Raw genomic sequence first — 72,089 nt, 5'->3', positions numbered from 1 at the left:
GATCTGTACTTTTAGTTTTAGAGTAACCCTCATGCAGTAAACACCTGTTGATTGTTGCTCTGCAGTCTCTGTCGATTTATTGAAGGACACCATACATCAAAATTCACGGATTTAACATTGGCGACAAGTCGATTCGAACCTACCTGCAACTCTGCAGAAGAAGGCCGATTCCACCAGTGCGGGCGTCGACCATCCAGAGAGGACTCGAGCATCGCAGAGGAGGCTGTGGAGAGCTGGGCTTGGTTCTCCAGTCGTGACGACCCAGCGCAGCGGGCTGGCAGCAGGTACGGCGCAGACCCTTCCTGGACGGTAGCGGCTGGAGCCGACCGACGGCACAGAAAAAGGCCGAGCAGCGTCGACGGGGTAAGAGAGAAGGTAAAGCACACAGGGCGCAGCTGGGGTTGAAGACCGAGCGGCGTCGACGGAAAAAAAAAGAGAGAGAGGGTAAAGTGCACAGGGCGCAGCCGGGATTCAGGACCGAGCGGTGTCAACGAGAGAGGCGTGCAGGAAAACGCGCAGAGCGCGGCCGGTGTTCAAGGGCTGAGCAGCGTCCGCGGGGGAAGAAAGGAAGCGCGGGAGACGCCATTTGAGCCACAGCGGAGAAGAAGGGAGAGCGCGGGAGACGCCATTTTGAGCCACAGCAGAGAAGAAGGGAGAGCACGGGAGACGCCATTTTAGCCAGTCTAACCACACCCAGGGATGCCGAAGAGTGGCAGTGTCACAGCGTTCGACAATGAAGTCGAAGATTGGACGACATATATAGAATGCATAGAAGTGTACTGCAAGGCGAATGAAGTGCCAGATGCCAGGAAAGCACTGGTATTGTTGAATTCCATGGGTGCAAAAATGTACGGCTTACTGCAAAACCTAGTAACCCCAGAGAAGCCAGTGGAAAAGGATTTTGAAAGCATAGTGGCAATCCTACAGGACCACGTAAACCCCACACCGCTGCTGATAGCAGAAAGATTTAAGTTTCACAAAAGGAACCAGCATCAACACGAAAGTAATGCTGAGTATTTAACGGAACTGCGCAAGCTATCGAAACACTGCCAGTTTGGAACGGGACTAGCAGATACTTTAAGGGACAAGTTTGTGTGTGGGCTTCAAAGGATCTTACGCTGGACAAGGCTTTCAGCATGGTAGTATCACACGAAGCAGCCGCACGAGGCGCTGCAGAGATACAACGGAGACCGCAAGAATATGGCACAAATGAAATGTCATATGGAGCAGTGAAGTGTTATCGCTGCGGCAGAACAACACACGACCATAAGGATTGTTGGTTCAAGGACCAAGTGTGCAGACAGTGTGGAAAAGTAGGACACATAGCAAGAGTCTGCAGGTCAGGAAAGAAAACCAGCAGCAAGAAATCTCCACAGGAGAAGTACAAAAAGGTATATAAGGTGACAGAGAGTAGTTCAGATGAACAGAAAAGTGATACAGACTCCGGAAGCAAGGAGCTGGGTTGTCTGAAACTACATAATGTAATCAAAATGGAGGATCACCAAACTATCTGGGTCACGCTCAAGATAGATGGAGTCCAAGTGAAAATGGAATTGGACACAGGATCAGCCCTAACAGTCATAAACCGAAGGGACTACAAGCGGCTATTCTCACATGTACCCTTGAGAGATACAGAGATTGTCTTGAAGACGTACACTGGGCAAAAAGTCTACCCCAAAGGAAAAATAAGGGTGAACGTGATATACAACGGCAAGGAAACACCAAAAATTGACCTATATGTATTGCCAGATGGAGGACCACCACTACTAGGACGTGAATGGATCCGGAAGATACAGTTAGATTGGCATTCCATACAAGCACTGACGGTAGATGCCAAAAAGGATGATGACGTCACACCTGGACGACTGTCAAAAATGCTAACTGACGCACAAGAAGTGTTCCAGGAGGGACTCGGAACAGTAAAAGGCATAACAGCGACGATCAAAATAGAGGAAAATGCAAGCCCAAAGTTTTTTAAGGCCAGACCGGTGCCTTATGCGATCCGCCCAGCCGTCGAAGCAGAGCTGGAAGGGTTGGAACGTTCTGGAGTACTGTCCAAAGTGGACTGGAGCGAGTGGGCTACACCCATCGTTCCTGTAATGAAGAGGTCATTGAGTAATACGCCTGGGGAACCAAAGAAGGTTCGCATCTGTGGGGACTTTAAGGTGACAGTGAACCCAGTCCTTCACATGGTACAATATCCGCTTCTGCGGATTGAAGATATTTTCGCCTCGCTATCTGGAGGAAAACGCTTCACTAAGATTGATCTGGCCCAGGCGTACCTGCAAATGGAGGTAGAAGAAGCCTCAAAACAGTACCTCACGATCAACACTCACAAAGGTCTCTACCAATACAACCGGCTGGTGTTCGGGGTAGCATCACCTCCGGCTATTTGGCAAAGGGCAATGGATCAAGTCCTGCAAGGGATTCCAGGGACCCAGTGTTATTTGGACGGCATCCTGGTCACGGGCAAAAATGACAGTGATCACCTCGCCAACCTGGAGCAGGTGCTCACTAGATTGAAGGAATATGGGCTCCGAGCTAATCGCCACAAATGCGAGTTTTTCCAGAAGCAGATCTCGTATTGTGGCCACATTATTGATGAAGAGAGGTTACATAAGTCCCCTGAAAAGATTGAGGCAGTAGTCAAGGCTCCAGCACCGGAAAATGTGTCACAACTGAGGTCGTTCCTCGGGCTGGTGAACTACTACCATAAGTTCTTGCCGAATTTGTCTACAGTACTACACCCACTGAACACCCTACTGCAAACGGGGGTACCATGGAAGTGGAATGACGAATGTAAACGAGCTTTCCAGAAGTGCAAAGAATTGGTCACATCAAAAGAGGTGTTGGCTCATTTCAACCCAGCACTACCAATTCGGTTGGCGTGTGATGCATCACCCTATGGTATTGGTGCGGTGCTGTCGCACAAATTCCCGGACGGCTTGGAGAGGCCAGTAGCCTTTGCGTCTCGGTCACTAACCTCAGCCGAGCGTAACTACACCCAGATTGACAGGGAGGCCCTCAGCCTAGTGTGGGGAGTAAAAAAGTTCAACCACTCTTTGCACGGGCAGAAGTTCACCTTGCTGACTGACCACCAACCACTTGTCTCCATCTTTAATCCAAAGAAGGGCGTTCCGGTGATGACTGCGCAACGGCTACAAAGATGGTCCCTTTTTCTAGGGGCGAACCAATATGAAATAGAGTATAAGGGCATGAAACAGCATGGAAACGCTGATGGGCCATCACGCCTGCCACTGCCTACTGCGGAGGAAGCACCAGCAGTGGACCCTGTCAAAATATTTTATTCGACTATAATTGAACGCTTGCCAGTAACTAACGCGGATATAGAGAAGGAGACCCGAAATGACCCGACACTGTCTCGGGTATATGATTTGACGGTGAAGGGATGGCCAACACATGGCGACTCACTGTTGCCAGCATTCTCATCCAGAAGAGAACAGCTGTCAGTATGCCAGGGGACCTTGATGTGTGGATCCCGAGTGGTAATTCCACCCAAGTCAAGGGAGAGAGTGCTCAATGAGCTTCACGAAGGCCATCTGGGAGGGGTGAAAATGAAAAGCCTTGCTAGGGCTTATGTGTGGTGGCCGGGGATCGATCAGCAAGTCGAGGACCTGACAAAGAGCTGCTCAGGATGCCAGAAGGTCCAAAATGCACCACCACATGCCCCTCTACACCCTTGGGAGTGGCCCTCCTCTCCATGGCAACGGGTGCATATTGATTTTGCTGGTCCATTCATGGACTCAATGTTCTTAATAGCCATGGATGCGCACTCGAAATGGCCTGAGGTGATCAAAATGTCCTCCACCACCACGGAGAAAACGATTGCAGTCCTACGGACCATATTTGCCAGGAACGGCTTGCCAGAGCAGATTTGCTCTGATAACGGACCACAGTTTGTGTCCGAAGAGTTTCGGAAATTTATGAGAAGGAATGGGGTAAGGCATTACACATCCGCCCCGTATCATCCAGCCACAAATGGATTGGCTGAGATGTTCGTACAAACCTTTAAAAAGGCAGTAAGGGCCATGTGCGATGACGACATTCCACTGCAGCATAAGGTGGAAAATTTCCTGTTAGCCTACAGAAATGCGACACATGCAGTTACCAACCAGACCCCGGCCATGATGTTCTTTAACCGAAGGTTGAGATCTCGTCTGGATTTGCTCAGACCAAATGTACGAAGAAATGTTGAGAATAAGCAATTCCAGCACATCAATGAGACGCCGACAAGGAGCTTCAATGTAGGGCAACCAGTCTTGGCCCGCGACTACCGAACAGAGAAATGGCAACCAGGAACGATATGCACACGGCAAGGGCCACTAATGTACACAGTGGATGTTGGGGAGAACATTGTGAGATGCCATGTCGACCAGATCCTAGCGTCACAGGAACGAGTCAACCCCATGTCTCGCGTACCTGGTGATGAACCCGACATACAGGTAGCATCTACCCCAGAAACAGTAGCATCAGAAGTTGATGAACCAACCGACGACAGGGGGGCAGAATCGCCTCCGCACCAAGAGCAAGACAGTCAGGAAAGGCGCTATCCAGAAAGGATCAGGAAGCCGCCCCAAAGACTGAATTTATAAATGGACTATTTTCAGTTAATGTTACATGTTAAAAGTGTTAACTGTTAAATGAATGTTATGGTACTGTTAATCTAAAAGGGGAGGAATTGTAGTGTATGTACCTTTAAGGGGATAACTACTTTTTACAGCTCCTGTATACTGTAGTACCGGCAGTGACCACACCTGTATATAAACCCTGAGTAGGGATCTGTACTTTTAGTTTTAGAGTAACCCTCATCCAGTAAACACCTGTTGATTGTTCCTCTGCAGTCTCTGTCGATTTATTGAAGGACACCATACATCAAAATTCACGGATTTAACATTTGTGAACCAGGAAAAGGCTCAACCACTATAAGAGCAGAGGGAGGGAATGTGTCTTGTGTCTAGACTTCAGACATGCAGGGCTCGCTCAATGAGCTGTATTCCATAGTATAAGCCTGTATCCCCTTGAGTATAGAAGATTAAGGGGTGATCTAATTGAGGTGTTTAAGATGATTAAAGGATTTGATAGGTTAGATAGAAAGAAACTATTTCCTCTGGTGGGGGAGTCTAGAACAAGGGGGCAGAACCTTAAAATTAGAGCCAGGCCGTTCAGGGGTGATGTCAGGAAGCACTTCTTCACACCAAAAGCTGTTGAGGCTGGGGGTCAATTTGAAAATTTTCAAAACATAAGATTGAGAGATTTTTGTTAGGCAAGAGTATTAAGGGTTACGGAACCAAGGCAGGTAAATGGATTTAAGATATAGATCAGCCATGGTGTAATTGAATGGCGGGACAGGTTCGAAGGGCTGAATGGCCTCTTCCTGTTTCTACATTCCATCCTGTGTTCTAGGGCTCAATGGCATCATAGACTCTTAAAAGTAGGGACCTATGATTCTGCTATCAGGATAACACAAGGTGTTGGAGTAAACATGGGAGACAAGTCTTGTGCGCTTGCTTTCTGGGTTTTCTTATACACAGTGGAGCCCAGCAGAACTACAGACGCATTCCCTTAAAACAGGATCCAAATCATCATCATCATCATAGAAAATTACAGCACAGAAGGAGGCCATTCCAGCCCATCGTGTCCGCGCCGGCCAACAAAGAGCTATCCAGCCTAATCCCACTTCCCAGCTCTTGGTCCGTAGCCCTGCAGGTTAGAGCATCCCAAGTGCACATCCAAGTACTTTTTAAATGTGGTTCGGGTTCCTGCCTCTCCCATCCTTTTAGGCAGTGAGTTCCAGACCCCCACAACCCTCTGGGTGAAGAAATTTCCCCTCAAATCCCCTCTAAACCTTCCACCAATTACTTTAAATCTGTGCCCCCTGGTTTTTGACTCCTCTGTTAAGGGAAATAGGTCCTTTCTATCCACTTTATCTAGGCCCCTCATAATTTTATACAACTCAATTTTACTCCCCTCAGCCTCCTCTGTTCCAAGGAAAACAAACCCAGCCTATCCAGTCTTTCCTTATAGCTAAAATTCCCGGCAACATCCTTGTAAATCTCCTCTGTACCCTCTCTAGTGCAATCACATCTTTCCTGTAATGTGGTGACCAGAACTGCACGCAGTACTCTAGCTGAGGCCTAACTAGTGTTTTATACAGTTGAAGCATAACCCCCCTGCTCTTGTATTCTATGCCACGGCTAATAAAGGCAAGCATTCCGTATGCCTATTTAACCACCTTATCTACCTGGCCTGCTATCTTCAGGGATCTGTGGACATGCACTCCAAGGTCCCTTTGTTCCTCTACGCTACTCAGTGTCCTACCATTTAATGTGTATTCCATTTCCTTGTTAGCCCTCCCCAAATGCACTACCTCACACTTCTCCAGATTTAATTCCATTTGCCACTGTTCTGCCCACCTGACCAATTTATTGATATCTTCCTGCAGTCTACAGCTTCCTTCTTCAGTGTCAACCACACAGCTGATTTTAGTATCATCTGCAAACTTCTTAATCATACCCCCTATATTCAAGTCAAGATCGTTGATATATACCACAAAAAGCAAGGGACCTAGCACTGAGCCTTGCGGAACCCCACTGGAAACAGCCTTCCAGTCAAAAAAACACCCATCAGCCATTACCTTCTGCTTCCTGCCTCCGAGCCAGTTTTGAATCTGACTTGACACTTTGCCCTGGATCCCATGGGCTTTTAACTTCGTGACCAGTCTGCCATGTGGAACCTTATCAAATGCCTTGCTAAAGTCCATATACACTACATCAAACGCACTACCCTCATCTACCCTCCTTGTTACCTCCTCAAAAAATTTAATTAAGTTTGTCAGACACGACCTTCCCTTAACAAATCCGTGCTGACTATCCTTGATTAATCTATGTTTTTCTAAATGAAGATTTATCCTGTCATTCAGAATTCTTTCCAATAATTTTACAACCACCGAGGTTAGGCTGACTGGCCTGTAATTACTCGGTCTATCCTTTTCTCCCTTTTTAAACAAGGATACCACATTAGCAGTCCTCCAGTCCTCCAGCACCACACCAGAAGCCAGAGAGGATTGGAAAATGATGGTCAGGGCCTCTGCTAGTTCCTCTTTTGCTTCGCTTAACAGCCTGGGATACATTTCATCCGGGCCTGGGGATTTATCCACTTTTAAAGCTGCTAAACCCCTTTATACTTCCTCTCTCACTATGTTTCTTTCATCTAATATTTCACACTCCTCCTTGATAGCAATGTTTGCTTCGCCCCTCTCCTTTGTGAAAACAGACGCAAAGTATTCATTAAGAACCCCACCAACGTCTCCCACCTCCACACACAGATTACCCTCATGATCTCTAATAGGCCATACCCTTTATTTAGTTATCCTCTTACTCTTAATGTCTAAGAGGAATATAAAAACTTCCAGTGCAGGAAGGCATTCAAAGCCTTGTACAGGGTGGAGAAGACATTTACCAAGATGATACAAGAGATGAAAGGTTATAGTTATGAGGATGAAAATCTTTAGCCTCAAAGGAAGACTAGAGAAACAGAGGCTCTTTACATTTCAACGAAGAAGGTTAAGAGAAGATCTGTTCGAGGTCTTCAAAATTAAGAGGGGTTTTGATAAGGTAAATGGGGAAAAGCTGTTTCCAATGGTCAGTGGTTCAGTAACTAGAAGGCATAAATGTAAGAACAGTACCAAAATAGTGAAGGGAGCGTGTTCGATCATGGAATGATAAAGCACAGAAGGAGGCCATTCGGCCCATCGTGCCTGTGCCGGCTCTTTGGAAGTGCTGTCCGATTAGTCCCACTCCCCTTGCTCTTTCCTTAAAGCCCTGCAAAACACAAAAAAATGAAAGCAACTCCTATTTGTAAGCATAAAAACTACAAGAAAAAGTTTCTGAAAAAAGTTGCATACTCCACAAGTTAGGTACAAGCACTTGAAAAATGATGTGCTTATTTAAATGGTATTTATTAATTTGTTAGTTCCTGGACAGTCTGCCAAAAAAACAAGTCTTTCTGGCTGTTGGCATTTGCAAATCTGGCAGGTTTGCTTTTGTGCTGCTGGCAGCTGCCTGATCCTGCTCCTATTTCGTGTGTCTAATTCTGTTAGATTCAGGAGATGGTTCTGTGATAGTGGATTGGCGGTTAGGATCAGATCAGCCATGATCTTATTGAATGGCGGAGCAGGCTCGAGGGGCCGATTGGCCTACTCCTGCTCCTATTTCTTATGTTCTTATGTTCTTATGTAAACTCAAACTCAAACTCAAACGTAGGGAGACAGCAGCACTCGCACGGCACGAGAGCTTGTGCTTATATTCTGAGCCACTCAGAGAAGCAATTCGGTAATATCTAATGATCCTGATACTGTAGAATCTGCTCTGTCTACTGTAGTAGGACCAGTATCATTTCCAGCAACACAAACAGGAGCAGCAACACCAGCAGCACCAGCAGCAACAACACCAACACCAGCAGCACCAGCAGCAACAACACCAACACCAGCAGCTCCAGCAGCAGCACATACAACACCAACACCAGCAGCTCCAGCAGCAACACGAGCAGCACCAGCAGTCCAGCAGCTGCAATATGAACACCAGCTGCTCCAGCAGCAACAGTAGCAGCACCAGCAGCAACACAAACACCAGCAGCTCCAGCAGCAGCAAGAACACCAGCAGCTCCAGCAGTATGTACAACACGAGCAGCTCCAGCAGCAAAATTAGCAACACCAGCAGTTCCAGCAGTAACACAAACACCACCAGCACGAGCAGCACCAACACAAACACCAGCAGCTCCAGCAGCAATTCAAGCAGCACCGGCACCAGCAGCAATAAGAGCAGCACCTGCACCAGCAGCAACAGTAGTAGCAGCAGCACCAGCAGACACAGAATACCAGTAGCACCAGCAGTTGCAGCATCAGCACTCGCTCCAGTGCTACTAGCAAATAACTGCATTGCTCAGTTACTTGAAAGCAATCATCTTACAAATGTATTTGTTGGCCCCCCCAATCTTAGCCTGTCAGCTCAATATTCTTATTAGGATGGAGCTAGTCGAGTAGCATCTTCCTCAGCCAGGCCTCTTTGGCGATAGGAAGTTTAACTGTGCGTCCTGGAGTGGTTCAATAGGGAACAGCGTGGTCCTAACTTCAGACCAGCCTGAAAATTGCTTCCAATTTGCACCATACTTTAGGAAGGATGTGAAGGCCTTAGAGACGCTGCAGAGGAGATTTACTAAAATGGTACGATAGCAAAATACTGCAGATGTTGGAAATCCGAAATAACAACAGAAAATGCTGGAAAAACTCAGCAGGTCAGGCAACATCCGTGGAGAGAAATTTGAGTTGACGTTTCGGGTCGAACCCTTCTTCAAAACTGGAAAGAAAAGAAAATAGATCGAAGGCAGGGCTGCGATCGGACAAAAGAAGTGAAAGAAACAAAAGAAGTAAAAGAGCTAGACGAGATGGTAATAGGCTGAGATTAGGTGTAAAGTGTACTGGCAGGGCAAGAGATAGCTGCCAGGTGTGAGAGAGAAACAAAAGGGGGGGGCGGAAAGGAGTGGAAAAATTACAAGAAAAAATGTGTAATAGGGGCCGAGGTTATGATCTGAAATTGTTGAACTCGATATTGAGTCCCCTCCCCTTTCAGCATTCCGTAGGGACCACTCCCTCCGAGACACCCTAGTCCACTCCTCTATCGCCCCAAACAGCCCTTCCCCTTCGCCTGGCACCTTCCCGTGCAAGCGGAGGAGATGTATCACCTGCCCCTATACCTCCCCCCTTCCCACTGTCCAGGGCCCCAAACACCCCTTCCAGGTGAAACAGCGATTTACTTGTACTTCTCGCAATCTAGTATACTGTATTCGCTGCTCACGATGCGGTCTCCTCTACATTGGGGAGACCAAACGCAGATTGGGTGACCGCTTTGCGGAACACCTCCATTCAGTCCGTAAGGGTGACCCCGAGCTTCCGGTCGCCTGTCATTTTAATTCTCCGCTCCACTCCCACTCGGACCTCACCGTCCTTGGCCTCTTGTATTGTTCCACGGAAGCTCAACGTAAACTCGAGGAACAGCACCTCATCTTCCGATTAGGCACTCTGCAGCCTTCCGGACTCAATATCGAGTTCAACAATTTCAGATCATAACCTCGGCCCCTATTACACATTTTTTCTTGTAATTTTTCCACTCCTTTTCCCCCCCCCTTTTGTTTCTCTCTCACACCTGGCAGCTATCTCTTGCCCTGCCAGTACACTTCACACCTAATCTCAGCCTATTACCATCTCGTCTAGCTCTTTTACTGCTTTTGTTTCTTTCACTTCTTTTGTCCGATCGCAGCCCTGCCTTCGATCTATTTTCTTTTCTTTCCAGTTTTGAAGAAGGGTTTCGACCCGAAACGTCAACTCAAATTTCTCTCCACGGATGTTGCCTGACCTGCTGAGTTTTTCCAGCATTTTCTGTTGTTATTACTAGAATGGTACCCGGGATGAGGGACTTCAGTGATGTGGAGAAACTGGAGAAGCTGGGGTTGCTCTCCTTAGAGCAGAGAAGCTTAAGGGGAGAATTGATAGAGGTGTTCAAAATCATGAATGTTTTGATATAATAAATAAGGAGAAACTGTTTCCAGTGGCAGAAGGGTCGGTAAACAGAGGACACAGATTTAAGGTGATTGGCAAAAGAACCAGAGGCGAGATGTGGAAATATTTCTTATACACAGCGAGTTGTTGTGACCTGGAACGCGCTGCCTGAAAGGGCGGTGGAAGCAGATTCAATAGTAACATTCAAAAGGGAATTGGATAAATACTTGAAAAGAACATTTTTACAGGGCTATGGGGGAAGAGCAGGATATTGGGACTAATTGGATAGCTCTACCAAAGAGCCAGCACAGGCAGGATGGGCCTACGGAGGGTGGAAGATGGGAGGCCGGCCAGGAGTGTGTTAGAATAGTCACGTCTAGAGGTAACAAAGGCATGGATGAGGGTTTCAGCAGCAGATGAGCTGAGGCAAGGGTGATGTTACGGAGGTGGGAGTAGGCGGTCTTGGTGATGGAGCGGACATGGTGTCGGAAACTCATTCGGCAGTGCAGCACTGCGCTGCAGGGTCAGTTTAGATTATATGCACAAATTCCGGAGGGGGACTTGAAGTGGCCTCAGCATCCTGGCTCAGAGAGCAACTGAGCCCAAACACACTGCAGAGCTGCCTCCATCAGAAGCGGCTTAACAGCGCGACAACATGAAATGTCGTAGGTGTCTTTCGTGCAAGAGCCGCTCCCATGCAAAGCTGACTGCTAAAGAAAAGGTCAAACACCTGTAGTAATGTTATTGTAATTCAGGGATTAAGGCATGTCTCAGACACTTATTGCTCCTTGAAATTCATAGCGTGAATCCCTCTGGGCTGTGTCGTCTGCTTATTGAAGTTGTTAAAGGGCCAAGCTTTTTGATGTGGTGATGCAGAAGACTGCAAAAAGAGATATTTAATCAGGTGATTTCTCTCAGGAAAAGTTAATTGACATGGATATCAGCTGGGCGCCACCTCTCCACACTGCTGTCACTGAGTTATTGGTCTGCTGACCCAGTATTTCGCACAATTGGTGTGCAGTCGCACGGCGATTTTGTAAACTTTTTCCCTCCTCAGCCCTCACCCCCCACTTTTACATGAAAAAAATGACCCGAGGCTCTTCACAGGAACGTCATCAGACAAAATTTGACACCGAGCCACATAAGGAGATATTAGGACCGGTGACATGCTTTTGTAACCATGACTCTGATAGACTGGAGAAGCTGGGGTTGTTCTCCTAAGAGCAGAGAAGGTTGAGAGGAGATTTGATAGAGGTGTTCAAAATCATGAGGGGTCTGGACAGGGTAGATAGAGGGAAACTGTTCCCATTGGTGGAAGGGTCAAGAACCAGAGGACACAGATTTAAGGTGATTGGCAGAAGGTCCAAAGGCGACATGAGGCAAAACTTTTTTACTCAGAGAGTAGTTAGGATCTGGAATGCACGGCCTGAAAGGATGGTGGAGGCAGACACAATCGTGGCTTTCAAAAGGGAATTGGATAAGTACCTGAAGGAAAAAATTTGCAGGGCTACGGGGAAAGGGCGGGGGAGTGGGACTAGCTGAAGTGCTCTTGCAGAGAGCCGGCACGGGCTCGACAGGCCAAATGGCCTCCTTCTGTGCTGTAACCATTCTATGATTCTATGATTCTATGATTATCACATTACTGCTTGTGGGAGCTTACTGTGCCCAAATAGCTGCCGCGTTTTTTTTTTATTTTTTAGAAACCCCACAGTGCAGATAGAGGCCATTTCGGCCCATCGAGCCTGCACCGACACATATCCCACCCGAACCCCGTAACCCCTACACCAACACATATCCCACCCTATCCCTGTAACCCCACATATTTAATCCCCCTAACACTAAGGGTCAATTTATCATAGCCAATTAACCTAACCCGCACATCTTTGGACTGTGGGAGGAAACCGGAGCACCCGGAGAAAACCCACGCAAACACGGGGAGAATGTGCAAACTCCACACAGACAGTCGCCCGAGGCCGGATTCGAACCCGGGTCTCTGGCGCTGTGAGGCAACAGTGCTAACCACTATGCCACCGTGCTGCCCGTTTCTACATTACAACACTGGCTTCACTTCAAAAAGTACTTCATTGGCTTTAAAGCACTTTGCGAAGTCCTGAGGTCATGAAAGGCGCTATATAAATGCAACATAAGAACATAAGAACATAAGAACATAGGATACAGGAGCAGGAGTAGGCCATTTGGTCCTTCGAACCTGCTCTGCCATTCAATAAGATCATTGCTGATCTTCTACCTCATCTCCACTTTCCTGCACTATCTCCATATCCCTTGATTCCTTTAATATTCAAAAATCTATCGATCTCTGTTTTGAATATACTCAATGACTGAGCCTCCACAGCCCTCTGGGGTAGAGGATTCCAAAGATTCACCACCCGCTGAGTGAAGAAATTCCTCCTCATCTCAGTCCTAAATGGCCGACCCCTTATTCTGAGACTGTGACCCCTGGTTCTAGACTCTCCAGCCAGGGGAAACATCCTCCCTACATCTACCCTGTCAAGCCCTGTAAGAATTTTGTATGTTTCAATGAGATCACCTCTCATTCTTCTAAACTCGAGAGAATATAGGCCTAGTCTACTCAATCTCTCCTCATAGGACAATCCCCCCATCCCAGGAATCAGTCTGGTGAACTTTTGTTGCACTCCCTCTATGGCAAGTATATCCTTCCTTAGGTAAGGAGGCCAAAACTGTGCACAATACTCCAGGTGTGGTCTCACCAGGGCCCTATATAATTGCAGTAAGACGTCTTTACTCTTGCACTCAAATCCTCTTGTAATAAAGGCCAACATACATACCATTTACTTTCCTAATTGCTTGCTGTACCTGCATGTTAACTTTCAGTGATTCGTGTACAAGGACACCCAGGTCACTCTGAACACCAACATTTCCCAATCTCACACCATTAAAAAATGTTCAGCTTTTCTATTTTTCCTACCAAGCCCTGTAAGAAAGGCGCTATAGAAATGCAAGACTTTCTATTTTCCTTTTGACAGTATAAAACAGGCGACAGTGAGTCAACAGCCTGTTTTACATCGCTCCTGATTGACTTCAATGGAAATAAAAATGGGGAGAGCTGTAAAACGGGCGGCCAATTCACTATTGCCCATTTTACACTATCGTACAAAGTCAAAATCTACCCCGTTGAGTTATTGAGGGAGCAGCTAGGTCAAGCAATGATTATCTTTAATATTCCCTTGTTTCTGTCTCTTTTGAAGTCCATTCTTAAAAAAACAATGTTGTTTCAATTGCAAGGACTGATGGAGTCATTGAGATAACTAGCTTGCAGACTGCGTTAGATCACTAAGGCTTAACTGCTAATGGACAGTGAACAGCTGACATTTCAATTAGAAATTACAGAAAGGATCAAAGGTGGGCAGCCTGTCAATAGAATTGAAACAGGACTTGGTGCAGTATTGATGTTCTGCCACCGGGGGCTTAATTTCCTCCGGTAGAACACCGGTTAATGCATTGGTGTAACATTCCCAACGTGAGTCGCAAAACCCGAGTCCTCAGTTAAAAGCCCCTCCAAGGCCTTGTCCCTCTCTCCCTCCGCCAGCCCTACAGGGCAGCACTTACACTCCACTCTACCAATTCTGTGTCAGCGGTCGCTCAGTGGTTAGCACTCTCGAATATGATTCAGAAGGTTGTTGCGTGTTTTCGGCCCCCTCCAGAGATGTGAGCTCGTAATCCAAGCTGACACTTCAGTGCGGTACTGACGGAGCACTGTACTGTCGGAGGGGCAGTACTGAGGGAGTGCTGCACTGTCGGAGGGGCAGTACTGAGGGAGTGCTGCACTGTCAGAGGGGCAGTACTGACGGAGTGCTGCACTGTCAGAGGGACAGTACTGACGGAGCGCTGCACTGTCGGAGGGGCAGTAGTGAGGGAGTGCTGCACTGTCGGAAGGGCAGTACTGAGGGAGAGCTGTACTGTCGGAGGGGCAGTACTGAGGGAGAGCTGCACTGTGCGGAGGGGCAGTACTGAGGGAGCGCTGCACTGTCGGAGGGTTTATTACTGAGGGGGCACTGCACTGTCGGAGAGGCAGTACTGAGGGAGAGCTGCACTGTCGGAGGGGCAGTATTGAGGGAGCGCTGCGCTGTCAGAAGGTTTATTACTGAGGGAGTGCTGCATTGTCAGAGAGGAAGTACTGAGGGAGAGCTGCACTGTCGGAGGGGCAGTACTGAGGGACTGCTGCACTGTCGGAGGCGCAGTACTGAGGGAGAGCTGCACTGTCGGAGGGGAAGTACTGAGGGAGCACTGCACTGTCGGAGGGTTTATTACTGAGGAAGTGCTGCACTGTCGGAGAGGCAGTACTGAGGGAGTGCTGCACTGTCGGAGGGGCAGTACTGAGGGAGTGCTGCACTGTCGGAGGGGCAGTACTGAGGGAATGCCGCACTGTTGGAGGTGCAATGCTGAGGGAGCGCAGCACTGTCGGAGGTGCAATGCTGAGGGAGCACAGCACTGTCGGAGGGGCAGTACTGAGGGACCGCCACACTGTTGGAGGGGCAGTACTGAGGGAGTGCCACACTGTCGGAGGGCCAGTGCTGTCGGAGGTGCCGTCTTTCGGATGAGACGTTAAACCGAGATGAAGGTGCCGCTGAAGATGCTTTCTCAAGTGGACATAAAAGATCCCATGGCACTATTTTGAAAAAGAGCAGGGGAGCCCAGACCTATATTTATCCCTCAACCAGGAATGAAATATTAATCTCTGGGTCACTGCTGAAAGCAGCCAAAGTAGAAATAATAATTTAAAAAGAATTGTGTGTTTTTTCATTTTCTTTCAACCGTTTAATTTATTAGTTATTGGAGATGGGGGAAGTTTGACTGACAGGTCACATATCATCCAATCGGGTAACGAAGAGTCTGTTCGCTTTCCGATTGGTGGGAAGGTGGAGCAATGCTGGGATGGACATATTGAGCGACCAATCAATCAGTGACGTGAGTGTGGGGGGTGTGGCTGGTAGGAGGATGGATGTCAGTGGTGAAACCTCTCAGACTTGGCTGGGAACGGTAGCATAGGGGCTATGTTACTGGACTAGTAATCCAGAAACCTGGACTAACGACCCCGGCAACATGAGTTCATAATCCCACCACAGCAGCTGGGGAATTTAAATTCAGATAATTAAATCAAATTTTAAAATTACAAAAGCAAGTATCAGCAATGATGTCCATGAAACTACTGAACTGTCACAAAAACCAGTCTGGTTCAGTAATGGCCTTTAGAAAAGAAAATCTGCCGTCCTTATATGTGACTCCAGACCCACAGCAAAGTGGTTGACTCTTAACTGCCCTCTGAAATGGCCGAGCAAGCCACTCAGTTGTATTCAAGAAGGCGTTTCACCACCACCTTCTCAAGAGCAATGGGATGGGCAATAAATGCTGGCCTTGCCAGCAACGTCTACATCCCATGAATGAATTTGAAAAATGTCTTGGCCCTCACCATTCAGATGCGAATAGGCCATGACTGTCAAAAAACCTGAGTTCGTCAAAGAATATCGTGCATTCTGATCGCTTACTATAATACTCTCTGATATACCCCACACCCCTCACTGTAACACTCAGATATACCCCACACTCCTCACTGTAACACTCTCTGATATACCCCACACCCCTCACTGTAACACGCTGATATACCCCACACCCCTCACTATAACACTCTGATATACCCCACACTCCTCACTGTAACACTCTGATATACCCCACACCCCTCACTGTAACACTCTGATATGCCCCACACCCCTCTCTGGAACACTCTGATATGCCCCACACCCCTCACTGTAACACTCTGATATACCCCACACCCCTCACTGTAACACTCTGATATACCCCACACCCCTCACTGTAACACTGATATACCCCACACCCCTCACTGTAACACTCTGATATACCCCACACCCCTCACTGTAACACTCTGATATTTTCTTAGGCAGTCCCTCGGAGCCAAGGATGACTTACTTCCACATTAAAAATGAGTTTGCAGGTGACTGATGAGTCCAATGCGGGACCTACAGTCTCTGTCACAGGTGGGGCAGACGGTGGTTGAAGGGGCGGGTGGGTGGGGTGCTTGGGTTGACGTGCGCTCCTTGCACTGCCTGCGCTTGGTTCCGCTTGCTCCCGGCGAAGAGACTCGAGGTGTTTGGTGCCTTCCCGGATGCTTCTCCTCCACTTTGTGCGGTCTTGGGCCAGGGATTCCCAGGTGTCGATGGGAATGTTACACTTTTTCAAGGAGGCTTTGAGGGTGTCCTTGAAGCGTTTCCTCTGCCCACCTGGGGCTCTCTTGCCGTGCCGGAGCTCCGTGTAGAGCGCTTGTTTTGGGAGTCTCGTATCGGGCATGCGGACAATATGGCCCGTCCATCGGAGCTGATTGAGCGTGGTCAAAACTTCGATGCCGGGGATGTTGGCTTGAGCAAGAACACTGACGTTGGTGCGCCTATCCTGCCAATGGATTTGCAGGATCATGCGGAGGCAGATTTAGTGGTACCTCTCCAGTGCTTTGAGGTGCCTGCTGTACATGGTCCATGGTTCATATACCCCACACCCCTCACTGTAACCTCTTGTACAAATTGCTTGTGTCTGCTTAATGAACAGCAGATTCCATCACTGCTCCGGGTCAGATACGGGCAGCACTGTTTAAGATCTTGAACCAGTCTGTGTCTTGGGCGTGTGCAGATAAAAGCATGCTGAATGAAGCTGTGAATACACAGCAGACAACGGGGAGTGGAAGGAGCTCTGGATGAATAAGCCGTGGAGGCTGAGGTGCCATATCTTTAGTTAAACAGCTGTGACAGAATAAATACCCTTGCTGAAGGCTCCTGTCAATAGAGCGTTAATGACTAGAAACTAGAGGCATTCTAAAAGCACAGGGCTGCCAGGTAGAAGGTGGAATTGGAAAGGGATGCAGTGACACAGGAGGTTTTTTCTAAATAAGAAAAGATTCAAAACTTGTCTACTACCGCACATGCCACCTAGTGGTGGCAGTTTCCAACACGAGAATCTCACGCAATCGGCCGCTACCCAACAGTAGTGCCGACCGAGAGTCATTGAGAAGGGAATCATAGAATCATAGAATAATACCACACAGAAGGAGGCCATTCAGCCCATCAAGTCAGCGCTGGTTCTTTCGAAGAGCAATCCAGTTAGTCCCCCTCTCTGTTTCTTTCCTCATACCCCTGCATTTTTTTCTCCTTCAAGTATTTATTCAATTCCTTTTTGAGGGCTGCTATTGACTCTGTATCCACCACCCTATCAGGCAGTGCATTCCAAATCCTAACCACTTGTGTAAAAAAGTTTTCCCTCATGTCGCCTTTGGTTCTTCTGCCAATCACCTTAAATCTGTGCCCTCTGGTTATCGACCCTTCAGCCATTGGAAACAGTTTCTCTTTATTTACTCTGTCTAAACCCTTCATGATTTTAAACACCCCTATCAAATCTCCTCTTAGCCTTCTCTGCTCTAAGGAGAACAACCCCGGCTTCTCTCACCTCTCCATGTAACTGAAGTCTCTCATCCCTGGAACCATTCTAGTACATCAAAGGATTTTGGGATCGGGCGGGAAAGTGGAGTTGAAAGAGGTCTCCCAGGTTATGATCTGAAATTGTTGAACTCGATATTGAGTCCAGAAGGCTGTAAAGTGCCTAATTGGAAGATGAGGTGCTGTTCCTTGAGTTTACGTTGAGCTTCCGTGGAACAATGCAAGTACGGTGAGGACCGAGTGGGAATGGAGCGGTGAATTAAAATGACAGGCGACCGGAAGCTCGGGGTCACCCTTACGGACTGAATGGAGGTGTTCCACAAAGCCGTCACCCAATCTGCGTTTGGTCTCCCCAATGTAGAGGAGACCGCATCGTGAGCAGCGAATACAGTATACTAGATTGCAAGAAGTACAAGTGAATCGCTGCTTCACCTGGAAGGGGTGTTTGGGGCCCTGGACAGTGGGAAGGGGGGAGGTATAAGGGCAGGTGTTACATCTCCTCCACTTGCACGGGAAGGTGCCAGGCGAAGGGGAAGGGGTGATAGAGGAGTGGACTAGGGTGACAGCTGCCATGTGGGAGAGATTTAAAAAAAAGGAAAGGTGGGGTGGAAACCAAAACAAAGGTGTGGATAAAAAATAAGTAAAAATGTGATAGGGGCCGAGGTTATGATCTGAAATTGTTGAACTCGATATTGAGTCCGGAAGGCTGTAAAGTGCCTAATTGGAAGATGAGGTGCTGTTCCTTGAGTTTACGCTGAGCTTCCGTGGAACAATGCAAGTACGGTGAGGACCGAGTGGGAATGGAGCGGTGAATTAAAATGACAGGCGACCGGAAGCTCGGGGTCACCCTTACGGACTGAACGGAGGTGTTCCACAAAGCGGTCACCCAATCTGCGTTTGGTCTCCCCAATGTAGAGGAGACCGCATCGTGAGCAGCGAATACAGTATACTAGATTGCAAGAAGTACAAGTAAATCGCTGCTTCACCTGGAAGGGGTGTTTGGGGCCCTGGACAGTGGGAAGGGGGGAGGTATAAGGGCAGGTGTTACATCTCCTGCGCTTGCACGGGAAGGTGCCAGGTGAAGGGGAAGGGGTGCTGGGGGTGATAGAGGAGTGGACTAGGGTGTCTCGGAGGGAGCAGTCCCTACGGAATGCTGAAAGGGGAGGGGAGGGGAAGATGCGTTTGGTGGTGGATCACTCTAGAGGTGGCGGAAATGACGGAGGATGATCCGTTGAATGTGGAGGCTGGTGGGGTGAAAGGTGAGGACAAGGGGTACCCTATCGTGGTTCCAGGAGGGAGGGGCAGGGGTGAGGGCAGAAGTGCGGGAGATATAACGGACACGGTCAAGGGCCGTGTCAACCACGGTAGAGGGGAATCCTTGGTTGAGGAAAAAGGAAGACATGTCGGAAGCACTGGTGTGGAAGGTGGCATCGTCAGAGCAGATGCGGCGGAGATGGAGAAACTGGGAGAATGGAATAGAGTCCTTACAGGAGGCAGGGTGGGAGGAAGTGTAGTCCAGGTAGCTGTGGGAGTCAGTGGGCTTGTAGTGAATATTGGTCGATAACCTATCCCCAGAGATGGAGATGGAGAAGTCGAGGAAGGGAAGGGAAGAGTCAGAGATGGACCATGTGAAGGTGAGGGAAGGGTGGAAATTGGAGGCAAAGTGAATGAAATTGTCTAGTTCAGGTTTCCCTTCTGGTCTGCAGCCAGCTGCCCGAGACAGATGTGTCAGGAGCTGGCACCAGTAACATGACTCTCGCACAATAAAGGATTGGCTGCCATTGCAGAATGATTCCACCCTGCTTTCTCTTTACCAGCTGGTATATGACGGCACTTGGTAGCGATTCATCTTGTGACATAATGAGATAGTGCTACGTTGCCCGTGGGGAACCTCCTCCTCTTCTCCTGGAGCTTTGGGCATAGCTTGGGCTTTGTGTGAATTCAATAAAAATACTATTGAGCAAAAGCAAAATTATCTTCACTAACTCTTGCTGAGAGTTATGTGGAGAGACTAGAGGAGCTGAGATTGTACTCCTTGGTGCAGAGAAAGTTAAGGGGAGATTTAATGGTGCTCAAAACGGTGAAGGGTTTTGATCGAGTAAATAAGGAGAAACTGTTTCCGCTGACGGGGTAACCAGAGGACACAGATTTAAGATAAGTGGCGAAAGAGCCAGAGGGGGAGATGAGGAGAATTCTTTTACGCAGTGAGTTGTTGTGACCTGGAATGCGCTGCCTGAAAGGTAGAAGCAGATTCAATAGTAACTTTCAAAAGGGAATTGGATAAATACTTGAAAAGGAAAAATTTGAAGGGCTATGGGGAAAGAGCAGGGGGGGTGGGGGGGAGTGGGACTAATTGGAGAGTGATGTAAGCCCCCAAAGTGCGGACCAAGTGATATACAAGGTCGACAACACCGGCTTGTTGTAAGAAAGACAGACCCAATAATTGAAGTCAAAACGGTTTATTCAGGCCTGGGGAGATATTGCTCTTGTGTCCCAACACAAGGCTACCACTCCACCGAACCTCTTGAGATTCACAGTTATACACATTTTGCAAGACCTCCTACTTCAGAGATCCAATCGATTTAAAAGTCTATACATTAATCACTAACTAGGTGTGTCTAACTCATACAAAATAACCTATAGCATAAGTTTCACGTTTACTGAAGGGGCATGTAGACCCTCTGATTTCTTGGAAATGAGTCATCCAGGTCATGTGATTTCTGGGAAACGAGTCATTCTCTCTCTTGACCACTACTAAGTTTCGTTTTTCCAGAAAAGGGTTATGTCAGTGTCTCTTTTTGTAAGTTTCATCTCTCTAAACTGGTATGGTCATTTCTGCAATTAAACATACGAATAATTAGTACATTTCATCTTTAAACATTCCGTGGCCGCAATTGCGTTCTACTAAACGTGTCCTGTTACGCTCAATTTTAATCTCTTACTTCAGAGAGCTCTTTCAAAGAGCCGGCACTGGCACGATGGGCCAAATGGCCTCCTTCTGTGCTGTAAGATTGTATCATTCTAAATGGCTGCATGTGTGCTGAGCTGTCCATTGACTGGCCAACGTGAGCGTTTATCAGGTGTGAGTCGATATTATTTGATGGCTACAATTTTGCCTTCCCTCTCCCAAAGATGCAGACATGTGCTGGAGCAGGATGGGCCAGGATGCCTTTGAATGTGTCTTCTGGCACTTTGATATAAAACGCTGCATGTCACAGACAGTTGGCCTTCTTGATGTGAAGCATGAGCAGGCTATTCAGCTGTGGAGAGCATCACAGACAGGTGGGAGTCCCACGATGACAGACCCTATTTTGAACATCTCTGCGCGATACATTAGATAGCAACATAGGAACAGGAGCAGGCCATTTAACCCCTCGGGCCAGTCCTGCCATTCAATTAGATCATGGCTGATCTGAATCTTAACTCCATCTGTCCACCTTGGTTCCGTAACCTTTAATAGCCTTGCCTAACAAAAATCCCAGTTTTGAAATTTTAAATTGACCCCCAGCCACATCAGCTTTTTGGGGGAGAGAGTTCCAGATTTCCACTGCCCTTTGTGTGAAGAAGTGCTTCCTGACATCACCCCTGAACGGCCTGGCTCTAATTTTAAGGTTCTGCCCCCTTGTTCTGGACTCCCCCCACCAGAGGAAATAGTTTCTCTCTCTCTACCCTATCAAATTCACTCTTGCTACAGAAAGGAATGTTAATGTAATTAAAAATATATCAAGGCACCAATCTCATATCTGGCCTGGCCATCTTCAGAGAAGGAAGATATTTGGGCTTCATAACATGCCACAGTATGCCACTCTCTTGAGCCAGGTCCTCTGGTTAATGTTGCTGCAAGGATTCTGGGGGCATGTAGACATCTAGTAAATCACATTCCAGGGTTTGGACTGGGCTGGGTTGCCTCAAATTGATGTGTTTGGATTGGATTCATGCCATGACACAGTGAACTTCTGTCCAAATATTTAGATTTAAATATTATTTTAATTTTTTTTCTGTCTGGAGACCCCAATATTTCAAAAAGGAATGGACAAGGCTGAACGCGATCAAGCTATGTAACTGAGAGACCGGGCTGAGGATTCCAAACCTTATCCAAAGCATCATCCCCCCCAGTGCATCCTGTCCTGCACTACATCCCAAATACCTCTGGCCTCACTGGTCACCATTGGTTCCGCTTACCCCAACACAGTGAATTCAAAATCTCTGTCCTCATTTGCAAACCCCTCTGTGGCCTCACCCCTCCCCACTTTTCCAACTCTCCCCATCTCTATGTGCCCTCTGAAATTCTGACTCTGGACAACTATGCATCCACCCACTCTGCTCCACCTTCAGTGATAAAGCCTTCAGCCATCTTTTGGCCGCTAAATCTGGCCCTGTCTCCCTACAGATACCTCTCTCCCTGTCTTCAAAAGATTCCTAAAACCTGTTCTTTGGTCACCTCCTCTAACTCTAGCATTTCCAAATTTGCAGACGACACTAAACTAGGAGGTGGGGTGGGCTCAGAGGAAGAGACCAGGAAGCTCCAGAGCGATTTGGACAGACTGGGCGATTGGGCGGATAAATGGCAGATGCACTATAATGTGGACAAGTGCGAAGTTATCCACCTTGGGTGCAGGAACGGGAGGGCAAATTATTATTTAAATGGCAATAGATTGGGAGAGGGGGAAGTACAGAGAGACCTGGGTGTTCTTGTACACCAGTCACTGAAGGCGAGCATGCAGGTGCAACAGGCGGTCAAGAAGGCAAACGGTATGCTGGCCTTCATAGCAAAAGGGTTAGAATACAGGAACAGGGATACCTTGCTGCAGCTGTACAGGGCACTGGTGAGACCACACCTCGAGTACTGTGTACAGTTTTGGTCGCCTCATCTGAGGAAGGATGTTCTTGCCATGGAGGGGGTGCAGCGGCGATTCACCAGGCTGATACCAGGAATGGCGGGAATGACCTATGAGGAGAGACTATGTAGTTTAGGGATGTACACACTGGAGTTTAGAAGATTGAGAGGGGACCTCATAGAAGTGTATAAAATTCTGACAGGTCTAGACAGACTGGATGCAGAAGGAATGTTTCCCTTGGCGGGTGAGAACAGAACTAGAGGACATAATTTAAGGATAAGGGCTAAACCATTTAGGACAGAGATGAGGGGGAATTTCTTCACTCAGAGAGTGGTGAACCTGTGGAACTCATTGCCACAGAGGGCAGTGTACGCCAGCTCATTAAATATATTTAAGAGGGAATTAGATATATTTCTACGGGCAAAAGGGGTTAAGGGTTACGGAGAGAAGGCGGGGACGGGATACTGAATTAAAGGATCAGCCATGATCTCATTAAATGGCGGAGCAGGCACGAAGGGCCGAATGGCCTACTCCTGCTCCTATCTTCTATGTATCTATGTATCTATGTAACTCTACAGCTAATGCTCCACCATTCAATTAGATCATGGCTGATATGTATCTCAACTCCCTCTACCCGCCTTGGTTCCATAACCCTTAACACCCTTGCCTAATAAAAATCTCTCAATCTCAGCTTTGAAATTTCAATTGACCCCCAGCCTCAACAGCTTTTGGAGGGGAGCGAGTTCCAGATTTCCACTACATTTTTTGTGAAGAAGTGCTTCCTGACATCACCCCTGAACGGCCTGGCTCTGATTTTAAGGTTCTGCCCCCTTGTTCTGGACTCCCCCCACCAGAGGAAATAGTTTCTCTCCCTCTACCCTAGCAACTCCATTAATCATCTTAAAGGCCTGGGTTTAATCTCTTTTGCTTGAGCGTGAATCCAAGTTCCAGATTTCCACTACTGTTTGTGTGAAGTAGTGCTTCTTCACATCACCCGACTGTTTTATTTTTGTTGTTCAATTACCCTTCTTCCTACCAACCACCCACACCCCCCACCCCCAATAAAGGCCTATATTCTGTAGAATTCGCAAAATTAATATTGTACTATAAGGGTCCTCTGGCAGAAGAGGCCGTGATTTTTTAAAAGACTGTTTTAAAAGAAGCCCAGAAAAGGGACACACAAAATGGCCACCAGACCCTGTGACTGACTTATTGGGGCACTTTAAAATGGTTCCTGCAGTCCCCAGACAGCCTTTGTGGATTCAACCCATAGTAAGTTCTGGAAGCCGTTTCGGAGAGAACGAAACCAGACACATACACATACATAAAGATTGGATGCAGATCCAGTCAGATCGGCCTGTAGATAAAGGCCATCTAAATGTTTACCCAGACAAAGGGGAACAGTTACCATATTCATGAAGAACGCATCAAGGACCCGTTAAAGACATCAAGAAGACATTAAAACATTACCAGGTCATTCCAGACCAGAGATGGCCATCACCGGCCATCCCAAAAACAGTTTAAATATAATAACTACCCCGCTGTGCCATAAGCCCACCAAAAGTTAAACAAAGACTAACCTTGATTTGGCGGGAGATAGAGGCTTCTTCTGAGAAGTATAATTGGAGACACCCGGGGTAGCGAAAAGAAGCTTCATCTTAGATATTGGGAAGAGAGAGGTTCCTGCTTCTTCATCATCTTCGTAGGACCTTCGGTAATAGCCGTTACCTTCGATAGCAGCTGGAGTTCGGAGAAGAAGACAGTTCGAGTCGGCGTCCCGCCCCAGGGTAAAACATCGGGAGATCATCGACCAACCCCGGGCCGTTGACGAAACGAGAGGGTAGAAAAAAACTACCAAAGAAACCTTTATGAAAGCCGGCTAGGGGCTTCCAACCGTGGTCAAGCAGGTGATCTCCGCCGACATCCAGGCCCATCAGTGTCCAGCCTGTCCGTGACCTTCACCTCGAGAAAGAGAGAGGTGTGGCACAGCCTGCTGTGGCTCCACTGACCACGAGGAAGCAGGATGCTTGAGGGGATCAAAACGCAGACCTGTTTCAAAACTCTATACTTTTCCAACTGGATTGGTGAGCATGTTTCTGGCCCTTCATAATCGGATCTAGATAGGTTAAAGGGGGTGGTCATTTTGGGTATAATTAACATGAGTTGTTGTCCCTCGATGTTCCGTGTGTTTCCCCATTTCATAATGACTGTTGTAGATTCATAGAAGATAGGAGCAGGAGTTTGGCCATTCGGCCCTTCGAGCCTGCTCCGCCATTCAATGAGATCATGGCTGATCATCCAATTTCAGTACCCTGTCCCTGCCTTCTCCCCATATCCCTTGATCCCTTTAGCCTCAAGAAATATATCCAACTCTTTCTTGAATATATTTAATGAACTGGCCTCCACCGCCCTCTGTGGCAGAGAATTCCACAGGTTCACCACTCTCTGGGTGAAGAAATTCCTCCTCATTTCAGTCCTAAATGGCTTACCCCTTATCCTTAGACTATGACCCCTGGTTCTGGACTCCCCGGCCATCAGCAACATCCTTCCTGCATCTAGTCTGTCCAGACCTGCCAGAATTTTATAGGTTTCGATGAGATCCTCTCTCAATCTTCTAAACTCCAGTGAGTATAAGCCCAATCGACACAATCTCTCCTCATACGTCATTCCTGCCATCCCAGGTATCAGCCTGGTGAATCTTCACTGCACTCCCTCCATGGCAAGAACGTCCTTCCTCAGGTAAGGTGACCAAAACTGCACACAGTACTCAAGGTGCGGTCTCACCAAGGCCCTGTACAACTGTAGCAAGACATCCTTGTTCCTGTACTCGAACCCTCTTGCTACGAAGGCCAACATACCATTTGCCTTCTTAACCGCCTGCTGCACCTGCATGCTTACCTTCAGCGACTGGTGCACAATAACACCCAGGTCTCTTTGCACTTCCCCTTCTCTCAATCTATTGCCATTCAAATAATAATCTGCCTTCCTGTTTTTGCCACCAAAGTGGATAACCTCACATTTATCCACATTATAGTGCATTTGCCAGGTTTCTGCCCAACCACCCAACCTGTCCAAATCGTACTGGAGTTTCACGACATCCTCCTCACAGCTTACCCTCCCACCCAGCTTTGTGTCGTCTGCAAATATTGTGAACAGCTGGGGTCCTAGGACCGATCCTTGCGGTACCCCACTAGTCACTGCCTGCCACTCGGAAAACGACCCGTTTATTCCAACTCTTTGCTTTCTGTCCGCCAGCCAGTTCTCTATCCAAGTCAATACCTTGCCCCCAATCCCATGTGCCTTAATTTTGCAAGCTAATCTCTTATGTGGGACCTTATCGAAAGCCTTCTGAAAGTCCAAATACACCACATCCACTGGTTCTCCCTTATCTATTTTACCAGTTACATCCTCAAAAAATTCCAGTAGATTAGTCAAGCATGATTTACCTTTTGTAAATCCATGCTGACTTTGTCCGATCCTGTCACTGCTTTCCAAGTGCTCTGCTATTACATCTTTTATAATAGACTCTAGCATTTTCCCCACTACCGATGTCAGGCTTACCGGTCTATAATTCCCCGCTTTTTCTCTACCGCCTTTTTTGAATAGTGGGGTAACATTAGCTACCCTCCAATCCATGGGTACCGTTCCAGAGTCTATCGAGTTCTGGAAGATGACCAGCAATGCATCTACTATTTCTAGGGCCACTTCCTTAAGTACCCTGGGATGTAGACCATCAGGCCCTGGGGATTTATCGGCCTTCAGTCCCATCAATTTTCCGAACACCATTTCCCTACAAATACTGATTTCTTTCAGTTCCTCCCTTTCATCAGACCCTATGTTTCCCGGCATCTCTGGGAGGTTATTTGTGTCCTCCTTTGTGAAGACAGAACCAAAGTATGTATTTAGTTGGTCTGCCATTTCCTTGTTTCCCATTATAAATTCCCCTGATTCTGACTGTAAGGGACCTACGCTTGACTTCACCAATCTTTTTCTCTTCACATATCTATAAAAGCTTTTACAGTCAGTTTTTATGTTCCCTGCAAGCTTACTCTCATATTCTATTTTCCCTTTCTTAATTAATCCCTTTGTCCTCCTTTGTTGACTCCTAAACTGCTCCCAATCCTCAGGATTATTGCTTTTTCTAGCCAATTTATATGTCCTCTCCTTGGATCTTATGCTATCCCTAATTTCCCTTGTTAGCCACGGTTGAGTCACCTTTTTTGTTTTATTTTTATGCCAAACTGGGATGAACAAATTCTGTAGCTCATCCATTCGGTCTTCGAATGTTTGCCATTGCCTATCCACCGTCAACCCTAAGGTATAATATGCCTGTATCTATTTTAGCTAGTACTGTATTGTTATGATTTGTTTTTCCCTCCCATGTACCCTCTTATTTGCTTGCATTTGATTTGTTTTTCCTTATGCAATAAAATTTCATTTCATTTCATCAAACTTGGTCTATAAAAGTCTTCTCTGCATTGTAGTTCCTGCACCTAAGACCAGTGTCTAGAACCTAAGGGGCGAGTGGGTCGAACCGCTCAAGGTTTTACTGTGCAAAAGAGAGAGAGAGGCCTCTGGCGAGAGAAACCTCTACGATCTCAGAGAGGAAAACCCCTTACAATTCTCTAGAGTTTAGAAGAATGAGAGGTAATCTCATTGAAACATACAAAATCCTTACAGGGCTTGACAGGGTAGATGCTGGGAGGATGTTTCCCCTGGCTGGGGAGTCTAAAACCAGGGGTCACAGTCTCAGAATAAGGGGTCGGCCATTTAGGACTGAGATGAGGAGAAATTTCTTCACTCAGAGGGTGGTGAGTCTTTGGAATTCTCTACCCCAGAGGGCTGTGGAGGCTCAGTCATTGAGTATATTCAAGACAGAGATCGATAGATTTTTGAATATTAAAGGAATCAAGGGATATGGGGATAGTGCAGGAAAGTGGAGATGAGGTAGACGATCAGCCATGATCTTATTGAATGGCGGAGCAGGGTCGAGGGGCCGAATGGCCTACTCCTGCTCCTATTTCTTATGTTCTTATGTTAAAACTTTTAAAATCGGGCCCAGTAGCTTTTTATCACTCGCTTCCTACAAAGCCAATAATTGAGGTGACAGGAACCAATAGGTTTCTCAGGCCTAAAGGGGATTAACAGTAAACTCATTTAATGAACTATTTAGATTGTCTTGTGCTGTGCTCCTCATTAAAACAATGTGGTCAATACCGCATTCAATACTGCCAGCTGATGGGCTCCTGACTGCAGTGTGGCGGAACAGTGAGTAGGCAACTGTGGCAGTTCTGTCACAAAATGTCGCCCAAAGACCAGGAGAAATTGACAGCACAAAACCTAAATCAGGCAGATCAATAATTCGTGAATATGGGCCTGAAGATAAATAAATACGCGAGTTGGCTGGCTGTCTCTGTGGATCAGATGATAGGAGCTGGGCGGTGGGGGGGGGGTCGGGTGCTGCAGCAAACATCACCGAGCCTTAAAGGTGGGCGAACCCAGATTTGCCGATATTCTTGTGGTTTGTGGCAGCTGTGCTAAATTATTTATTACTGGCACCAATGAGTTTCCTCCTCCCTAGAATCATAGGTTCACACAGCACAGAAGGAGGCCATTCGGCCCATCGTGCCTGTGAAAGAGCTCTCCAATTAGTCCCACTCCCCCCTGCTCTTTCCCCATCGCCCAGCAAATTTTTTCCTTTTCATGTATTTATCCAATTCCCCTTTTGAAAGTTACTATTGAATCTGCTTCCACCACCCTTTCAGACAGTGCATTTCAGATCACAACAACTCGCGGCTTAAAAAAAATGCTCTTCATTTCTCCCCTGGTTCTTTTGCCAATCACCTTAAATCTGTGTCCTCTGGTTTCCAACCCTCCTGCCACTGGAAACAGTGGGCTGGATTTTCCTAAGCCCCTGGAGTCGGGTTGGAGGCGTGCGGGTGATAAAAATCGGAGATGCGGGGTTCCCGACCCCATCCCGCCTCCAACCCGCCTCCATGTCAATTTCATAGGAGTCGGGTTCCCGACAAGTGCTGGAACCCGACTCCCAGAGGCGGGAAGGGATTAAAGGCAATTAAACTGCCTGTTAACAGGTAGTTTTTTGCCTATTCGCGATTTTTATTGCAGGTTTGTGGGCTTCCCGACAGCTCCAAACCACGAAAAGTTTTCGAGGCGGGGCGTGGATCTGAGGTCTTGGAGGGGTCGAGATGCCCAGTGTTCAGGTGAGTGAGGGGTGCAGGAGTGCAAAGGTAAGTGTTTTGCAAGTGTTTAAATAAGTTTAACTTACTTTTACTTACCTTTACAGGAGTCCTGCATTGCGGTGTCGGGAGTCGGCTGCAAGAACCACAGAAGCTCCGATTAAAAAAAAAAATCAGCTTCTTTGTTTCTCCAGCAAAATGATTTTAAAGTTATCCTGAGAAAGGACTGAGGTTGAATTAGCAGTTTTTCAGTGCTTGACAGCTTCAAACAGCTGTTAAACACTGATATTTCATCTGCCAAAAGCTTTTGACAGATGAAATGTCAATCTCTGACGTCACCTGTTGCCGGGTGGCCCTTAATTGGCCTGCTGAGCCCACAGGGCGGGCTCAACAAGGTCAATCAGAGGAAAATCCAGTGGGTTGGCCACATCTCCATGGAGGCGGGACAACAAGCCCGAATGTGGGTTTCCCACCTCCAACCCGCCCCCGTAGCAAAATCCAGCCCAGTGTCTCTCTATCAGAACCCCTCATCATTTTGAACACTTCTATAAAGAAAAGACAGGTTTGCATTTCTATAGCGCCTTCCACGACCCCAGGACATCCCAAAGTGCTTTACAGCCAATGAAGTACTTTTGAAGTATAGTCACTGTTGTAATGTAGGAAACGCGGCCGCCAATTTGTGCACAGCAAGCTCCCACAAACAGCAATGTGATGATGACTAGACAATCTGTTTTTTTTAGTGATGTTGGTTGAGGGATAAATATTGGCCAGGACACCGGGGAGAACTCCCCTGCTCTTCTTTAAAATAGAGCCGTGGGATCTTTTACAACCACCTGAGAGAGCAGATGGGACCTCGGTTTAACGTCCAAAGGGCGGCACCTCCGACAGTGTAGCACTCCCTCGGTGTCAGCCTAGATTCTGTGTTCTAGTCTCTGGAGCGGGACTTGAATTCACAACCCTTCGGACTCTTCTATTAAATCTCCCCTTAACCTTCTCTGCTCTAAGGAGAACAACCCCAGCTTCTCCAGTCTCTCCACATAACTGAAGTCCCTCATTCCTGGCACCATTCTAGTAAATCGCCTCTGCACCCTCTCCAAGACCTTGACATCCTTCCTAAAGTGCGGTGCCCAGAATTGGACACAATTCTCCAGCTGAGGCCTAACCAGTGATTTATAAAGGTTTTAACCATAACTTCTTTGCTTTTGTACTCTATTGTAACAACCTGACTTGTTTTGAAGAAGAGGATGATGCATGGAAGGATGCCAAGTAGGTCAGGCAGCACAAAAGATGCTGTCTACCCACATGCCAGTACCCGCACACTCACATCTGCATTAAAAGGGGACCATACCTCACTTTGGTAGACAATTAGTACACGTGGAAGCTGGAGCTAGGAATAGCAGACTCAATGGCTGTACTAAGGTGTGTGAATACCTGACTAATCATTCTATTAGCAGCTTCTTTGGAAACCCCCTCAATCATGGCATGTAGAATGGGCCTATAGTCTCTGGAGTTTAGAAGAATGAGAGGTGATCTCATTGAAACATAAGATTCTGAAGGGGATTGACAGGGTAGATGCTGAGAGGTTGCTTCCCCTGGCTGGAGAGTCTTGAACTAGGGAGCATAGTCTCAGGATAAGGGGCCGGCCATTTAAGACTGAGAGGAGGAGAAATTTCTTCACTTAGAGGGTTATGAATCTTTAGAATTCTCTACCCCAAAGGGCTGTGGATGCTGAGTCGTTGAGTATATCCAAGGCTGAGATAGATAGATTTTTGGACTCTGGAGGACTGAAGGGATATGGAGATCAGGCGGGAAAGTGGAGTTGAGGTCGAAGATCAGCCATGATCTTATTGAATGGCAGAGAAGGCTCAAGGGGCCGAATGGCCGGCTCCTGCTCCTAATTCTTATGTTCTTATGTCCTGCTTTCAATAGCACTGCATGAAAGAAGACATACCAGGGTGATCAACAACCATATCTCAACTATCTCTGCAGGCCAGAGCATACCTACCTGGCAAAGACCACGAGGAACTGTCTTCTCAAGGTTTGGGTCAGCAGAAAGCCAGATCTGTGCCATCAGCTACAGAAGAAAAAATTCCATCAATAACCATCTTAATTCAATAGGAAGCCGTATATGTCCCGAGAGCTAAAAGGATACATGGTAAAGACAAAATAGCTAACGGATCATGTGCAAGCACAAATCAAACTTGAGCAGAAATACTTTCACATGCTTAAAGAAAGTAGTTCTCAGGAGAATAGAGATAAGTATTGATCTTATCTAAAGACAACAAAAGCTGCTTTCAGAGCAACCAGAAGGACATTGGAGAAGAAGATAGTGGATAGCTGTGATAACCACAGCAAGGTCCTTTTTGGTTGTGCTAGGAGCCAGAGGGTCATTAAAGACCATATAGGACCATTGAAGGATTTCTCGGGGCAGATTCTGGTAAACTCCTAGCTTATGGCAGAGGTTTGAAATGGCTACTTTGCATCAGTCTTCACTGCAGAAGATGCTGAGTTACCAATAATACACGATGGGGTTGACGCTACAGTTGAAACTGTCAAAGTGGATGCGGATATAGCCCTGGTTAGAATAAGGGGTCTCAAAGCAGATCAGGCTGCTGATCCTTCACCTGACCATTCTGAAAGAAATGGGGGCCGTGCTCATAGATTTAGCAGCTCCCATGGACTGGATGGAGGGCCATGTGGTGCCAGTATTCAAAAAAGGCAAGTCAGAACTAGGAAATTACAGGACCATGAGCTTGACTTTGGTTGTAGGCAAGTCACTGGAAGGGATCATTAGAGATATTCTGTATGACAAGCTGGACAGAGAGGGCGTTATTAGAGACACTCAACGTGGCTTCTGGAAAAGAAGGTCATGTCTCACCAGCCCGGTTGAATCTTTTGAGGCAGTCCCTCGGAACTGAGGATGACTTGCTTCCACATTAAAAATGAGTTTTCAGGTGACTGATGAGTCCAATGCGGGACCTACAATCTCTGTCACAGGTGGGGCAGACGGTTGTTGAAGGGGCGGGTTGACGTGCGTTCCTTGCGCTTGGCTTCCACTTGCTCCCGGCGAAGAGACTCGAGGTATTCTGCGCCTTCCCGGATGCTTCTCCTTCACTTTGTGCGGTCTTGGGCCAGGGATTTCCAGGTGTCAGTGGGGGTGTTGCACTTTTTTGAGGAAGTTACTCATTTGGTGGATGTAGATAGCCCAGTTGATATTGCATTCCTGGATTTGCAAAATGCCTTTAAGAAGCTGAGACACAATAGGCTGCTTAATAAGATAGAGTCCTGTGGGAATTTGCAGGCAGATTGTGGGTTTGATAAGGAATTGGTAACATTCTCGTAGGTGATGGTTGTTATTAATGGCAGTGCTGCTGTGTTGGGGCCGGTTCCCAGTGGAGTCCCGCAGGGATCAGTGTTGGGCCGTTGCATTTCGCCATCTTTATTAACGATCTGTATGAAGGGGCTGTGAGAACTGCCCACAAGTTCATGAACGATACAAAGATTTGTGTGGGTCTGGGGACCTTATATGAGACAAATAGATTACACCAGATCTCAATGCGACAGGGGAGTGAACCACGTCTGGCAGATGTCATTTAATACAGATAATTGTAGTGTGATGCACATGGGTAGGGTCAACGCCCAGCATGTCTACACGGTGAAGGGCTATGAATTTAAGGCTGTTAAGCAGGAGAAAGACCTAGGTGTTATAGTACATGAATCTCTGAAGTTTCATGACCAGTGCTCCGCTCCAAGGTTATTGCAAAAGCACATAGTGCTAGGATGTATTGCCGGGATGATTAAATAGAAAACAAGAAGTACTGTCCTTGTACAAGACCTTGGTTGGGTCTCAGTCAGCAGGTGCTGGTAATGGTTCTGTCGTCAACATTTACACCTCCTCTGGACCCATCTTTTGTTTCTTTATTGCCCCATGACCACCCCCTTTATCCCTGCACCATCATCCCTTTTGTCATTTAATCTCTCCTGCCCTCCACCCTATCACAGACCTTCCCTATTGATCTTTCCTCCCCTCCCCACTTTTCCCTGGCTCTGTACTTGCTTGTAAACTGTTAAATCTCTTAACTTCTTCCAGTACTGATGGATGAGTCATCGAGCTGAACTGTTAACTCTGTTTCTCTCTCCACAGACGCTGTCTGACCTGCTGAGTGTTTCCAGCATTGACTGTTTTTAGTTCAGATTTGCAGTATTTTGCTTTTGTCTTGGTCATGTCTCGTGTCCAGTATTGGTCCCCTCACATAAAAACAGGAAATGCTGGAAATACTCAGCAGGTCAGGCAGCATCTGTGGAGAGAGAAACAGAGTTAACGTTTCAGGTCGATGACCCTTCGCCAGTTCTGACACCTTTACCAAAGCATACGAGAGCATAGGCCTTACACTAAACATCCGTAAGACAAAGGTCCTCTACCAACCTGCCCCCGCCACACAGTGCTGCCCCCCGATTATCAAAATCCACAACAAGGCCTTGGACAACGTGGACCACTTTCCATACCTCGGGAGCCTACTGTCAACAAGGGCAGACGTCGATGATGAAGTCCAACACCGCCTTCAGTGTGCCAGTGCAGCCTTCGGTCGCCTGAGGAAGAGAGTGTTTGAAGACCAGGACCTCAAACCCGGCACTAAGCTCATGGTCTACAGAGCAGCAGTGATACCCGCCCTGCTGTATGCCTCAGAGACATGGACCATGTACAGCAGGCACCGCAAAGCACTGGAGAGGTACCACCAACGCTGCCTCCGCAAGATCCTGCAAATCCATTGGCAGGATAGGCACACCAACGTCAGTGTTCTTGCTCAGGCCAACATTCCCAGCATCGAAGCTTTGACCACACTCGATCAGCTCCAATGGACGGGTCACATTGTCCGCATGCCCGATACGAGACTCCCAAAACAAGCGCTCTACTCGGAGCTCCGACACGGCAAGAGAGCCCCTGGTGGGCAGAGGAAACGCTTCAAGGACACCCTCAAAGCCTCCTTGAGAAAGTGTAACATCCCCACCGATGTAGTGTATGTACCCGTCTATCTTTAAAGGAACTATTGAATGTAACCGTTCACCTTTAAGGGAACTACTTTAGGTGTGGCACTATTTGTTTGGCTTCTGTATACTGTAATACCGATAGTGACCACACCAGTATATAAGTGTTGTAGCAGGATTGCTGGGGCAGATTCGCCCGGACCTTCGAATAGTAAAGACCTGTTTTGTTTGTTACTTCTGAAGTCTGTGTATTTATTAACTGCACAACCCACAGACTTTAGTGGCGACGAGTCCGATCGTACCCTGCGGCAAGATTACCATAAGCAACGAAGAGCGTCGAAGAGAGACAACCGCCCTCGTCGTGCTACCAAAAGAAAACACGAGGCTGCAACAACAGAAAGCTGGAAGACTAACAACAAAAGCTGTATCAGCAACAGGCACTGACTACCCTTCTGCCACGGTGCGGAGTGAGCCGACCAGCAAGAAACAAGGCAGCCGAAGAGACTGTGAGTAGGGGAAGGTGTAGAAGCATCCGGAGGATAAGGGCAGAGCACTCGACCTCGGTCGAGGGGGAGCAGTGCCGGCCAAAAGTCGGGTCCAACGGTGTCGGGTGACAGCCGGACCGCGATCGGCGGGACAATCGGGGCAGCTACACAGCCACGAAGCGCTGAGCCTGCGAGTAGGCGCGGGAAGAGAAACCCAGCCGCAGCCGGGGAGGGAAACACCGGTCTGCGAGAGGGCTGGGGAGGCGAATGGTAACCGTGCGGGTGAGAGCCGGGTGCGGAGAGAGAGACTGCGAGGAGCCGGTCCAGCGGCTGAGCTGTTCTCCACCAACGGGGTACTCAGAGCCGGCAAAACCGAACGTGCGGGAGTGGGTGAGAGACACAGCCGAAAACGGGGTGAGAGACTGCGCGAGAGCCAGTCCAGCGGTGAGCTGTTCTCCACCAACGGGGTACTCAGAGCCGGCAAAACCGAACGTGCGGGAGTGGGTGAGAGACACAGCCGAAAACGGGGTGAGAGACTGCGCGAGAGCCAGTCCAGCGGTGAGCTGTTCTCCACCAACGGGGTACCCAGGGCTGGTAGCATCGAACGTGCGGGTGAGAGAGACAGAGCCGGGTACGGAGAGAGGGACTGCGCGGGAGCCAGTCCAGCGGCTGAACTGTCCTCCGCTAACGGGGTGTACCCAGCGCCGGTAGAGCCGTGCGGGCGGGAGGAAAAGACATAGCCGAGTAAGGGGAGCTGTGCGGTAGCCAGCCAGCGGCTGAACCTGTCCGCTGAGGGGGAAGCGTACCCCTTCCACCGGGAAGAAACGCGGGAAGCCGCCATTAGGCGGAGAAGACGCCAGAGGCGGGAAACCGCCATTGAAGTGGGCGGGGCGAGAAAGGAAGAGCGGGAAACCGCCATTTTCGCGGGAAAACCGCCATCTTGATTGACATACCGCCATTGAAGTGGGCGGGGAGAGAAGGAAAGAGCGGGAAACCGCCAATTTCGCGGGAAAACCGCCATCTTGGAAACAAATAAATAAATAAGAAATACTGGTGCTGCTCCCAAGGGAAGAAAGATGCCTAAGCGAGGGAATATTAACGACTTTAATTCTGAAATAGAAGACTGGGCCACGTACGTGGAACGCATAGAGATCTATTGCGAAGCCAACAAAATAGAGGAAGACGACAAGGCGATAACATTGCTAAACTCGATGGGGGCAAAAACATACGGGCTCTTGAAGCATCTAATAGCACCAAATAAACCAGCGGATCAGACCTTCGAAGAGATTGTGGCTGTGCTGAAGGACCACTTGAACCCCACACCGCTGATGCTGGCTGAACGATTCAAATTCTATGCAAGAACGCAGAAGAAAGACGAAAGCAATGCGGAATACTTGGTCGAACTGCGTAGGCTAGCGAAATACTGCCAGTTCGGAGGGAATCTGACAGAAGCGCTGCGGGACAAGTTTGTATGCAGATTGTCCAAAGAAGGGACGCAGAAACGACTACTGGAAGAGAACGACCTCACACTGGACAGGGCTGTCCTTATAGCTGCATCGCACGAAGCCGCAGCGAAAGGAACGGCGGAAATGCAACTAAAGGCGGCGGCACTCGGGGTGGACCAAATTACTTCAAGCACAACAAAATGCTACCGTTGTGGGAAGACAACGCATGACCAGAATCAATGCTGGTTTAAGAACCAAGAGTGTAAGAAATGTGGCAAACTGGGTCACATCGCGAAGGTATGCCGGTCCGGGAAAAAGACCAATAATCAAAGGAAGCCACCACAAGAAAAGTACAACAAGGTACACAAGGTGGCTGAGAAGAGTTCAGACGAACAGAATTCAGACTCAGACCCAAACAACCAGGAGCTGGGTAGGCTGAGAATCCACAATGTGGGTAAAGAAACGGATCTACAGGCCATCTGGGTCATACTAAAAATAGCTGGAGTCCAAGTAAGAATGGAGCTGGACACTGGATCAGCTCTATCAGTCATCAACCGAAGGGACTACCACCGGCTATTCTCTCACATACCTTTAAGAAATACCAAGTTCGTATTACAGACATACACGGGGCATAACGTATACCCCGTGGGGAAAATAAGAGTCAAGGTGAGAGATGGGGTAAAGAACACCCAAGAATGAACTTGTACGTATTACCTGAGGGAGGACCACCACTTCTAGGACGGATTAAGAAAATAGACATGGAATGGCATTACCTAAAAGCCATAATGAGGGAGGACTCGGTGCAAGCTATTAGCTCAGATTCTGAAATGGATGATGATAAGACCAAGTCGAATATGGAAGACAAGGCTAAAAGGGACTTGCCGACGATGGGAAAGAAAACGAAGACATGCAGAAGGACTTATGGTACCAAGAAGAATAAAGCTGCAGAGCAGAACTCCAGGTTGACAGAGAATTCTGAGCCTGTTCAAGCAAAGGATTCATCCATGACGGAAGAACACCGAGCTCGGACGCAAACTTATGTCAAAGTACGACAACAATTGGAACAGTTGAGTGACCGTCTCATACAAGAGATGAAAAATATGGAAAGGTTCTGGGACACCGAATGGGAGAACCTGGAAAGACTACAGAGACAGCTAGCTCAAGCAGAGAGCGACCATAGAGCCATCGTGGTCAAATACCAATCACATTCCCCTGATGCTGTTCAGGAACTAGAATATTTACAGAATGAACCAAAGGAAGAGGAATCTTCAGGGAGCCAGGATTTTATTCCAGTTCTTCTCTATGACTCCTTACAAGCAGAGTGTGAGAAGTTGAAAGAACAGTATGAACAGGCCCAGGCTACAATTCTGGAGGGGGTTAACTCGGCAGCCTCCGAAAAGCTAGTTTCAGTAGAAGCATATGAACAACTAAAGGTTGAACATGAGCAAGAAGTCCAAAGGCTGCAGGAAATTCTTGATGAGCTCAAGGCCAAGACAGACTCATCGGTAGGAGCTCCATCCATAGATGAGAAATTAGAGGTGAAATTCATGGCAGAGCATGAAAGACAGGATGTCCAAGAACTTATAAAAACATTGAAGGACACCCAAGACAAATATGAGGCGGCAATGACCGAGGTTCAACAACTTGAAGAACAGATTCAACTGGGAATCCTTTCAGTGGAAGAACAGGACACTGTAAGAATGGTCCCTGAACATGAACTAGAGAGCATCAGGGCGCAACTTTTCCGAGCGCTGAAAGCCAAAGTTCAAGAGGAACGTAAGGTGGAAGTATTGGAGAAAGAGGTGGAGGAAATGGAGAAGACTCTGATCCACCGTGTTCCCAGGGAAGAGTTAACGGTCAGCCAACTCCTTCATATCTGAAGGACAAGACTCTGCAAGGGGAACAATCTGAACACGAGCTTCAATCTTCAGGGGGAACGAGTTCGGAGCTCTCAAAGGTCACGGAGATAGCTGAGGTGGCAACACAAATTTTACAAGGATGCCAAAAGTACGTTGAATCACGTCAAGGTGAACAGAAGAATGTGGAAACCGTTACTTCAGTAGAAGGGTTAAATAGCCTGATAACGCAATTACCGATGGAAAGGAAGGTATTGAACTCACAAATGAGGTCCGCCGTGAAGGAATGGCAGATAACCCAGGAAGAGCGGGATGAATATGAATGCATGAAGAAGGCTTTTCAAGAAAGATGTTTAGGGAAGGAACCACCGTCAGCTAACGTCCAGACGGGTGAGGAGGAAGAAGAAGTCTCTCTCGCTGACCTAACTCAGGACGAACCCGAATATTACCATGACCTGTTGAGTGACACTGAATATTACGAGGATGTGGTCTGCCCAGCTTGTGATGAAAACTCTCAAAGTGCTGAAATCCGGAGGAAGCACTTAAGGTCTAAGGAACATAGAGAGTTGGTGGCGCTACAGCTGGCAGCCGAGAAAGGAGCTCCGAGAGTTTCAAAAAGGCAGAAAAGAAAAAGAAGAAGCAGAAGATAATAACTGTCTAAAATATTAGCACTTCTACCATTCCAGGCGGGACATTACGAAAGGAGCTAAATTAGTTGAAAAACTGGAAAATGTCAAGACAGCCAGTTGGTTGTAAAAGTCCGCACTGCTGGTTCAACAGGACGAAGGTTCAAGCTGTTACGCCAAGAAAAAGGCTATGGAAGAGTCACGCTAGCCAGGTAATCCGGCTACACCAAAGAAATGTTGTTCGGAACGAGTCAAGATCAGAGACTGAATCTATGAACTGTTCCCGCAGAGACTGAACCTGTGAACTGTTTCCACCGAGATTATATTTGTAAATTGTTTTATATGACATTGACTCCACCGAGATTATATCTGTAATTTGTTTTATAGGAAGTTGAAGATATGTATGTTTAACGGGGACTCTGTAAGTAATAAGCTAAAAAGGGAGGATTGTAGTGTATGTACCCGTCTATCTTTAAGGGAACTATTGAATGTAACCGTTCACCTTTAAGGGAACTACTTTAGGTGTGGCACTATTTGTTTGGCTTCTGTATACTGTAATACCGATAGTGACCACACCAGTATATAAGTGTTGTAGCAGGATTGCTGGGGCAGATTCGCCCGGACCTTCGAATAGTAAAGACCTGTTTTGTTTGTTACTTCTGAAGTCTGTGTATTTATTAACTGCACAACCCACAGACTTTACAACCGACACCTGAGAATCCCTGGCCCAAGACCGCACAAAGTGGAGGAGAAGCATCCGGGAAGGCGCCGAACACCTCGAGTCTCTTCGCCGGGAGTAAGCGGAAGCCAAGCGCAGGCAGTGCAAGGAGCGCACGTCAACCCAAGCACCCCACCCACCCGCCCCTTCAACCACCGTCTGCCCCATCTGTGACAGAGACTGTAGGTCCCGCATTGGACTTATCAGTCACCTGCGAACTCATTTTTAATGTGGAAGCAAGTCATCCTCGGTTCCCGAGGGACTGCCTAAGAAGAAGAGAAGAAGGATTAGAATCAGTCCATGTTTTGCAATTCGAATTAGATTGGTTAGGGTGGACAATGGGATATGAGTATAAGTTACATAATCTTAGTACTAGGTGAGATGTCAGGAGGTTTCTCTTTCCACAGAGAGTTGTCGCTCTATGGAAACATTTCCCAGCTTGAGCAGTGACTTCAGATTTCCTGCAAACCTTCAAATGGGAGCCGGACAAGTTTCTGACTGTGGCCGACATCTCTACATATGGAAGGTCAGTGGGGTATTGAGGGACGTGTCTCCCAGTCACTGTGGTCTGGAACTTGGGTGATTACCTTCGGGAGTTGGAGAGGAATTTCACCCCTTGGATATAATCGAAGGGCAACCAGAAAACAGGGGTCATGTTCCGATACTTACCCACAGCCTTGTGCTTGAATCTTCATTGCTGCCTGTCACTTGTTAGTCCTCTGACCCATCAGCTTTGGCAAAGGCTGCCATTGGGTTGAGGTGCCTTCTGAGGCTCTCCAAAGACTTTCAGAACGTTTGTCACCCTCTCCACCTCTCTCCTCCTTTAAGACACTCCTTAAAACCTACCTCTTTGACCAAGCTTTTGGTCACCTGCCTTAATAGCTCCTTATGTGGCTCGGTGTCAAATGATGTTTGATAATCGCTCCTGTGAAGCGTCTTGGGATGTTTTACTACATTAAATGCGCTATATAAATGCAAGTTGTTGTTGTTATTGTGACACAATGCAGTAATTGTTCCTATCTCTCTAAATTTCATTTAGATGCAGTTTTCTACTCCCACCACTGGTGTGCATCATACACCCGTCCAGATCTACACCTGAAGCTACGCTCGGGAGCTGACCACGGAAAATTGGGTGCAAATATTTGAGTCTGTCTAAAACCTGCCAATATACATCCTGCCGTAAATTACGCTAATATGTCAAAATCTTGGTTTCACAGTTCTCGGCTCTGGGTATGGTACTGGAGGGCTGCAGCCACCTGCGAAACCTTTGCACCCGCACAAGCCAGCAGCCTTCAGGAGAGGAGGGGGAGAAGACCAGTGAGGGAGGAAGAACCTGTTGGTGGAGATTTCACCATCAGCCAGAGAGGTCACGCAAGGTAAACTCTATTAGCCCAGCTGGACATGTCTAAACACGGGGCTGGAAGCCTGGCTGCCCCTTCGGAACTCTGCTTAATAGTTTTCCATCCATGTTTATACAATATTATAACAGGATCATTAAACAATTGTTAAATATTGAAAAATCATCGTACATTAACTCTTGTTAAACATCAACTAATAGTTTACAACAAAATGAAGGTTCCTCCAAACATGACCTGCCTGCTTAGTTATCCTGTGCTGTGAACTTCTAATATCAACAAAGCCTTAGTAACTACAGGCAAATGTTCAGCATTAATCACTCAATATTTAATGTCAACAACAGGGCACACCACAACATAAACGCTGATCAATGTTTGCCAGCTTTAAAACTTCTGGATGGGTGGACACGCTGATTTATATATGGAGGTGTCATTCCAATGTAGGGCCTGTGTTGTGTGCGAGGTTTAACACTTCACTCCTGTTTCAATACTTATCATCAGTTCATCAAATTAAGTCCCAGAGCTCGCGAATGCCTGATAACCGGGGTTATCTTTCTTTCTGTACCTGTAGCTTTTGGAGTCTCGCAACATGAAGTCCTGGCTATTAGAAAGCAACCTTTGAGAGAGACATGATTACATAAGAAACAAATAGAGATGAGGATAGGCAGTTTCTTGCTGTAATTTTATAATTAAGGCTACTCCCTTTCTTCCTCCAGATTCTTTCCCCCCCTCCCCCCCGTGTCTGTCGAGTGCGTTGATTAATCGCTGGGATATGCTTCCACAAGCACCTGTATTCCTCCAGTATATTACCCGCTGCTCATGCCTTACAGTTGATCCTAGACAGTGAGCATCATAGGAACAGGAGGAGGCCATTCAGCCCCTCAAGCCTGTTCCGCCATTCAATTAGACCATGGCTGATCTCTATCAACTTCAGCTACCTGCTTTGGTTCCATAATCCTTATTAACCCTTGCCTAACAAAAATCTCTCAATCTCAGTTTTAAAATTTTCAATTGACCCCCCCAGCCTCAACAGCTTTTTTGGGAAGAGAGTTCCAGATTTCTACTACCCTATATGTTAGGGGAACGGTAGCATAGTGGTTATGTTACTGGATTAGTAATCCGGAGCCTGGACTAATGATTCCAGGAGATCAGGGCCTAGAAATTCAGTTTTGCCAGTTTTGGGGCGCTAACGTTAGCGCCCGCCCGACTTTAGCGCCCGTCCCAAAGTTGCGCCCCCTTCGCCGAAATTCAGTTGCTTCGCCCTAAGAGGTTGCTGGAGCGCTAAAAGAGGCGTTACACGACTATCTTTAGGCGCTAAGCCGGCGGTGCAGAGGGATAGCGCCGAGGCGGGGCGCAGCGCGGGTGCGGTCATTTTTTGATTGACAGCAGACCCCGTGGCGCCGGCCAGCTCTTAAAGGGGGAAGGGACGATTTGGTCTGCTGCCACGCCCTGCACACTGCAGCTTTCAAACTAGGCCTCAACACTGCTGCTGAGCCCAAGGAGCCATGGCAACGCACGAGAAGGCCCGTGAGCGTGCCCTGCGCTTCTCAGAGCGTGATCTGGATATCATGCTGACAGCATTGGAGAAGAGGCGCAGGATCTTGTTCCCAGACAATGGCAGGAATCCCACCCACCGCGTCTACACCAAAGCCTGGAGGGAGATCGCCACCAGGGTGTCGTCCTACGGCGATGCCCCCAGGGACAAGGTGCAATGTCGGAAGAAATACAATGACCTGACCAGGATTGTCAGGGTGAGTACCCTTTCCACTCTCCTCCTCATTCTTGCATGTACACCTGACATGATGGGCAAAGGGACCTGAAAGGCCTAATGGGCAGCCCTCAGCCAGCAGCTTTGGGACAGTCATGAGCATCAATTGCACATTCTGCACTTTACACAGTGGCCAAGCTATTCCACCATGAGAGGCAGTGCACACTAGATCAGGGCTACACTCTGGCCAAGCTATTCCACCATGAGAGGCAGTGCACACTAGATCAGGGCTACACTCTGGCCAAGCTATTCCACCATGGGAGGCAGTGCACACTACGTCACGGCTACACACCGTACTTAGAGCCCGTCCTTTCTCTTGCAGGCTAAACTTGCGAATAATCGCAAGCGCCGCGACATCACCGGGGGAGGCCGCGCCAAGTTCCAGAAGCTCACTCCCCTGGAGGAGCGCGTGAGTGGCCTCATGGGAGGCCGCGTGATTGTGCCCAGAGCGTGCAGAGAAGCCGACCCTCCGCTGCCCGGCAATGGTAAGGACCTCGCCTTTTGGCCCTCTCTCGTCACACTTGCGCATCCGAGCTACCTCCTTTGCCACTGTGCCACCAATGCGCTGAATGCCACCAGTCATGACTCCCTCGCTGACGCCCTCTCCTCACTCTGAAGCTACTCTTGTGCCTTCCTGCTTTCAGCTGGTGACGAAGAGCTCCCTGAAGCTGCCAGTGACAGCCCCTCCGAACAGGAGGAGGAGGAGGAGGAAGAGCAACCCGGACCATCAGGGGAGGACTCAGGTCCCACAGCAGAGGGCGAAGTGTTGGACACGTCTTCCCTGGACGAGAGCCTGGAGCAACTTTCGGAGGGGAGTGCAGCTGCTGGGACCAGTGGCGTCCAGCCACCCAGGAGGGCTGCGGGTGGGCCGCGGCCTTCCCCCCAGAGGGGGGAAGGATCGGAGGGGAGTGCAGTTGCTGCGGACATTCGGCGCCAGCAACGTGCCAAGGGTCGGCCAGCTCGGACCCCTGCTCCCCAGCGGGAGAGTCCCGCCTCCAGTCCGGCCACCTTCACCTCGGAGGAGGTGCGCTAGCTGGACCAAATGGCCGAGGATTCGGACCGCCGCCACACAGAGCTCATGCAGGTGGTGGGACGGATGCCTGAGGCCATCGAGTCGCTGGCAACCAGTGTGCGGGAGTTTGGGGCATCAAATGCCGAGAGTGGCCGGATGATGATGGAGGTAGTGGAACGGATGCCTCCGGCGATGGAGTCGCTGGCTGATGCCGTCAAGTCAGTGGCGGATGTGATGCGGGCGCAGACCAGGGCAACAGGGGCACTCACTGCTGCCACACGCGCTGCCTCAGCCAGGCATCACCAGGACACCCACCGCGCTGCAGCAGCACAGCGATCCGCCCTTCGGCTGATTGGTGCGGATCATGCAGTGCGTGCCCGGGCGAGTGCCAGCGTGCGACATCACCAGCCAGCGCCTCCAATACGCCAGCTTGCCCACATTGCGCCATCCGTCGCCGCCACTCCCCCAGTGGAGCGTCAACGACAAGCGGCTGGTGCCGATGGTGGCCATGCACATGTGCGCCAATCAACAGCCGGCCCCTCAAGGCCTAAAGCCCGTGTAGACCGCCCCCCAAGGCCATCTGGCGGAAGGACATCTGATCCTCAGGCGCCTTCCCCCAGCCTCGCAGCAGCCACTGGGCAGAGCTTGCGGAGGAGCAGCAGGCCGGGCAGGGGCGCCAAAAGGCGGGACAAGGTCTCGCCCTCGCGGGCCACTAAGTAGAGGGTGTGGCCAGCTTTCATTTTATATGGACATCTTTATTTTGCCCATGGTTGTTTTGTTTATGGGTATGTTTTTTGCGTTAAGGCCGAGGTTGAGGTTTGTTCAAATGTGGAGTTACTCCTCCCCAGGTTGTGGGAGTGAGTCGTTTGTTGCACTTTTTGTGGGGGCCGTTGATTGTTTTTGGGATTCATGTGGGAAGGGGTTTCATTTTTGTCAAATATAAATTTATCTTTATTCAGACAGTGTCCATGGTTGTTCTTGTTAGTCTTTGTTGACTTCGCCGGCTGAGGGCTTGCGGAGCGGCTGCATTCATCTTGCTTCATGGCCACAAGGCATTCCCTGACAGGGGGCTTAGAAGTTACGTTCAATAAGCTGGCAATGGACGGCCCTTGGACCTTGTCGCTCCCTCCTGGTAACGTACTCCTCCTCCTCCTCCTGCTCCTCCTCCTGAGGTGGTGGTCCAACGTCAGGTGGCAGTGCCTGAATCCTGCGGAGAGCCAGGTTGTGTAGCATGCAGCAAACTTCAACAAATTGGGAGACCCGGTGCGGCGAATACTGCAGAGATCCGCCGGAACAATCAAGGCAGCGGAACCGCTGCTTGAGGACCCCAATAGTTTGCTCGATGATGTTTCTGCTCCTTTGATGGCTCTCGTTGTATGCCTCTTCAGCAACGGTCCTGGGCGCGCGGAGCGGGGTCATGAGCCAGGTACACAAAGGATAGCCTTTGTCCCCGAGTAGCCATCCTCTTGGGGGAGGCTGCGCCTCGAACATGTCATGCACAGTACTCTGCCGCAGGATAAAGGCATCGTGGCAGCTGCCTGGAAAGCAGACATTGACAGCCAGGATGCGCTGCTTGTGGTCACACACCAGCTGCACATTGAGAGAATGGTAGCCCTTCCGGTTGCGATACTGCTCGCCATGCTCCAGAGGTGCCCGCAAAGCCACATGCGTACAGTCAATGGCGCCCTGCACCAAGGGGAAGGCCGCGAGTCTAGCAAATCCCACTGCACGCTGATGCTGGCTCTCCAGGGCCATGGGGAAGGAGATGAATTGGCGTCTCCTTCTGAAAAGGGCATCGGTCACCTGGCGGATGCAGCGATGCACGCCAAACTGGGATATGTTCGCTATGTCCCCAACAGCGGATTGGAAGGAGCCGGTGGCATAGAAGTTCAATGCCACCGTCACCTTCACTTCCACTGACAGAGACGTCCTGCACCTGAGCTTTGGACGCAGATCTCTGCGAAGCAGATGGCAGATCTCTGCAACCACCTCCTTTCGGAATCTCAGCCTTCTTACACATCGCGCGCCACTCATGGTGAGGTAGGAGCGCTGCTGGCGGTATACCCTGACTGGGTAAGGCCTATGTTGCTGACGCCTGTTGCCCCCTCTGCCTCTAGCCAGGGCTGCCCCTCTGACCCCGCGTCTGCGAGCCCTACGCACATGGCGCTGAAACTCCGCGTTGGCACCCCATGCAGCCCCCATCAAATGCTGGCAAACAGTCAAATTTCCAACAGGGCACTTGCAGCGCTTTGGCCTGAGTCCAAAAATACCTGAGCTATTGCTGCACGAAACCAGTTAGCTCTCCTCCTTGTTGTGTGTCCAGAAATCCGTTGCACAAGAGTGTTTGCTGCAAAATGGCTGCCCTTTATACTGCAGGGTACGTGCCCTTTAATTTGCGCTCCCCGGGGCCCGCGTCGGCTGTGTTGCGTTCCATTTTACAAACGCTCTGGCCGCCAGCCACACAATGGGGCGGTCCGACTGAAGTTTGGAATCGGGGTGCACAAAGGGCGTTGCATGAGGATGTGACGTCATTTTCTGCGCGCGCAGCCGGGCGGGCGCTAAACTTTACGCCGGCGCTAAGGGTCAACTTAATTTGGGGCGAGGCGCAAACTGCGCTGCGCCCGGGCGCTACACGCATAGCGCCCGAAATTCACTTCTCTTAAGGCGCTAACTGCTGGCGCAACCAACTGAATTTCTAGGCCCAGGAGTTCACAATCCCACCACGGCAGCTGGGGAATTTAAATTCACTGAAGTAAATAAATCTGGAATTTAAAGCTAGTATTAGTAATGGTGACCCTGTAACTGCCGGAATGTTATGAAAACCCATCTGATTCACTAATAGAAGGAAATCTGCCGTCCTTATCTGGTCTGGCCTATATGTGACTCCAGACCCACAGCAATGTGGGTAACTCTGAAATGGCCGAGCAAGCCACTAATGGTGGTGAGCCACCTTCTTGAGGGCAATTAGGAAGAGGCAATAAATACTTTTATCGATGGCCAGTGACGCCCACATCCCATGAATGAATAAATAAAAAAAAGAAGTGCTTCCTGAAATTACCCCTGAATGTCCTATCTCAAATTTTAAGGTTATGCCCCCTTTTTTCTGGACTCCCCGCCCCCACCAACCAGAGGAAATAGTTTCTATCTACCCTATCAAATCCTTTAAACATCTTAAACACCTCCATTAGTTCACTCCTTAATCTTCAATTGCTCAAGAGAATACAAGCCTAGTCTATGCAACCTGTCCTCATAATTTAACCCTTTTAGCCCCGGTATCATTTTGGTGAAGGTTGTTTCAGTACAGAGGGTTTAACAGCCCAGATCCCTTCTGCGCTCACCAAACATCCATGCGCACTCACGTTCTAACGGAGGTCACCAGATAGCAATCAGAAGCTGGAACCGTGATCCATTTCCCCTCCCTATTCCGAGGATTCCGTTACTAACTGTAGCACCCCAATCACCATCCTGGCTCAGATCGGCAAACTCACCACATACTGGGATTGAACCTGGGACTTTCAACAACAAAAACTTGCATTGATATAGTTCTTTTAACAAAGTAAAACATCCCAAGGCGCTTCACAGGAGCATTATCAGAAAAAAATTTGACACCAAGCTACGTAAGGAGATATTAGGACAGCTGACCAAAACCTTAGCCAAAAAGGTAGGCTTTAAGGAGCGTCTTAAAGGAGGAGAGGCGGAGAAGTTTAGGGAGGAAATTCCAGACCTTAGGTCCTAGGCACGGCCGCCAATGGTGGGGTGAATGAAACTGGAGATGCGCAAGAGGCCTCAGAGGGTTACATAAGAAATAGGAGCAGGAGTAGGCCACACGGCCCCTTGGGCCTGCTCCGCCATTCAATAGGATCATGGCTGATCTGAATCTAGACTCACGTCCACTTCCCTGCCCTCTCCCCGTAACCCCTAATTCCCTTATCTGCTAGGAAACTGTCTATCTCCATTTTAAATTTATTTAATGTTGCAGCTTCCACAGCTCTCTGGGGTAGCAAATTCCATAGATTTACTACCCTCTGAGTGAAGAAGTTTCTCCTCATCTCAGTTTTGAAAGGGCAGCCCCTTATTCTAAGATTATGCCCCCTAGTTCTAGTCTCACCCATCAGTGGAAACATCCTCACCGCATCCACCCGATCAAGCCCCCTCACAATCTTATATGTTTCGATAAGATCGCCTCTCATTCTTCTGAACTCCAATGAGTAGAGTCCCAACCTACTCAACCTTTCCTCATACGTCAACCCCCTCATCTCTGGAATCAACCGAGTGAACCTTCTCTGAACCGCCTCGAGAGCAAGTATATCTTTTCTTAAATATGGAAACCAAAACTGCACGCAGTATTCCAGGTGTGGCCTCACCAATACCCTGTATAACTGCAGCAAGACTTCCCTGTTTTTATACTCCATCCCCCTTGCAATAAAAGCCAAGATTCCATTGGCCTTCCTGATCACCTGCTGCACCTGCATACTAACTTTTTGTGTTTCATGCACCAGGACCCCCAGATCCCTTTGTACTGTAGCACTTTGCAGTTTCTCTCCATTTAGATAATAACTTGCTCTTTGATTTTTTCTGCCAAAGTGCATAACCTCACACTTTCCAACATTATATTGGCCCAGTAATTCCTGTCACAACGTGTGAGTACGGACGGGGCACTCACGCGTATGATTGGAGGAATTGCCGGTTTTCAGCATGCACAGCGCATACACTGAAAACCGGCATTTCCTGTCCTCTGACCCAAGGGGTTAAGAGGCAGAACGCGTGCGACTGCACAGGCAGCGCGTGCGCAGTGAAATTCCTTTTTTTTTCCAGAGTTGCCCGAGTGTAAAGGCCTCCGGTTTTTACGCATGGAAAAACCAGACGTAAGTACTTAGTTTTACAGGTAAGTGGGCTTTTAGTACAATTTAGAATTTTTTTTTCCACAGGTTTATTATTTTTAAAGAATTTACAGTAAGGTAAGTTTAGTTTTAGACCCTATTTTTTAAAAATGTATTTTTTTCAAAAAATTGATAAATTGTTTAAAACATTTTTTAAAACTTATTTATAGTTAATCTAATCAGTGGGATGTTTTTTAAAATTTTATTTAAAGTTGAAGTAGTGTTTTGGCAGCCCATACTTTTCATGAGTTTGACAGTTCTTACTGTCAAACTCATGAATGAGTTTCCCCTCCCCTGATTGGCTGCACAGTGCTCACCTGATGCCAGCTGGCACATCGCACTAACTACGCCGCTGGATCAGGTAAGCACATCGCGCCGACATCTGAACCGGGCCAGTGACAGAAAATGCAAGCAGGCCCGGGCTTCAGATGTCGGCGCGCAGGGTGAGTGCACATCGGGGGCTTGCACGCGCGGCAAGCTCCCGATCCTAATTTCAGGGCCATTGCATCTGTCAAATCTCTGCCCACTCACTTAGCCTGTCTATGTCCTTTTGCAGGTTTTTTTATGTCCTCCTCACTCACTGCTTTCCCTCCCATCTTTGTATCGTCGGCAAACTTGGATATGTTGCACTCGGCCCCTTCCTCCAAATCGTTAATATAGATTGTAAAGAGTTGGGGTCCCAGCACTGACCCCTGCGGAACACCACTAGTTACTGATTGTCAGCCCGAGAATGAACCATTTATCCCAACTCTTTGTTTTCTGTTAGATAGCCAATCTTCCACCCATGCCAGTATATTACCCCCAATCCCGTGATTTTTTATCTTGATCAGTAATCTTTTGTGTGGAACCTTGTCAAATGCCTTTTGGAAGCCCAAATACACTACATCCACTGGTTCCCCTTTATCCACCCTGTATGTTACATCCTCAAAGAATTCGAGCAAATTTGTCAAATATGACTTCCCCTTCGTAAAACCATGCTGACTCTGTCCTATTAAATTATGTTTATCCAAATGCTCTGTTACTGTTTCCTTAATAATGGACTCCAACATTTTGCCAACCACAGATGTTAGGCTAACTGGTCTATAGTTTCCAGCTTTTTGTGTACTTCCCTTCTTAAATAAGGGTGTTTCATTAGCAGTTTTCCAACCTGCTGGGACCTTTCCTGAGTCCAGGGAGTTCTGGAAAATGATCACCAATGCATCCACAATCCCTACCGCCACTTCTCTCAAGACCCTAGGATGTAGGCCATCAGGTCCGGGGGATTTATCTGCCTTAAGTCCCATTATTTTACTGAGTACCATCTCCTTAGTGATTTAGGGCTGGAGGAGGTATATGGCTCAGTATTGCACTAGATAGGGCATTTACTCACTGAGATAAACAAGCTAGCCCACAACAATGCATCAAAGTAGCATCACATCCAGACGGTGAAGAAGATTTTCAGACAAGGTGCGATGTGAAAACAGAAAATATGTTGCTTTAATACCCGATAATGTGGAACACTGCCCAGGTATGTACTATTCACAAAAAGCAGGACAAATCCAATCTGGCCAATTACCGCCCATCAGTCTACTCTCAATCATCAGCAAAGTGATGGAAGGTGTTATCGACAGTGCTATCAAGCGGCATTTACTCACCAATAACCTGCTCACTGATGCTCAGTTTGGGTTCCGCCAAAACCATTCGGCTCCTGATCTCATTACAGCCTTGGTCCAAACATGGACAAAAGAGCTGAATTCCAGAGGTGAGAGGAGAGTGACTGCCCTTGACAGCAAGGCAGCATTTGACCGAGTGTGGCATCAAGCAGCCCTCGTAAAATTGAAGTCAATGGGAATCGGGGGGAAAATTCTCCACTGGCTGGAGTCATACCTAGCACAAAGGAAGATGGTTGTGGTTGTTGGAGGTCAATCATCTCAGCCCCAGGACATCGCTGCAGGAGTTCCTCAGGACAGTGTCCTAGGCCCAACCATCTTCAGCTGCTTCATCAATGACCTTCCCTCCATCATAAGGTCAGAAGTGGAGATGTTCGCTGATGATTGCATAGTGTTCAGTTACATTCGCAACTCCTCAGATAATGAAGCAGTCCATGCCCACAAGCAGCAAGACCTGGACGACATTCAGGCTTGGGCTGATAAGTGGCAAGTAACATTTGCGCCACACAAGTGCCAGGCAATGACTATCTCCAACAAGAGAGAGTCTAACCACTGCCCCTTGACATTCAACGGCAATACCATCATCGAATCCCCCTACCATCAACATCCTGGGGACCACCATTGACCAGAAACTTAACTGGACCAACCACATAAATACTGTGGCGACAAGAGCAGGTCAGAGGCTAGGTATTCTGCAGCGAGTGTCTCACCTCCTGACTCCCCAAAGCCTTTTCACCATCTACAAGGCACAAGTCAGGAGTGTGATGGAATACTCTCCACTTGCCTGGATGAGTGCAGCTCCAACAACACGCAAGAAGCTCAACGCCATCCAGGACAAAGCAGCCCCCTTGATCGACACCCCATCCACCATCTTAAACATTCACTCCCTCCACCATCGGTGCACTGTGGCTGCAGTGTGTACCATCTACAAGATACACTGCAGCAACTCGCCAAGGCTTCTTCGACAGCACCTCCCAAACCCACAACCTCTACCACCTAGACGGACAAGGGCAGCAGGCACATGGGAACACCATCACATACAAGTTCCCCTCAAATTCACACACCATCCTGACTTGGAAATATATCGCCATTCCTTCATCATCGCTGGGTCTAAATCCTGGAACTATCTCCCTAACAGCACTGTGGGAGTACCTTCACCACATGGACTGCAGCGGTTCAAGAAAGCGGCTCACCACCACCTTCTCAAGGGCAATTAGGGATGGGCAATAAATGCTGGCCTTGCCAGCGACGCCCACATCCCAGGAACGAATATAAAAGAAAACCGCACTTGGCGGTTTAGATGCTCTGGATTTTTGAATCATAGAAAGCAGGAGTATGGTGAAAATCCACTTCACAGCTACGTAACGATAAAAATATTGATTAATCGTTCCTGAATCGCTCATATTCAAATAGTACGATTTCAAAAAGCTGATAGATTCCTTCACCCACAACACATTTCATGAGCAAATCATAACTCCTCTCGCATTTCCTTGCAGAGAAAGAATACAAGTTTAAAAAAATACATCGGACACAAGACCGCTAGTAGGATTTATGCTCCTGAATTAAAAGTGATAGTATCTCCATTTTGATTTGCAAAATTTTGGCATCTCTTCTCCTTCTCCTTCTCCTTCCACTTTATTGCACCTGCCTTAGTCTCTATCTTTAATCCCCCTCCAATTTTTCTCCTCTCCTTCTGAGGCATAACCTTAAAATTAGAGCCAGGCCGTTCAGGGGTGATGTCAGGAAGCACTTCTTCACACAAAGGGGAGTGGAAATCTGGAACTCTCTCCCTCAAAAAGCTGTTGAGGCTGGGGGTCAATTGAAAATTTCAAAATGGAGATTGATAGATTTTTGTTAGGCAAGGGTATTAAGAATTACCAAGACAGGCAGATGGAGTTAAGATACAGATCAGCCATGTTCTAACTGAATGGCAGAACAAGCTTGAGGGGCTGAATGGCCTCCTTCTGTACATTCCTATGTTCATATGTTCCTATGTCCTGTTTCATTTGTTCAAGTGATGTGAAAGGTGCTATATAAATGCAAGTTTAATAATGATATTATAAATGTCAATCTGCCATTATATTAACAGGTGGTAGCTTTACTGACCTACTATGCAATCAGATCATGGAACAGCTGCATAAAGGTCTCGATGACCTCAAACCCGGATGCCTTTACTCAGGGGTGCAGTTCCTGCCTGTGCACTCACCATATCCAATTGCAGGTTCTCCCATCTCCGAAATAAGGCAACTCTTGACTCCATTTACCAAGTGCTTTTAATTCGGTCCCACTAATTCTCTCATAAATCTCCAGGTCTGTCACTCACCAGGAAAAAAAACAGATGTACATTATCAGCGGGGTAAAGAAAATCAGTTTGTAAAAATAGCAGGGAGTTAAGAACAATAAAAACGAAAAAACTGCACATGCTGGAAATCTGAAATAAAAAATATCAAATATTGGACTGGTCAGTCAGCATCTAAAATAGATAAAGGAGTTTAATTTCCTTTGGTTTGGACTGCTTAACACATCCACATAAGATTCGTTCAGCATACTATTTCAATGCAGAAATAAAAGGAAAAGAAAGACTTGCATTTATATAGTGCCTTTCATGACCAGATGTCCCAAAGCACTTTACAGGCACTGAAGTGCTGTCACTGTTGTAATGTAGGAAATACAGAAGCCAATTTGCACACAGCAAGCTCCCACAAACAGCAATGTAATAATGGCCAGATAATCTGCTTTTTAGTGATGTTGATTGAGGGTTAAATATTGGCCAGGACACTGGGGATTACCCTCTGCTCTTCTTCAAAACAGTGCCATGAGATCTTTTATGTCCACCTGACAGAACAGACAAGGCCTCGGTTTAACGTCTCATCCGAAAATTGGCACCTCTGACAGTGTAGCACTCCCTCAGCAATGCATTGGAGTGTCAGCCTAGATTTTTGTACTCGAGTCTCTGGAGTGGGACTTGAACCCACAACAATCTGGCTCAGAGGCGACGAGTGCTACCCACTGAGCCACAGCTGACACCTAAGTAAATGATCGGGTTAACGTTAAAATAGCATACGATTCCCTAAAGCAGTGCATTAGCAGAGGAAATTAAACCAAAATATAGGTTAACTGTTTCAGGCATAGACCCTTCCGAGTTCTCGTGAAGGGTCTGTACTTGCAATGCTAACCTCTCTCCTCTGTTTAGAAGCTGTTAGACCCGTTGTACATTTGCAGCATTTTTTTCTCTTTCTATTGCCATGGAAGCACAATACTTGACGTAAAGATTTTTTTTTGCCTTTTGATTATGAATGGGAAGAAAAATCCAGTCCCAATTACTTCCTGGTACCTCTCGATAACCTCGAGTGATTTTATGTTCGCCTGTTGGTGCAAACTACATTATGCATCGATAAAAAGACATAGACGGACAATGATAACTGCTGTCAATAAAAGGTAAAGAGGCTCTAAAGGGAAATGAAGCCACCCACTATATATTAATAAAAAAAATAAGAATGACTATCCTGGGAGTGATTCCACAGCTGTAATCTCATCCCAGGGTTCAGGTGACAAGATATGATCCACTCAGCTTTTGCTCTGGTGCGTTACGATGACATCCAGACCCCTCTGATTAGAGTGCTGTCGTGTCATCAATGCCAGGTATGGGATATTTTAGTATTATTGCTGCATTATCTGGTTCATTGACAATTATCGGCACAGAATTACATAGAATATACAGTGCAGAATCAGGCCATTCGGCCCAACTAGTCTGTGCTGGTGTTTGTACACCACACAAATTTCCTCCCACTCAATCTAACTCATCTCAACCTTTCAGCATATCTTTCTATTCCCTTTTCTCTCATGTGCTCGTCTAGTTTCCTTTTGAAAGGATTTAAGGTATTTGACTCAGCCACTTCCTGTGGTAGCGAGTTCCACATTCTAACCACTCTCTGAGTAAAGGAATTTCTCCTTATTTCACTATTGGATCAGGGACCGAGGAACATCGGGGCTGGAGGGGGGAGTCCAGGAAGGTGATCAGAGGGGGGGGGGGGGATCGGAGATCTCGGGCGGGGGGGGGGTGGGGCGCTCTGATTGCAGGGGGTGGACGAGGCAGGGACGCTGGATCCAGGAGGTAAGTGTAAAGGCATTTACCTCCTGGAACCAGCAGTCCTTGCCTTACTTTAGCTGGCTGGTTCCCCGAGGCCTAAGAATCCCGACCAGCCAGTTGAAATTGTAATGGTGGTTAAATCTGACGCACGCCAGCTCATTATAATATTTAAATGGGTGATCCGCCTCCTGGGTCACTCAAGTGAAAACATGTTTTTTTTAAAATTCAGATTCCTTTGGATCTTTCAAAAGGAAATTGGACATTTACTTGAAGAGGACTAATTTGCAGAGTTATGGGGGAAAACTGGGGTGTGGGACTAAATTGGACAGCTCTTTCAAAGAGCCAACAAAGAGACATGATGGGCCGAATGACCTCCTTCTGTGCTCTAAGATTATATGATTCTAATTAATGGAATGACCACTTAATTTTTTTACACCACTTCAATATGCATCTACATCATATGTCTGTGTTTCAATTAAGGACCATCTAGTTCCACTTGTTTTGCAGACATGGTAAGGTACGAGCCGTCAAGTTAGTAAAAAAAGGGAAATCGGAAGAACATACCGACTGTATATATCCAGCACAATAACAGACGATCGCCATTGCATTATAACAATCGGGATACATAATGAATGGGCAAATTATAAAAGTGTATACCACACTTGGCTGAACCATATCAGTGCAAGACGAATGGGAGGCTGCACACGCCTTTCTGCGATGCATTCCCAACAGAGTACCGCATCCTACAGACATCCCGCTGCAGCATTCCTCTATCAGCAGACGTGGGTGGGGCTCAGGGGAGCAGCATAGAGGGCAGTCCTATCAGGGACGTCAAAGTGCTGATAATGACGCGTCCATACTTCAATGCAACAGCAAATCCAGAGGGAGGTATCCCCAGGGATTGAGGACAGCAAACCTGCATACACGCAGAGGGAATCACTGTACAATGGCCTCTTCTTAAAGGCGGTAATGGGGCGTTTGTCAGTATGGGCACTCTTTGTACATGACAGAAGTTACAGATGTTGGCCTAGAAATTAAATCGCGGTGCGCAATTTTTATAGGTGTAAACCAGGTCACCTGCGGGTCTAATATGGCGGGCGGCTTGCGCACACTTATCAGCCAGGCACCACCCACTATATTGCTTTTAGGCTCCTCCGTGGGGCGTCTAGAGTCCTTATAAGCGGTCGCTCCACGAGAAATGAGTCGCTAGAGGCTACAACAACAACGCATTTATACAGCACCTTTAATGTAGTAACACATCCCAAGGTGCTTCACAGGAGTGTTATCAAACAAATTTTGACATCAGGCCACATAAGGAGATGTGGACAGGTGGCCAAAAGCCTGGTCAAAGAGGTAGGTTTTAAGGAGCGTCTTAAAGGAGGAGAAAGAGGCGGAGAGGTTTAAGGCACGGCCGCCAATGGTGGAGAGATGAAAATCGGGGATGGGCATCTTATGTTCATTAATAAATAGACATTCTTATTATGAACACAGCTAGCTTTTGCTAGACACTTTTATTGAGCACATGTGGACTAGGTACAGTATCTGTAGAGGCTTCCATCTTGACTGCTGCCTTGTGGGTAGCCTAGTGCCTCATGGGTAATGTAGTCTTAATATACATACAGCTGGGTAGTGTAGTCTTATACATACAGCTATATACAGCTCTACACAGCTCTACGGCTCCACCTAGTGTCCACTATAGAATGACATGTTATTGATCATTACAGGCAAGAGGCCAGAATTAGGGGAGCGCAGAGATCTTGGAGGATTGTAGGGCTGGAGGAGGTTACAACGATAGGGAGGGGGCGAGGCCATGGAGAAATTTGAAAACAAGGATGAGCATTTTAATATCGAGGTGTTGCCGGACCGGGAGCCAATGTAGGTCATAGAATCATAGAAAGTTACAGCACGGAAGGAGGCCATTTCAGCCCATCGTATTCGCGCCGGCCAACAAAGAGCTATCCAACCTAATCCCACTTCCCAGCCCTTGGTCCGTAGCCCTGCAGGTTAGAGCATCCCAAGTGCATATCCAGTACTTTTTAAATGTGGTTAGGGTTCCTGCCTCTACCACCCTTTCAAGCAGTGAGTTCCAGACCCCCACAACCCTCTGGGTGAAGAAATTTATCCTCAAATCCCCTCTAAACCTTCCCCCAATTACTTTAAATCTGTGCCCCCTGGTTTTTGACCCCTCTGCTAAGGAAAATAGGTCATTTCTATCCACTTTATCTATGCCCCTCATAATTTTATATACCTCAATAAGGTCTCCCCTCAGCCTCCTCTGTTCCAAGGAAAACAGACCCAGCCTATCCAGTCTTTCCTCATAGCTAAGATTCTCTACTCCCAGCAACATCCTTGTAAATCTCCTCTGTACCCTCTCTAGTGCAATCACATCCTTCCTGTAATGTGGTGACCAGAACTGCACGCAGTACTCTAGCTGAGGCCTAACTAGTGTTTTATACAGTTGAAGCATAACCCCCCTGCTCTTGTAATCTATGCTACAGCTAATAAAGGCAAGCATTCCGTATGCCTTCTTAACCACCTTATCTACTTGGCCTGCTACCTTCAGGGATCTGTGGACATGCACTCCAAGGTCCCTTTGTTACTCTACACTACTCAGTGTCCTACCATTTAATGTGTATCCCCTTTCCTTGTTAGCCCTCCCCAAATGCATTACCTCACACTTCTCCGGATTTAATTTCATTTGCCAATGTTCTGCCCACCTGACCAATTTATTGATATCTTCCTGCAGTCTACAGCTTCCTTCTTCAGTATCAACCACACAGCCGATTTTAGTATCATCTGCAAACTTCTTAATCATACCCCCTATATTCAAGTCAAGATTGTTGATATATACCACAAAAAGCAAGGGACCTAGTACTGAGCCCTGCGGAACCCCACTGGAAACAGCCTTCCAGTCACAAAAACACTCATCAACCATTACCCTCTGCTTCCTGTCTCCGAGCCAGTTTTGAATCCAACTTGACACTTTGCCCTGGATCCCATGGGCTTTTAACTTCGTGACCAGTCTGCATGTGGAACCTTATCAAAAGCCTTGCTAAAGTCCATGGCCTAGAATTGAGTGGGCTTTGCGCCCATTTTGCGGCGCTAGAGGTCATTGCGCTGGACTTACAGCCGGTTCAGAAATTCCCTGGGGCCCTACCATCGGCGGTAGACCGGTTGCGCTGCACCGGCACCGATGACATCATCGGTGTGCGCAGCGTCCCGGTTGCCGTGGTGACGGGCCCCAGCGCCGAAATTGAGTTGCGGCCGCCTCGCCCGTGGCAGCCGCAACTAAGACTCTGGCAACCGAGTCTTACAGGAGTTTGCGCCGGCGCATTAAGGTCACGCGGCGGCCGGCCGCTTTCCCGCCGGCCGCCTGCCCGCACCTCCCTCCCCGGACTCCTCCACCCCCCCCCCGCGGAACAGATGCTTCTGGGCTGCGAGCCCGGCACTTCCCCGAGGTGCCGGGTTCATTTTTGTGAAGATTTTACCGGCCAGCGGGCGGGTGCAGGCAGCTCCTCCTTAACTGAAGGAGGAGGCCTGCACTTCCCGAGCCTGCCGCACCGCATCGGGCGCCGCAGCGCCGGAATAGCGCCGCAATGCGGCAGGTAGCGCCCATTTTCAGGCGCAAACACGCTTCAGTAGCGCCGGCAGCCGTTTGGGCGCGGCGCTACTGAATTTTTGGCGCGCGCAGGGAGACTTAGCGCCGGCGCTAACTTTCCGGCGCTAAAGCCCTGGCGCGGCGCCAACTGAATTTCTCGGCCCATATTCACTACATCAAATGCACTACCCTCATCTACCCTCCTCGTTACCTCCTCAAAAAGTTCAATCAAGTTTGTCAAACACGACCTTCCCTTAACAAATCCGTGCTGACTATCCTTGATTAATCTGTGTCTTTCTAAATGAAGATTTATCCTGTCCTTCAGAATTCTTTCCAATAATTTTCCCACCACCGAGGTTAGGCTGACTGGCCTGTAATTACTCGGTCAATCCTTTTCTCCCTTTTTAAACAAGGGTACCACATTAGCAGTCCTCCAGTCCTCCGGCACCACACCTGAAGTCAGAGAGGATTGAAAAATGATGGTCAGGACCTCTGCTATTTCCTCTTTTGCTTCGCTTAACAGCCTGGGATACATTTCATCCGGGCCTGGGGATTTAGCCACTTTTAAAGCTGCTAAACCCCTTAATACTTCCTCTCTCACTATGTTAATTTCATCTAATATTTCACACTCCTCCCCCGATAGCAATGTGTGCTTCGCCCCTCTCCTTTGTGAAAACAGACGCAAAGTATTCATTAAGAACCCTACCGACGTCTCCCGACTCCACACACAGATTACCCTCATGATCTCTAATAGGCTCTACCCTTTCTTTAGTTATCCTCTTACTCTTAATATATTTATAAAACATCTTTGGGTTTTCCTTGATTTTACTTGCCAAGAATTTTTCATGCTCTCTCTTTGTTTTCCTAATATCATTTTTAATTGCACCCCTGCACTTTCTGTACTCCTGTAAAGATTCTGGAGTATTTAGCCCTCGGTATCTGTCATTCGCCTCCCTTTTTTTCTTTATCCTACCCTGTATATCTCTAGACATCCAGGGGGCTCTAGATTTGTTAGTGCCACCTTTTTTCTTTAAGGGCACACATTTGGTCTGAACCCTCCGAATCTCCTCCTTGAATGCCTCCCACTGCTCTGACACTGATTTACCTTCAAGTAGCTGTTTCCAGTCCACTATGGCTAAATCCCCTCTGAGCTTAGCAAAATTTGCTTTTCCCCAATTTAGAATTTTTATTCCTGGTCTATCCTTGTCCTTTTCCATAACTACCTTAAATCTAACAGAATTATGGTCACTAGCACCAAAATGCTCCCCCACTGATACGCCTTCTACCTGCCCAGCTTCATTCGATAAAACTAAGTCCAGAACCGCCCCCTCCCTTGTTGGGCTTGCTACATACTGGCTAAAAATGTTCTCCTGGATGCATTTTAGGAATTCCACACCTTCTATACCCTTCACACTAGTTTTATCCCAGTTAATATTGGGGTAGTTGAAATCCCCTACTAATACTGCCCGATAGTTTTTGCACTTCTCAGAAATTTGTCTACATATTTGTTCTTCTATCTCCCTCTCACTGTTTGGGGTCTGTAGTACACTCCCAGCAGTGTGATCGCCTCTTTTTTGTTTTTCAATTCGACCCATGTGGCCTCATTTGATGATCCCTTCAACATATCATCCCTTCTCACAGCTGTAATAGTTTCTTTAATCAATACCGTGACCCCCCTCCCTTTTTATCTCCTTCTCTATCCTGTCTGAAAATCCTGTAACCAGGAATGTTGAGCTGCCATACCTGCCCCTCTTTCAGCCACGTTTCTGTAATAGCTATAATATCATAGTCCCAAGTATCTACCTGTGCACTCAGCTCATCTGCCTTGTTTGCTATACTCCTTACATTTAGTACAGGCAAACCTCCTTGTTGACTACTATCTAGCCCTTTATTTCTCTGTCCTTCCAATTTACTTTCTACGTTTTTGTTTTCCAATTCCAGTTTTTCTTCCCTCCCTATTGACTCTATACTTAGGTTTCCATCCCCCTGCCAAGCTAGTTTAAACCCTCCCCAACAGCACTAGCAAACCCTCCCACGAGGATATTGGTCCTGTTCCCGTTGAGGTGTAACCCATCTGGCTTGTAGAGGTCCCACCTCCCCCAGAAATGGTTTGAATTTCTCAGGAATCTAAAGCCCTCCCTCCTACACCATCTCTCCAGCCACGCATTCATCTGCTCTATCTTCCTATTTCTGAACTCACTGGCACGTGGCACTGGTAGTAATCTTTGAGGTCCTGCTTTTTAATCTCTTTCCTAGCTCCCTAAACTCTGCCTGCAGGACCTCATCCCTCTTCCTACCTATGCCGTTGGTACCGATATGGACCACGACCTCTGGCTGTTCACCCTCCCCCCTCAGAATGCCCTGCAGCCGTTCAGTGACATCCTTGACCCTGGAACCAGGGAGGCAACATACCATCCCGGAGTCACTGTCTGCTCCCCTAACTATTGAATCCCCTATCACTATTGCTCTCTCTCACCTCTTCCCCCCCACCCCACCCCCCCCCCCCCCCCGCCTGTGCAGCTGAGCCTTCCATGGTGCTGTGGACTTGGCTCTGGCTGCACTCCCCAGAGGAACCATCACCCTCACCAGTACTCAGCATCAAATACTGGTTGGTGAGCAAGGTGGGCTCAGGGGACTCCTGCACTACCTGCCAGGTCAGCGAGGGCAGGGCGGTGATGGGTGAACGGGGACTTGGTGCGAGTTAGGATACGGGCAGCAGTGCTTTTACAACCCTCCAGTATCCCACCCATTCTTCCGTGAGACAGCGTAGTGAGTGTGCATAAGGTATTCACCATACCCAAACCCGATGATGTCATCTCCCGTCATTCACACAAGCCCGCTTGAGAACCGTGGCGGATTCTTCTCCTCTCAAGCCCAGCGGTCCAGCGTCTGATTGTAGCGGTAATCCTTGCAGCTGCCGTGCCTTGCATCAAGCCATCATTTGTTGCTTCATTTAGCAATGCCATTTAGCAGGTAATGCGAGCAATCTCTTTCCAAGCAGCCTCTGCTCAACATTAACATTCTTTTGAAAGCCCTGTCACTTTGAAAACCTTCTAACATTAACCAGAACTCATAGGCGGTACAGCGAAACTCAGGCTGCACCCACTGCAGCAGCGGAAGTACTGAAGTGTACAACAGCCTCCGACTGAATTGCAAAGCTCCAACAAGTTCACAGAGAAATATCAAAGGGCTAGGGCTGATTAGAAGTCTCCCCACATCCTGCAATGATCAAAGGAAAGGAATTAGTTGAAACATCTGCAGTAAGCAAGACTTAAAGACGAGTTAAGGGGGGGACTAGATCCTGGGACACCAGCTACAGTGGGATCATCTGTGGCAACTAATGTAAGTGCTGAGGTTGATGTAGACAGTCATGCAGATTGAAAGCAGCGCTGAGGGTACCATGATGCATGAGACTACAGATGGACCAGATGAGATGGAGCTTAGTCAGTCATTATAAAGCACCGCTTTTGCCCCAATGGAGAAAGATTGCGTTTGTAAGTGATGCACTAAGCATCAATGTGGTTGCCAAGTCCTAAACTAAACAGAAGGGCAGGATTGAAGTGGGATCATGGCTTGAGTGCTGATGTTTGCTTTGCTAATGATGAAAATTCATTAAAAAAAACCATCATTACCTTAACAACCAATGCCACTAAAACACGGAAGCAAGTGGAAAAAGAATAGGGCATTTTTACAAACTAATTTGATTACACTTTAGAAATGTATGGATGGCCCACTTAAATATTGGACTCCAATATAATTGAAAAGCAGAGAAGTTACGTTAAACTTGCATCGAACCTTGGTTAGACCACACTTAAGAGTTCTGTGCACAGTTCTGGTCTCCATATTATAAAAATGATATAGAGGCACTGGAGAGGGTGCAAAGAAATTTTACTTGGATGATACCAGAACTGAGAGGTTATACTTATTAGGAAAGGCTGAACAGGCTGGGGCTCTTTTCTCTAGAAAAGAGAAGGCTGAGGGGTGACCTGATAGATCCCCCATTAATGGAAACACCTTCTCTACGTTGACCCTATCAAATCTATTCATAATTTTAAAGACCTCTATTAGTTCACCCCTCAGCCTTCTCTTTTCTGGAGCAAAGTGTGTCAGCCTGTTCAGCCTTTCCTGGTTGTTATAACCTCTCGGACTCAGTACCACACTGGGGGCCGTGCCTTCACCCAATGAACGGTGATGGGGAGTTCATCATCAGTAGAGCAAAGGGCGAGGCTAGAAGATTTTGTTTTTAAACACAGCACGATGTGAGAACATGGAATGCCTCACCAGAAACAGTGGTGCAAGCCAATCCATACTGCTTTTAAAGGGGAACTGTATAAATATTGGAAAAAGAAAAACTTATAAGGAACATGGAAAGTTCTACTCCTCCTCTCCTAAATGATTTCAATCTGCTGGGGTTCATTTAGGAACATTAGGAACATTAGGAACAGGAGGAGGCCATTCAGCCCCTCGGGCCTGCTCCGCCATTCAATTAAGTCATGGTTGATTTGCACGTCCACTCCATATTCCTTGATACACTTACCTAACAAAAATCTATCGACCTCAGCCTTGAAAGCGCCAATTGACCCCCAGAATCCACAGCCTTTTGGGGGAGCGAGTTCCAAATTTCTACGAACCTTTGTGTGGAAAAAGTACTTCCCAATTTCGCTCCTGAACGGCTTGGCTCTAATTTTCAGGTTTGGCCCCCTCATTCTCGAGTCCCCCTCATTCTCGAGGCCCCCTCATTCTCGAGTCCCCCTCATTCTCGAGTCCCCCTCATTCTCGAGGCCCCCTCATTCTCGAGGCCCCCTCATTCTCGAGGCCCCCTCATTCTCGAGTCCCCAAGTCCCCCTCCTTCTCGAGGCCCCCTCATTCTCGAGTCCCCGAGTCCCCCTCATTCTCGAGGCCCCCTCATTCTCGAGTCCCCCTCATTCTCGAGGCCCCCTCATTCTCGAGTCCCCCTCATTCTCGAGTCCCCCTCATTCTCGAGGCCCCCTCATTCTCGAGTCCCCGAGTCCCCCTCATTCTTGAGGCCCCCTCATTCTCGAGTCCCCCTCATTCTCGAGTCCCCCTCATTCTCGAGTCCCCCTCATTCTCGAGTCCCCCTCATTCTTGAGGCCCCCTCATTCTCGAGGCCCCCTCATTCTCGAGGCCCCCTCATTCTCGAGTCCCCCTCATTCTCGAGTCTCCCTCATTCTCGAGTCCCCCTCATTCTCGAGGCTCCCTCATTCTCGAGCCCCCTCATTCTCGAGTCCCCCTCATTCTCGAGGCCCCCTCATTCTCGAGTCCCCCTCATTCTCGAGGCCCCCTCATTCTCGAGTCCCCCTCATTCTCGAGTCTCCCTCATTCTCGAGTCCCCCTCATTCTCGAGGCTCCCTCATTCTTGAGCCCCCTCATTCTCGAGTCCCCCTCATTTTCGAGGCCCCCTCATTCTCGAGGCTCCCTCATTCTCGAGTCCCCCTCATTCTCGAGTCCCCTCATTCTCGAGTCCCCCTCATTCTCGAGGCCCTCATTCTCGAGGCCCCCTCATTCTCGAGGCCCCCTCATTCTCGAGTCCCCCTCATTCTCGAGGCTCCCTCATTCTCGAGTCCCCCTCATTCTCGAGTCCCCCTCATTCTCGAGTCCCCCTTATTCTCGAGGCCCCCACCAGAGGAAAAAGTTTCTCCGTATCGACCCTATCAAATCCGCTAACATGTTAAACACTCGATCAGATCACCCCTCAATCTCCTAAACTCAAGGGAATACAAGCCAAGTTTATGCAACCTGTCCTCATGATTTAACCATCTAACCCTATAGGTTCTACAGTCAGTGGCCCACGTGACCATTGTTCATATCTGAGGTTGGGCGGTTGAGTGTCAGCAAGCATTATGGAGGATGGTGGGAAGCATCAAAGCCAAGCTTAATCATTTCCTCACTTGACATCCATACCTGTATATTCTCCATCTGGGGTCAATGGAGAGTGATCAAGAGGGGGAATCGTGGTGGATTTTCCTCTCCCAAGCATGGGGTAGTTAGGGCATTTGTAGTGACTTTTGCACACCTAATATCTCCTTCTTTGGCTTAGTGTGAATTTTAGTCTGATTACGCTCCTCAGAAGCGGCTTGGGACCAATGTTCCCTCTAAGCTGCGGGGCCGCGTAGCGCTCTGCAGCTCCCGCGCAGCTGGCTCACCGGCTTTTAAATAGGAAAAACCGCACATGCGTAGTAATTTGGAAGGGCCTTGCAGTCCCTTAAAGGGGCTGTGCACCCAAAATAAATGAAAGGGAACATTGCTTGGGACATTTTACAGTGTTAAAGGTGTCCTTGTACACGAATCACTGAAAGTTAACATGCAGGTACAGCGAGCAATTAGGAAAGCAAATGGTATGTTGTCCTTTATTACAAGAGGATTTGAGTATAAAAGTAAAGGCATCTTACTGCAATTATATAGGGCCCTAGTGAGACCACACCTGGAGTATTGTGTACAGTTTTGGTCTCCTTACCTAAGGAAGGATATACTGGCCATAGAGGGAGTGCAACAAAAGTTCACCAGACTGATTCCTGGGATGGGGGGATTGTCCTATGAGGAGAGATTGATAGATTAGGCCTATATTCTCTGGAGTTTAGAAAAATGAGTGGTGATCTCATTGAAACATACAAAATTCTTACAGGGCTTGACAGGGTAGATGCAGGGAGGATGTTTCCCCGGGCTGGTGAGTCTAGAACCAGGGGTCAGTCTCAGAATAAGGGGTCGGCCATTTAGGACTGAGATGAGGAGAAATTTCTTCACTCAGAGGGTGCTGAATCTTTGCAATTCTGTACTCTAGAGGGCTGTGGAGGCTCAGTCGTTGAGTATATTCAAGACAGAGATTGATAGATTTTTGAATATCGAGGGATATGGGGATAATGCGGGAAAGTGGAGATGAGGTAGAAGATCAGCCATGATCTCATTGAATGGCGAAGCAGGCTCGAGGGGCCGAATGGCCTACTTCTGCTCCTATTTCTTATGTTCTTATATAAATGCAAGTTGTTGTTGTTGAATTGTTTCCTAGGCTAAGATCAGCTAGCTTAGCAAAGAGCAGGAACAGAACTGGAGCTCTTTTGGTCTGAATGATTTCCAGTCACGTCATGCAACTGAGCCATCGGGGAGCTGGAAGAAAAAAACATTTCGAAATTATTTTCAAGTCAGGAAAAGAAACCGAGAAATTTTTAACCTATTTACACTGAATACATGGAGAGTTTAAAATAGATAGCCAAGAGACTTTTATATGACAGGAACTCATCTGAGCAATGGTGACGATATCATAAATGAGATCATGCTCATGAATCTTACCAGAACTGCAGAACAGAATCGGCCCTCTCCCTAAGCTCAATGTTAAACGTTACCATTTTTTGTATCCATTGTTCATTTTTAAAGAAATATAATGTTAATTTTTTGTACTACTTTACCAATAATTGATTGATCTAACCCATGAAATATCTAACCTGGGAGTGAAAAAAAAGTGAAAATGTGTTTGAACTTTTCAGCAGTGATCCCAGTATATAGATAAAATAAATAAACCCAAAATTAAAATTAAAATTAAAAAACCCCACAAAATTACTGGAAATATAAATGCTTCTTCTACCATAACGCTGGTTTGAGAAGTGATGGGTTTAACATCTGGACCTGCTCTATTTCTAGACATTTCCACAGATGCAACACAAGACAGTTTGATGTTGCAGCCTGTGTTGCACACACTGTACCAGCACCCATTAAAAAGCTTCAAGGATCAGACTAATACACACTAAATAGATTTGTTTTTGTATTCACAGCTCAACAAAGGTGTGAATTTGTTCCTAGTCCTGTGATGGTTATTGCAGACAAAGTTTTCAACCTGCGAAACTCCAATTAATTGCCCCAGTTAATTCAAATTATTGTAGATACTTCCGCTTCATCTTTAAGTGGTTCATCCAATTTTTTTTTCTATGACCTATTTTTAAAGAAATCCTGGACATAAAACTCTAACTAAATAGGACATTTCAATGTAACCCCGGTAAGGCAATTTGTCTGATATCAAGTTGTGGGTGAGCCAGAACTTCCTCCATAAGAACATAAGAAGTAGGAGCAGGAGTAGGCCATACGGCCCCTCGGGCCTGCTCTGCCATTCAATAGGATCATGGCTGATCCGAATCTAGACTCACGTCCACTTCCCTGCCCTCTCCCCGTAACCCCTAATTCCCTTATCTGCTAGGAAACTGTCTATCTCCGTTTTAAACTTATTTAATGTTGCAGCTTCCACAGCTCTCTGGGGTAGCAAATTCCATAGATTTACTACCCTCTGAGTGAAGAAGTTTCTCCTCATCTCAGTTTTGAAAGGGCAGCCCCTTATTCTAAGATTATGCCCCCTAGTTCTAGTCTCACCCATCAGTGGAAACATCCTCACCGCATCCACCCGATCAAGCCCCCTCACAATCTTATATGTTTCGATAAGATCGCCTCTCATTCTTCTGAACTCCAATGAGTAGAGGCCCAACCTACTCAACCTTTCCTCATACGTCAACCCCCTCATCTCCGGAATCAACCGAGTGAACCTTCTCTGAACCGCCTCGAGAGCAAGTATATCTTTTCTTAAATATGGAAACCAAAACTGCACACAGTATTCCAGGTGTGGCCTCACCAATACCCTGTATAACTGCAGCAAGACTTCCCTGTTTTTATACTCCATGCCGGGGAACATAGGGTCTGATGAAAGGGTGGAACTGAAAGAAATCAGTATTTGTAGGGAAATGGTGTTAGGAAAATTGATGGGACTGAAGGCCGATAAATCCCCAGGGCCTGATAATCTACATCCCAGGGTACTTAAGGAAGTGGCCCTAGAAATAGTAGATGCATTGCTGGTCATCTTCCAGAACTCGATAGACTCTGGAACGGTACCCATGGATTGGCGGGTAGCTAATGTTACCCCACTATTCAAAAAAGGTGGTAGAGAAAAGGCGGGGAATTATAGACCGGTAAGCTTGACACCGGTAGTGGGGAAAATGCTAGAGTCTATTATAAAAGATGTAATAGCAGAGCACTTGGAAAGCAGTGACTGGATCGGACAAAGTCAACATGGATTTACAAAAGGTAAATCATGCTTGACTAATCTACTGGAATTTTTTGAGGATGTAACTGGTAAAATAGATAAGGGAGAACCAGTGGATGTGGTGTATTTGGACTTTCAGAAGGCTTTCGATAAGGTCCCACATAAGAGATTAGCGTGCAAAATTAAGGCACATGGGATTGGGGGCAAGGTATTGACTTGGATAGAGAACTGGTTGGCGGACAGAAAGCAAAGAGTTGGAATAAACGGGTCGTTTTCCGAGTGGCAGGCAGTGACTAGTGGGGTACCGCAAGGATCGGTCCTAGGACCCCAGCTGTTCACAATATTTATTAATGATCTGGACGAGGGAATTGGATGTAATATCTCCAAATTTGCAGACGACACAAAGCTGGGGGGGAGGGTATGCTGTGAGGAGGATGTCGTGAAACTCCAGCACGATTTGGACAGGTTGGGTGATTGGGCAGAAACATGGCAAATGCACTATAATGTGGATAAATGTGAGGTTATCCACTTTGGTGGCAAAAACAGGAAGGCAGATTATTATTTGAATGGTAATAGTTTGGGAGAAGGGGAAGTGCAAAGAGACCTGGGTGTTCTTGTACACCAGTCGCTGAAGGTAAGCATGCAGGTGCAGCAGGCGGTTAAGAAGGCAAATGGTATGTTGGCCTTCGTAGCAAGAGGGTTCGAGTACAAGAACAAGGATGTCTTGCTACAGTTGTACAGGGCCTTGGTGAGACCACACCTTGAGTATTGTGTGCAGTTTTGGTCGCCTTACCTGAGGAAGGACATTCTTGCCATGGAAGGAGTGCAGCGAAGATTCACCAGGCTGATACCTGGGATGGCAGGAATGACGTATGAGGAGAGATTGGGTCGATTGGGCTTATACTCACTGGAGTTTAGAAGATTGAGAGGGGATCTCATCGAAACCTATAAGATTCTGTCAGGCCTGGACAGACTAGAAGCAGGAAGGATGTTTCTGATGGCCGGGGAGTCCAGAACCAGGGGTCATAGTCTAAGGATAAGGGGTAAGCCATTTAGGACTGAAATGAGGAGGAATTTCTTCACCCAGAGAGTGGTGAACCTGTGGAATTGTCTGCCACAGAGGGCGGTGGAGGCCAGTTCATTAAGTATATTCAAGAAAGAGTTGGATATATTTCTTAAGGCTAAAGGGATCAAGGGATATGGGGAGAAGGCAGGGACCGGGTATTGAATTTGGATGATCAGCCATGATCTCATTGAATGGCGGAGCAGGCTCGAAGGGCCGAATGGCCTACTCCTGCTCCTATCTTCTATGTATCTATGTATCCCCCTTGCAATAAAAGCCAAGATTCCATTGGCCTTCCTGATCACCTGCTGCACCTGCATACTAACTTTTTGTGTTTCATGCACCAGGACCCCCAGATCCCTTTGTACTGTAGCCAAAGTGCATAACCTCACACTTTCCAATATTATATTCCATCTGCCAAATCTCTGCCCACTCACTTAGCCTGTCTATGTCCTTTTGCAGGTTTTTTATGTCCTCCTCACTCACTGCTTTCCCTCCCATCTTTGTATCGTCGGCAAACTTGGATATGTTGCACTCGGTCCCTTCCTCCAAATCGTTAATATAGATTGCTCAACACTGGCAAAACCAAAGTCATCCTTTTAACTCCATTACCAATTTTAGGAACATAGGAACAAGAGGAGGCCATTCAACCCCTCGAGCCTGTTCCGCCATTCAATGAAATCATGGCTGTTCAGTATCTTAACTCCACCCACCTGCTCCATATCTTTTTATACCCTTGTCTAGCAAAAATCTATCCATCTCAGATTTAAAATTATTAATTGAGCTAGCATCTACTGCTTTTTGTGCGAGAGAATTCCAAACTTTTAGTACCCTTTGTGTGAAGAAATGTTTCCTAACTTCTCTCCTGATTGGCCTGGCTTTGATTTTAAGGTTATGTCCCCTTGTCCGAGACACCCCCACCAGCGGAAAAAGTTTCTCTCCATTTACCCTGTCAATTCCTTTCAAAATCCTAGAAACCTTAATCAAATCACCCCTTAACCTTCTATATTCCAGGGAATACAAGCCTAGTTTATGTAATCTCTCCTCATAATCTAAGCCTTGGAGCCCTGGTAACATTCTGGTGAATCTGCGCTGCGCTCCTTCCAAGGCCAATAAATCCTTTCTAAGGTGCGGTGCCCAGAACTGTACACAGTGCTCCAGATGTGGTCTAACCAGGGCTTTGCAGAGCTGTGGCAAAACCTCCTCCCCTTTATTTTCTAGTCCTATAGTAATAAAGGCCAACATTCCATTAGCATTTTTGATTACAGTTTGTACCTGACCACTACATTTTAGTGAACTTTGCAGCTTAGCTCCCGATTCTATTCCCTTCCAGCATGCATGGAACATATCCCTAGTCTGTTTAATCGTGCAGTGACCCTGAAACCTTACATCCAGTCCATCATCAAGATTGCCTATTTTTGCCTGTGTGATATTGCCTGCATGTGTACCTACCATCACTGAAACCTTTACTCACACCTAGAATCATTGCATGATACAGCGCAGAAGGAGGCCATTCAGCCCATCATGCCTGTGCCGGCTCTTTGAAAGAGCTCTCCAATTAGTCCCACTCCCCCCTGCTCTTTCCCCACAGCCCTGCAAGCTTTTCCCCTTCACGTATTTATCTCATTCCCTTTTGAAAATTATTATTGAATTTGTTTCCACCGCCCTGCAGTGCAGATGACATCATAACAACTCGCTGAGTAAAGAAAAATTCTCATCTCCCCGCTGGTTCTTTTACCAATTGCTTTAAATCTGTGTCTCCTGGTTACCGGCAGTTCTGCCTCTGGAAACAGTTTCTCCTTATTTACTCTACCAAAACCCTTCATGACTTGGAACATCTCTAGTAAATCTCCCCTAAGCTTCTCTACTCTAAGGGGAACAACCCCAGCTTCTTTAGTCTCTCCACATAACTGAAGTCCTGTATCCCTGGTAACATTCTAGTAAATTTCCTCTCCACCCTTTCCAAGGCCTTGACATCCTCCAGGATTGAATTCTCAAACCTTTGTTAGCAGTAAAAGTGAACGTGAAGCTGTTGGACTGTCAAAGAAATTCAACTGGTTCATTAGTGTCCTTTAGGGAAGGAAATCCTTACCCGGTCTAGCCTATATGTGACTGCAGTCCCACATCAATGTGGTTGAATCTTAACTGCTCTCTGAAGTGGCCTAGCAGCAGTTCAAGAAGCAGGCCCACCATCACCTTCTCAGGGCACTAGGGATGGTCATTAAATGCTGGTCTTGCCAGCAATGCCCACATCCTGAGAATAACTTTTTTTTAAACCCTCGAACTTGCCACATTTCTCTCTACCTTCAAAACACACCTCATGAGTTGAGCTTCTGGTTACCTCCTTTAACTTTTATCCGTGCACCTGCTTGGTGTCTGGTCTCCCTTGTGAAGCACCTTAGAATATTTTGCTACGTTAAAGGTGCTCTCTTAGTGCAAGCTGCCATTGTTATGTCTTCAGTGGTTGCCACAATAAAGCTTGCCTTGTCTGAACTGGTAGTTGAATATTAACGTGGGAAAATGGTGGGCAGGAAAAGACCAGCTCAAGATGCCCCACACTCATCTTACCTGGAGCACCATGGCGAGACACTCATACCTACCCCCACCCGCATCGTCTCCCCCCCACCTCATAACCTCCCCTACCCCCCCACCCCCACCGTCTCTCCCCCCACCTCATAACCTCCCCTACCCCCCACCCCCACCGTCTCTCCCCCCACCATCTCATAACCTCCCCTACCCCCCACCGCCTGCAGCCATGTAAGAACATAAGAACATAAGAAATAGGAGCAGGATTGGTCATTTGGCCCCTCGAGCCTGTTCCGCCATTCAATAAGATCATGGCTGATCTTCTGCCTCATCTTCACTTTCCTGCATTATTCCCATATCCCTTGATTCCCTTAATATCCAAAAATCTATTGATCTCTGTCTTGAATATTCAGAATGACTGAACCGCCACAGCCCTCTGGGGTAGAGAATTCCAAAGATTCACCACCCTCTGAGTGAAAAAAATTCTCCTCATCTCAGTCCTTATTCTGAGATTGTAATCTCCTGCGGGAGGCAAAAAACCAGAAAAATAATCCAGGGACAATAAGGGGAAAATTCCTCTCCAACCCCCTCAGGTGATCGAAACCAGTCCAGGAGATCACACGGACTATGCGTATGTTAATTGTTGATCCATTTACCTTCTATATGATGTGATCTCTGCCCCAGTCAAGAACCAGTCCAACTCCCTCTTGTTAGACTCAGCCATGGCTCAGTGGGCAGCACTCTCACCTCTTGAACCTTAGAAGGGTGTGGGCTCAAGACCCACTCCAGAGACTTGAACACAAAAATTTAGGCTCACACTCCTGTGCAGTACTGAGGGAGCGCTGCACTGTCGGAGGTGCCGTCTTTCGGATGAGACGTTAAACCGAGGCCCCGTCTGCTCTCTCGGTTGGATGTAAAAGATCCCATGGCACTATTCGAAGAAGAGCAGGGGAGTTCTCCCCGGTGTCCCGGCCAATATTTATCCCTCAATCAACATCACTAAATCAGATTATCTGGTCATTATCACATTGCTGTTTGTGGGAGGTTGCTGTGCACAAATTGGCTGCCGCGTTTCCTACATTACAACAGTGACTACACTTCAAAAAGTACTTCATTGGCTGTAAAGTACTTTGGGACGTCCGGAGGCTGTGAAAGGCGCTATACAAGAACATAATTAGGAGCAGGAGTCGGCCATACGGCCCCTCGAGCCTGCTCCGCCCTTCAATAAGATCATGGCTGAACTTCGACCTGAACTCCACTTTCCCGCCCGATCTCCATATCCCTGGATTCCCCTAGAGTCCAAAAATCTATCTATCTCAGCCTTGAATATATTCAAAGACTCAGCATTCACAGCCCTCTGGGGCTAAATGCAAGTCTTTCTTTCTTTCTTGAAGGTGTGCAGAGAGAATGATGTGCCACAACCTTGAAATAACTGACCCTCCTTGTGGAGCCATGAGTAGCTATTGCAAGTTCCTAGCATTATAATCGGCAGTTGCTTTGAGCACAGTATCTCGTGCACACCTATATTAACGGTGGTGTTCAAACAATCTACACTAGGTGCATCTTTTCAACCTCTGTGGTAGTGGAGAGAGTGCCTATTTAATATAAGACTATTTAATATTTACATAAATGCAAGTCTTTCTTTCTGAGCTTCCGACCCCATCTCTCTTCCATCACCAAAACCGCTTACTTCCAACACCGTAATATCGCCCGTCTCCGCCCCGCCTCAGTCCATCTGCTGCAGAAACCCTCATCCATGTTTTTGTCACCTCCAGATATGACTATTACAACGCACTCCTGGCCGGCCTCCAATCTTCCATCCTCCGTAAACTTGAGCTCATCCAAAACTCTGCCACCCGTATCCTACCACGCACCAAGTCCCGTTCACCCATCACCCGCTGTGCTCGCT

The 72,089-nt window shown here is 47.6% G+C and overlaps 1 long non-coding RNA gene across 1 annotated transcript; it reads right to left on the bottom strand.

Annotated features, from left to right (window-relative positions):
• Positions 1-20,494: 20,494 nt before the first annotated feature.
• LOC147100994 (uncharacterized) lies at positions 20,495-61,601 on the bottom strand. Its single transcript, XR_015073430.1, has 4 exons — positions 60,352-61,601; positions 52,073-52,178; positions 31,092-31,160; positions 20,495-20,886 (listed from the first exon to the last, which is right to left on the bottom strand). It is a non-coding gene; the product is annotated as an uncharacterized LOC147100994 (long non-coding RNA).
• Positions 61,602-72,089: the final 10,488 nt, after the last annotated feature.

This window comes from Somniosus microcephalus, chromosome 24 (assembly GCF_052327205.1).
Source record: "Somniosus microcephalus isolate GS21.2 chromosome 24, FLI_Smic_1.0, whole genome shotgun sequence".
Lineage (NCBI taxonomy): Eukaryota > Metazoa > Chordata > Chondrichthyes > Squaliformes > Somniosidae > Somniosus > Somniosus microcephalus.
The sequence above is the reverse complement of the archived record's forward strand: the minus strand, read 5'-3'. Positions and strand labels throughout refer to the sequence as shown.